Raw genomic sequence first — 72,089 nt, forward strand, 5'->3', positions numbered from 1 at the left:
TAATCATAGAAGTGATGGAGTCCAGGTGGGTCTCATGAGGCGCAGGTGCGCATAACGATGGTGGAAGGTGTGCGTAATAATAAGTAAACTGGTGACAATGAGCGCCAGAGAGGGGGAGCGGGAGTAGCCATGACACTAACCAAGAAACAAAACAATCTTAAACCAGAAAATCTACATTTTAAATCTCATGGTAAGGAATTTGGGACTAGATTAGAGTCAAATTCACAATGTGTAAATGTTAATGAGTCTTATCAGTCGATGTTCGCCCCTGACCTCCAGGTCTAACCTGAAGAGTTGTCCTCCCACTAGCTGTGTCAATATCAAGTCAGCTTATATCTGTAAACAGCAGACAAGTATGGCAGGAGACTAATGGTAGGCTACATTCAGTCCCTGTGGGTATCTGAGTTCATTAACATTTATCCTTCCTCTAAGGCCGGGATTCAATCTGATGGCTCTTTGTCAGCGATGCATATTTTAAATGCAATGTTTCTGCAGAGACCACATTCACAGTAAATGCTGCAAATTTTGGCCAAATTGAAAAGAACCTAAATGACAAGCATGCTATAATGCGGATCGAATGCTAATTGGATTGATTGCAGCCTAAATGTTTTACTAACAATTTGGAAAGTTAATGTAAAACTATGAAAACCATACTGCTTATACTTAATTCAGAAAGTATTCACACCCCTTGAATTCTTCCACATTTTGTTGTATTACAGCCTGAATTTAAAATGGATTAAATTGAGAATTTGTGTCACTGGCCTACACACAATAGCCCAGAATGTCAGTGGAATTATGTTTTAAGAAATGTTTACAAATGAAAAGCTGAAATGTATTGAGTCAATAAGTATTCAACCCCTTTATTATGGCAAGCCTAAATAAGTTCAGGAGTAAAAAAGTCACAATAATTTTAATGAACTCACTATGTGTGCAATGTTGTTTATCATGATTTTTGAATGACTACCTCATCTATGTATCCCAATTATCTCTAAGAAAAATGGCACCTATTGGTAGATTGGTTAAAAAAAAGCAGACATTGAATATCCCGTTGAATGGCGTATCAATATACCCAGTCACTACAAAGATACAGGGGTCTAACCTAAAACCGCATAGGGATTTCACCATGAGGCCAATGGTGACTTTTAAACAGTTGCAGAGTTTAATGGCTGTTGTAGTTACGCCACAATACTAATATAATTGACAGAGTGAAAAGATGGAAGGCTGTACAGAATAAAAATATTCCAAAACGTGTCCTGTTTGCAATAAGGCGGTAAAGTAAAACTGCAAAATGTGTGGTAAAGAAATGTAACTTTATATCCTGAATAGAAAGCATTATGTTTGGGGCAAAGCCAACACACATCACTGAGTACCACTCTTCATAGTTTCAAGCATAGTGGTGGCTGCCTCATGTAATGCTTGTCATTGGCAAGGACTAGGGTGTTTTTTAAAATTTTGTTTAATGAAACGGAATAGAACTAAGCACAAGTAAAATCCTAGAGGAAAACATGGTTCAGTCCGCTTTCCAACAGACACTGGGAGACAAATTCACCTTTCAGCAGAACAATAACCTAAAACACAAGGCCAAATATACAATGGAGTTGCTTACCAAGACCACATTGAATGTTCCTGAGCGGTCTAGTTACAGTTTTGACTTAAATCTGCTTGAAAATCTATGGCAAGTCTGGCAAATGGCTGTCTAGCAATGACCAATATGAGCTTGAATCATTTTAAAAATAAATGTGCAAACATTGTACAATCCAGCTGTGCATAGCTTTAGAGACTTACCCAGACTTACATTCATATTTTTTTTTTTTAAAGTCCACATTAGTATTCATAAAACATGCATGTGGTCCATATACTCAGGGGCTGTCACGGTCATCATATGGAGGAGACCAAGACGCAGCGTGGTAAGCGTACATACTTCTTTAATTAAAGAACACTGAACAAACTATCAAAACGAACCGTGACGCTAATATGCGCCGTGCAGACAGACAACTAAACATAGACCAAGAACCCACAAACTACCCAAGGAATATGGCTACCTAAGTATGGTCCCCAATCAGAGACAACGATAAACAGCTGCCACTGATTGCGAACCAATTCAGGCAACCATAGCCATATAAACACCTAGACTTACCAAAAACCCCTAGACATACAAAAACCCCGAGACAATACAAAAACTAACAAACCACCCTCGTCATACCCTGACCCAACCAAAATAATAAAGAAAACAAAGATAACTAAGGTCAGTGCGTGACACGGGCATCATGCATCCATTCTTTTAGAGGGGGCACAAAGTATGTGAGGATGTACACTACCGGTCAAAAGTTTTATAACACCTAGTCAGTCATTCAAGGGTTTTTCTTTATTTTGACTATTCCCTACATTGTAGAATAATAGTGAAGACATCAAAACTATGAAATAACACATATGGAATCATGTAGTAACTAAAAAATTGTTTAACAAATCAAAATATATTTTATAATGGAGATTCTTCAAACAGCCCCACCCTTTGCCTTGATGACAGCTTTGCACACTCTTGGTATTCTCTCAACCAGCATTAATGAGGTAGTCACCTGAAATGCATTTAAATGAACAGGTGTGCTTTCTTAAAAGCTAATTTGTGGAATTTCTTTCCTTCTTAATTAATGTGTTTTAGCCAATCAGTTGCGTTGTGACAAGGTAGGGGTGGTATACAGAAGATAGCCCTATTTGGTAAAAGACCAAGTCCATATTATGGCAAAAACATCTCAAATAAGCAAAGAGAAACGACAGTCCCTCATTACTTTAAATAAAGGTTAAATAAAAATAAAAATACAATTTAAAAATTCTAAAATTGATCAATTCATTCCCCCGCTCATCAATCTACACACACAATACCCCATAATGACAAAGCAAAACTTAAATGTTAAAAAATGTATACAAAACAAAAAACTGAAATATTTACATAAGTATTCAGACTCTTTACTCTGTATTTTGTTGAAGCACCTTTGCCAGCGATTACCACCTCGAGTCTTCTTGGGTACAGTGGCTTGTGAAAGTATTCAACCCCCTTGGCATTTTTCCTATTTTGTTGCCTTACAACCTGGAATTAAAATAGATTTTTGGGGGGTTTGTATCATTTGATTTATACAACATGCCTACCACTTTGAAGATGCAAAATATTTATATATTTTTAAAGCGTGCATAACTATTCAACCCCCAAAGTCAATACTTTGTAGAGCCACCTTTTGCAGCAATTACAGCTGCAAGTATCTTGGGGTATGTCTCTATAAGCTTGGCACATCTAGCCACTGAGATTTTTGCCCATTCTTCAAGGCTAAACTGCTCCAGCTCCTTCAAGCTAGATGGGGTCCTGCTGGTGTACAGCAATCTTTAAGTCATACCACAGATTCTCAATTGGACTGAGGTCTGAGCTTTGACTAGGCTATTCCAAGACATTTAAATGTTTCCCCTTAAACCACTCAAGTGTGGCTTAGCAGTATGCTTAGGATCATTGTCCTGCTGGAAGGTGAACCTCCGTCCCAGTCTCAAATCTCTGGAAGACTGAAACAGGTTTCCCTCAAGAATTTCCCTGTATTTAGCACCATCCATCATTCCTTCAATTCTGACCAGTTTCCCAGTCCCTGCCAATGGAAAACATCCCCATAGCAATGATGCTGACACCACCATGCTTCACTGTAGGGATGTGGTTCATGGGGTGATGAGATGTGTTGGGTTAGCGCCAGATATAGCATTTTCCATGATGGACAAAAAGCTACATTTTAGTCTCATCTGACCAGAGTACCTACTTCCATATGTTTGGGGAGTCTCCCACATGCCTTTTGGCGAACACCAAGCATGTTCGCTTATTCTTTTCTGGACACTCTTCCCTAAAGCCCTGCTCTGTAGAGTGTACGGCTTAAAGTGGTCCTATGGACAGATACTCCAATCTCCGCCGTGGAGCATTACAGCTCCTTCAGGGTTATCTTTGGTCTCTTTGATTAATGCCCTCCTTGCCTGGTCTGTGAGTTTTGGTGGGCGGCCCTATCTTGGCAGGTTTGTTGTGGTGCCATATTCTTTCAATTTTTTTATAATGGATTTAATGGTGCTCCGTGGGATGTTCAAAGTTTCAGATCTTTTTTATAACCCAACCCTGATCTGTACTTCTCCACAACTTTTTTCTTGACCTGTATGGAGAGCACCTTGGTCTTCATAGTGTCGCTTGCTTGGTGGTGCCCCTTGCTTAGTTGTGTTTCAGACTCTGGGACCTTTCAGAGCAGGTTTATATATACTGAGATCATGTGACAGATCATGTGACACTTAGATTGAACACAGGTGGACTTTATTTAACTAATTATGTTACTTCTGAAGGGAATTGGTTGCACCAGATCTTATTTAGGGGATTCATAGCAAAGGGGGTGAATACATATGCACGCACCACTTTTCCATTTTCTTTTTCAAATAATTTTTTTAAACAAGTCATTTTTTTCATTTCACTTCAACAATTGGACTATATTGGGAATATCCATTACATGAAATCCAAATAAAAATATATTTAAATTACAGGTTATAATGCAACAAAATAGGAAAAACACCAAGGGGGGTGAATACTTTTGCAAGGCACTGTCTGATGCTGCAAGCTTGGTTCAACTCTATTTGAGAGTTTCTCCCATTCTTCTCTGCAGATCCGCTCAAGCTGTTGTAAATGAGAACTTGTTCTCAACTGGCCTACCTGTTTAAATAAAGGTGAAATAACAAACATGAAAAAAAAGCTCTGTCAGGTTGGATGGGAAGTGTCGCTGCACAGCTATTTTCAGGTCTCTCCAGAGATGTTTGATAGGGTTCAAGTCCAGGCTCTGGCTGTGCCACTCAAGGACATGTGTTGTCTTGGCTGTGTGCTTAGGGTCGTTGTCCTGTTGGAAGGTGAACCTTTGCCCCAGTCTGAGGTCGTGCTCTGGAGCAGATTGTCATCAAGGATCTCTCTGTACTTTGCTCCATTCATCTCTTCTTCAATCCTGACTAGTCTCCCTGTCCCTGCCGCTGAAAAACATCCCCTCAGCATGATGCTGCCACCACCATGCTTCACAGTAGGGAAGGTAACAATTCCTCCAGACTTGATGCTTGGCATTCAGGCTAAAGAGTTCAATATTGGTTTCATCAGACCAGAGAATCTTGTTTCTCATGGTCTGAGAGTCCTTTAGGTGCCTTTTGGCAAAGTCCAAGAGGGCTATCATGTGCCTTTTACTGAGGAGTGGTTTCTGTCCTCCACTCTACCGTAAAGGCCTGATGGGTGGGTGCTGGAGTGCTGCAGAGATGGTTGTCCTTCTAGAAGGTTCTCCCATCTCCACAGAGGAACTCTGGAACTCTGGCAGAGTAACCATTGGGTTCCCGGTCACATACCTGACCCAGGTCCTTCTCCCCCGATTGCTCAGTAAGGCCGGGCGGCCAGCTTATGGAAGAGTCTTCGTGGTTGCAAACTTCTTCCATTTAAGAATGATGGAGGCCACTGTGTTCTTGGGGAACTTCAATGCTGCAATAATTTTTTGGTACCCTTCCCCAGATCTGTGCCTCGACACAATCCTATCTTGGAGCTTGTTTTTTTTCTCTTTCTTGCACTATCAACTGTGGGATCTTTTTTAAACAGGTGTGTGCCTTTCCATCTCATGTCCAATTAATTTAATTTACCACAGGTGGACTCCAATCAAGTTGTATAAACATCTCAAGGATGATCAATGGAAACAGGATGCACCTGAGCTCAATTTTGAGTCTCATAGCAAGGGTCTGAATACTTATGTAAATAAGGTATTTCTGTATATCATTTTTTTATAAATTTGCACAAAATAAACTGTTTTCGCTTTGCGATATGGGGGTAATGAGAATCCATTTTAGAATAAGGCTGTAACAAAATGTGGGAAAATGTGGAAAAATTAAAGGGGTCTGAATACTTTCCGAATGCACTGTATATGGAAAATACACATTTTAACATTTCAACCAGTCGATTGGTCGAAAGAACATAGAAGATGTTTTTTAATCGGGGACAGCCTTAATAAAATGTGCAGTTTTGTCACACAACAAAACAAACATTAGATTAGAAATAATGGGAATTAACGGTAAAGGTACTACTGGTACTACTATCTTACTTCTGGCGCCGACAGAGATGGCCGCCTCGCTTCGCGTTCCTAGGAAACTATGCAGTTTTTTGTTTTTTTTTACGTGTTATTTCTTACATTAGTACCCCAGGTCATCTTAGGTTTCATTACATACAGTCGAGAAGAACTACTGAATATAAAATCAGCGTCAACTCACCATCAGTACGACCAAGAATATGTTTTTCGCGACGCGGATCCTGTGTTCTGCCTTACAAACAGGACAACGGAGTGGATTCCATGCAGCGACCCAAAAAACGACTCCGAAAAAAGAGGGAAACGAGGCGGTCTTCTGGTCAGACTCCGGAGACGGGCACATCGTGCACCACTCCCTAGCATTCTTCTTGCCAATGTCCAGTCTCTTGACAACAAGGTTGATGAAATCCGAGCAAGGGTAGCATTCCAGAGGGACATCAGAGACTGTAACGTTCTTTGCTTCACGGAAACATGGCTCACTGGAGAGACGCTATCCGAGGCGGTGCAGCCAGCGGGTTTCTCCACGCATCGCGCTGACAGAAACAAACATCTTTCTGGTAAGAAGAGGGGCGGGGGCGTATGCCTTATGACTAACGTGACATGGTGTGATGAAAGAAACATACAGGAACTCAAATCCTTCTGTTCACCTGATTTAGAATTCCTCACAATCAAATGTAGACCGCATTATCTACCAAGAGAATTCTCTTCGATTATAATCACAGCCGTATATATCCCCCAAGCAGACACATCGATGGCTCTGAACAAACTTTATTTAACTCTCTGCAAACTGGAAACGATTTATCCAGAGGCTGCATTCATTGTAGCTGGGGATTTTAACAAGGCTAATCTGAAAACAAGACTCCCTAAATTTTATCAGCATATCGATTGCGCAACCAGGGGTGGAAAGACCTTGGATCAATGTTACTCTAACTTCCGCGACGCATATAAGGCCCTGCCCCGCCCCCCTTTCGGAAAAGCTGACCACGACTCCATTTTGTTGATCCCTGCCTACAGACAGAAACTAAAACAAGAAGCTCCCACGCTGAGGTGCGTCCAACACTGGTCTGACCAAGCTGACTCCACACTCCAAGACTGCTTCCATCACGTGGACTGGGAGATGTTTCGTATTGCGTCAGACAACAACATTGACGAATACGCTGATTCGGTGTGCGAGTTCATTAGAACGTGCGTTGAAGATGTCGTTCCCATAGCAACGATTAAAACATTCCCTAACCAGAAACCTTGGATTGATGGCAGCATTCGTGTGAAACTGAAAGCGCGAACCACTGCTTTTAATCAGGGCAAGGTGTCTGGTGACATGACTGAATACAAACAGTGCAGCTATTCCCTCCGCAAGGCTATTAAACAAGCTAAGCGTCAGTACAGAGACAAAGTAGAATCTCAATTCAACGGCTCAGACACAAGAGGCATGTGGCAGGGTCTACAGTCAATCAAGGACTACAGGAAGAAACCCAGCCCAGTCACGGACCAGGATGTCTTGCTCCCAGGCAGACTAAATAACTTTTTTGCCCGCTTTGAGGACAATACAGTGCCACTGACACGGCCTGCAACGGAAACATGCGGTCTCTCCTTCACTGCAGCCGAAGTGAGTAAGACATTTAAACGTGTTAACCCTCGCAAGGCTGCAGGCCCAGACGGCATCCCCAGCCGCGCCCTCAGAGCATGCGCAGACCAGCTGGCCGGTGTGTTTACGGACATATTCAATCAATCCCTATACCAGTCTGCTGTTCCCACATGCTTCAAGAGGGCCACCATTGTTCCTGTTCCCAAGAAAGCTAAGGTAACTGAGCTAAACGACTACCGCCCCGTAGCACTCACATCCGTCATCATGAAGTGCTTTGAGAGACTAGTCAAGGACCATATCACCTCCACCCTACCTGACACCCTAGACCCACTCCAATTTGCTTACCGCCCAAATAGGTCCACAGACGATGCAATCTCAACCACACTGCACACTGCCCTAACCCATCTGGACAAGAGGAATACCTATGTGAGAATGCTGTTCATCGACTACAGCTCGGCATTCAACACCATAGTACCCTCCAAGCTCGTCATCAAGCTCGAGACCCTGGGTCTCGACCCCGCCCTGTGCAACTGGGTACTGGACTTCCTGACGGGCCACCCCCAGGTGGCGAGGGTAGGCAACAACATCTCCTCCCCGCTGATCCTCAACACTGGGGCCCCACAAGGGTGCGTTCTGAGCCCTCTCCTGTACTCCCTGTTCACCCACGACTGCGTGGCCACGCACGCCTCCAACTCAATCATCAAGTCTGCGGACGACACAACAGTGGTAGGCTTGATTACCAACAACGACGAGACGGCCTACAGGGAGGAGGTGAGGGCCCTCGGAGTGTGGTGTCAGGAAAATAACCTCACACTCAACGTCAACAAAACTAAGGAGATGATTGTGGACTTCAGGAAACAGCAGAGGGAACACCCCCTATCACATCGATGGAACAGTAGTGGAGAGGGTAGCAAGTTTTAAGTTCCTCGGCATACACATCACAGACAAACTGAATTGGTCCACTCACACAGACAGCATCGTGAAGAAGGCGCAGCAGCGCCTCTTCAACCTCAGGAGGCTGAAGAAATTTGGCTTGTCACCAAAAGCACTCACAAACTTCTACAGATGCACAATCGAGAGCATCCTGGCGGGCTGTATCACCGCCTGGTACGGCAACTGCTCCGCCCTCAACCGTAAGGCTCTCCAGAGGGTAGTGAGGTCTGCACAACGCATCACCGGGGGCAAACTACCTGCCCTCCAGGACACCTACACCACCCAATGTTACAGGAAGGCCATAAAGATCATCAATGACATCAACCACCCGAGCCACTGCCTGTTCACCCCGCTATCATCCAGAAGGCGAGGTCAGTACAGGTGCATCAAAGCTGGGACCGAGAGACTGAAAAACAGCTTCTATCTCAAGGCTATCAGACTGTTAAACAGCCACCACTAACATTGAGTGGCTGCTGCCAACACACTGACACTGACACTGACTCAACTCCAGCCACTTTAATAATGGGAATTGATGGGAAAGGATGTAAATATATCACTAGCCACTTTAAACAATGCTACCTTATATAATGTTTACATACCCTACATTATTCATCTCATATGCATACGTATATACTGTACTCTATATCATCGTCTGCATCCTTATGTAATACATGTATCACTACCCACTTTAACTATGCCACTTTGTTTACATACTCATCTCATATGTATATACTGTACTCGATATCAGCTACTGTATCTTGCCTATGCTGCTCTGTACCATCACTCATTCATATATCCTTATGCACATATTCTTTATCCCCTTACACTGTGTATAAGACAGTAGTTTTGGAATTGTTAGTTAGATTACTTGTTGGTTATTACTGTGTGTCGGAACTAGAAGCACAAGCATTTCGCTACACTCGCATTAACATCTGCTAACCATGTGTATGTGACAAATAAATTTTAATTTGATTGATTTGATTTGGTGATACTGGTGTGCCATCCCTGGGGTTTCCGCAATGGATTAGTCCACTGAGACAGGCGTCAATCAAGATGTGCCATAAACATTTATTTTTTGTATCTCAGTCGACCAACAGCCTATTGACCAAACAATCAACCTGTCGACTAAATGGGGTCAACCCTACATTTTAGAGTGACATTTTATTGCCCCCAGCACAAGGTGCATCTGTGTAATGATGCTGTTTAATGCTGTTTAATCAGATTTTTGATATGCCACACCTGTCAGTTTGATGGATTATCTTGGAAAAGGAGAAATGCTCAATAACAGTGATGTAAACAAATTTGTGCACACGGAACATTTCTGGAATCTTTTATTTCAGCTCATGAAACATGAGACCAACACTTTACATGTTACGTTTAGATTTTAGTTCAGTATAGATGCAAAAGCCTTTTCAAATTTCTAACAGCAACCTCTTGTATCACTTCTTCCCTCATTTCATTGGTGTTGTTAAAAGGTAGGCAGGACATGAAAACTAAGACCATTGATTTCACATTGTTTGTATCATATACTGTTACAGATCTCCACTCCCTATCCATTTACACGTTATGGAGCTGTTCTTCCCCCACATGGCCACAGCCATGGTAACAAGTTTAGGCTATTGTCAATAATTCATAGGTACTCATTGAAAATGTGAGTCTGCAAAACCATTAAACCTCCACTGCTGTTTGAAAAGTCCTGTTGATTTATTTAAAAAAAACGTTGATCTAAGTTAGAGTGCTGAATCGTAGAGAAAAGGTTTGATCGGAGTCATGACGCTGGTGAAAGCGTTCTTCTTTTAGCTTTCAAGTTTTTTGTCTTCGTCAGAGTTTTTAATGTCACGGTGTTACCAGAGTGTCTCTTGCTGGAGGGAAGAGGACACAGAAAGCAAATACCCACTGGGCACAAACGTCAATTAAACGTCTATTCCATGTTGGTTCAATGTAATTTCATTGAAATTATGTGGAAACAATGTTGATTCAACCAGTGTGTGCCCAGTGGGCAGCTGTCTTGGTTCTGTTTAAAAGTTCAACACCTTGCTCCACACCACACTACACTATGTTGTTCCTGTCATTGTGATGGATGACAGGCAAACTGCTACACTGACTGTGCTACCACCATGACAGAGCAAGAAGAAACAGGGAAAGATGTTTATCTGCACGTCCGGCAGACGTGTGTGTGTGTTGTTGCTTTTACAACACAGCACTCATTTGATCACAGTCGGAGTTTTCAGATGTGAGCTTCCTGTCTGATGTGTGGATGCTGGAGGTTCTGTCTGCTTTGCCTCCTGCTGAGTCTCCATTCAAAGGCCTGTCTGACTGATATCATACCACACTACATGTTCACTCAACAACCATCTACTACTGTCAATGGACAGGTAGGCTCCTGTAGGAAATACACACAGACAGACAGACCCACGAACACACACCAGTGGTGGTCGGTGCCAGTTAAGGTGAGGGAGGACACTTTTTTTTACGAGCATGGCCTTATTTCTATTACAGCATACTGGATGACTGTCATTCATATTCCATTCACCCAGTTCAATGTAACATCGATATGTTTAGGCTACTGCATGATACCCAAATGTTCCCTATACTCATTATGAGGTTGATACAACCTAGCGTACAAATGAAAGTTTGCAACTTAATCAGACAGTGACACATTCAATACCGCCTTGCACACCATTGCCTACATCTAGCTGATCTAGGGTGTAATCAGTAGTCCAACAATTGCAAACAATAGTTTATTTTGGACAAAATCAGGTATGTTTCTCCCCGTTTCATTCCGTTTGCTTCCGTTTAAGAAACATTTTTCAACAGAATAGGCGTAATGAATACACCCCTGATCACCCACAAACACAGTTCACTTTCATAGCAGCAACATACAAACAGCATGATCACTTTGCCTATTATAGAATTCCTTCTCACATCTACTCATTCTCCTCCTCTCACCTTTTCCCTTCACTTGTGGACTTCACTGTGAAACACAACAGCTCTCTGTGACAAGGCAAAAAAAACTTTCCAAGCCAAACCTTCATACCATAAGCGCTAACCGCTACACACAGCCTACATCGTTGTCACCATATTAGCTAACGTCATAGTCAACATAGCTACTAGAACTAACGGGTTAGTAAACCCACTACAATCATGTAGTAGATTGTACAGCAAGCAGTTTAACAGATACACTCTCTCTCTCCCTCTCTCTTGTTCAAAACTGTTCAACTGTTGGCTTTCTCTCTCTTCGAGTCAACTACTTACCACCCACATTTTGTGCACTGCAGTGCTAGCTAGCTGTAGCGTATGCTGTCAGTACTAGATTCATTATCTGATTCTTTGTTTGGGTGGACAACATGTCAGTTCATGCTGCAAGAGCTCTGATAGGTTGGAGGACGTCCTCCGGAAGTTGTCATAACTACTGTGTAAGTCTATGGAAGTGGGTGAGAACCATGAGCCTCCTAGGTTTTGTATTGAAGTCATTGTACCCAGAGGAGGATGGAAGTTAGCTGTCCAGCTACACCATAGTGCTACCCCAGAGATTGTTGTTGAGGCTACTGTAGACCTTCATTGCAAAACAGTGTTTTTTAATTAATTATTTTGGTGACGTAAATATGTTTAGTATAGTTTTATCTAAAAAAGATAATTTTTAAAATGTTTAACTATTTTTATTTTCCTGAGATTCACTGAGGAGGATTTTCCTCCACTGACACACACACACACACACACACACACACACACACACACACACACACACACACACACACACACACACACACACACACACACACGCACACACAAAATGAACATGAAGAGTCACGATCTGTTAGGGGAAAAAAAAACTTTACATCAATTTTTAAAGCGCCACTTGGTAGCTGTGACCTGCTCAGACCTCGTCCAAAATCCTAAGTGAGTGCAGAGTGAATGAGAGGGTTGATCAGGAGATCCATCCCAATGAGATAATCATGAAGTAGTCAGCTAGTGTACCTGCTCCTGTATGTGTGTCTTCATCTGTCTGTACCTCAGATCTTGACCAAACTTGTCAACCTTTGTTTAACTAAGTATGTACTATAGGCTAAGCACTGTTTTTTGGACACACCCAGCATCATAACACGTTATGATACGGTCATAACCATGTCATAATGTGTCAGAACAGCTAGTATAACGTGTCTCAACCTGTTATAATATGGTCATAACACTATAATGACACATATACAGTACCAGTCAAAAATTTGGACACAGCTACTCATTCACAGCACAACTGATTGGCTCAAACGCATTAAGAAGGAAAGAAATTCAACAAATTAACAAGGCACACCTGTTAATTGAAATGCATTCCAGGTGACTACCTCATGAAGCTGGTTGAGAGAATGCCAAGAGTGTGCAAAGCTGTCATCAAGGCAAAGGGTGGCTGCTTTAAAGAATCTAAAACATAATTGTATTTGTTTAAAACACTTGATACTACATGATTACTACATGATTCCATATGTGTTATGTCATAGTTTTGATGTGTTCACAATTATTCTACAATGTAGAAAATTGTACAAATAAAGAAAAACCCTTGAATGAGTAGGTGTGTCCAAACTTTTGACTGGTACTGTATTTAGACCTGTTGTGACATAAAATGCGTTATTTTATGGCTGGTTATGAGTGCCAAAATCTGCAAAACCTACTACACAAGGCAAAAGATTTCATTACACCATAACCTACGAGTCAGCAGTATGTTTATGTTATATCATCTTTAAATTATCATTGTAATTGTGCACACATTGATGTCAGACGTGCACCTATCACAATGTTGCTGATGACTAGAATAAATGCAGGATCAGTGTCACGTCAGGTATGTAGGTGGCAGGGAAGTCAAGCGCAGGAGAATCAAACTTGGTATAAAAGGAGTATTTTAATAATTTAAAACACAAACTCCAAAACCAAAGTCCATAATAAAATAAATGTGGGTACAAGAACCCGTCACATACCAATCCATAAAACATGAACATAACAATAAACAAACTCTGACAAGGACATGAGGGGAAACAGAGGGTTAAATACACAACATATAATGAATGGGATTGGAACCATGTGTGTAAGAAGACCAGACAAAACCAATGGAAAATGAAACATAGATCAATGATGGCTAGAAGACCGGTGACGTTGATCGCCGAGCACCGCCAGAACAAGGAGAGGCATCGACTTCGGCAGAAGACGTGACAAGCAGATTTCAGAGGCAGGACAAGACAACCACTTTTTGACTGATGACTGATATACAGTTGAAGTCAGAAGTTTACATACACCTTAGCCAAATACATTTAAACTCAGTTTTTCACAATTCTTGACATTTAATCCTAGTAAAACTTCCCTGTCTTAGGTCAGTTAGGATCAGCACTTTATTTTAAGAATGTGAAATGTCAGAATAATAGTAGAGAGAATGATTTATTTCAGCTTTTATTTCTTTCATCACATTCCCAGTGGGTCAGAAGTTCACATACACTCAATTCGTATTTGGTAGCATTGCCTTTAAATTGTTTAACTTGGGTCAAACATTTCTGGTAGCCTTCGACAAGCTTCCCACAATAAGTTGGGTGCATTTTGGCCCTTTCCTCCTGACAGAGCTGGTGTAACTGAGTCAGGTTTGTAGGCCTCCTTGCTCACACATGCCTTTTCAGTTCTGCCCACAAATGTTCTATAGGACTGAAGTCAGGGCTTTGTGATGGCCACTCCAATACCTTGACTTTGTTGTCCTTAAGCCATTTTGCCACAACTTTGGAAGTATGCTTCGCGTCATTGTCCATTTGGAAGACCCATTTGTGACCAAGCTTTAACTTCCTGACTGATGTCTTGAGATGTTGCTTCAATATATCCCCATAATTTTCCCTTCTCATGATGCCGTATATTTTGTGAAGTGCCCCAGTCCCTCCTGCAGCAAAGCACCCCACAACATGATGCTGCCACCCCCGTACTTCACGGTTAGGATGGTGTTCTTCGGCTTGCAAGCCTCCCTCTTTCTCCTCCGAACATAACGATGGTGATTACGGCCAAACAGTTATATTTTTGTTTCATCAGACCAGAGGACATTTCTCCAAAAATTATGATCTTTGTCCCCATGTGCAGTTGCAAACCATATTCTGGCTTTTTTTATGGCAGTTTTGGAGCAGTGGCTTCTTCCTTGCTGAGCGGCCTTTCAGTTTATGTCAATATAGGACTCGTTTTACTGTGGATATGGATAATTTTGTACCTGCTTCCTCCAGCATCTTCACAAGGTCCTTTGCTGTTCCTCTGTGATTGATTTGCACTTTTCACACCAAAGTATGTTCATCTCTAGGAGACAGAACTCGTCTCCTTCATGAGCGGTATGACCGCTGCGTGGTCCCATGGTGTTTATACTTGCGTACTATTGGTTGTACATATGAACGTGGTACCTTCAGGCGTTTGGAAATTGCTCCCAAGGATGAACCAGACATATGGAGGTCTACAATTTTTTTCTGAGGTCTTGGTTGATTTCTTTTGATTTTCCCATGATGTCAAGCAAAGAGGCACTGAGTTTGAAGGTAGGCCTTGAAATACATCCACAAGTACACCTCCAATTGACTCGAAAGATGTCAATTAGCCCATCAGAAGCTTCTAAAGCCATGACATCATTTTATGTAATTTTCCTAGCTGTTTAAAGCACAGTCAACTTAGTGTATGTAAACTTCTGACCCACTGGAATTGTGATACAGTGAATTACAAGTGAAATAATCTATCTGTAAACAATTGTTGGAAGAATTACTTGTGTCATGCACAAAGTAGATGTCCTATAGTTTGTTAACAAGATATTTGTGGATTGGTGAGAAAACAAGTTTTAATTACTCCAATTACTGTGCATGTACGTGATAGGCATATCTGGCTAATATGATTATGATGGTCATAATTCTTCTTGACAGTCATAAAGTGTATTTTCTTAGTCTAAGTAAAGTGACACAGGATGGTCATGAAGCATCATGACAGTGCCATAAAGTGTATTTTATAAAAGTGATTTAAAATATAATGAAAAAAACATGACTGTAAATAATTAATTACAAAGAAACTGAAGGAGTTAAGAGACAAACTTTCAGATGAAAAGGAAACTTGGCAGAGAAAAAATAAATTTTAATAAATGTGGGTTTTGACTCTGTAACGGATATTGTCCTCTTCGTCTGAAGAGGAGTAGCAAGGATCAGACCAATACGCAGCGTGGTAAGTGTCCATGTTTTAATAGCACAAAACTGAACACGACAGAAATACAAAATAACAAAGTGAATGGAAACTAAACAGTCCCGTGTGGCATAAACACTGACACAGGAAACAATCACCCACAAAATACTCAAAGCATATGGCTGCCCAAATATGGTTCCCAATCAGAGACAACGATAAACAGCTGCCTCTAATTGAGAACCAATCTAGGCAACCATAGATATACAAAAACCCCTAGACTGGTACCAACCCCATAAACATACAAAACCCCTAGACAGGATAAAACATATAATCACCCATGTCACACCCTGACCTAACCAAAAATATAAAGAAAACATAGAATTCTCAGGTCAGGGCGTGACAGACACTCTTATGTAGGTGTCATAACCAGCCATAAAATAACGCAATACTGTATGTAAAAACAGGTGTAAATATATGACAGTGTTATGAAAATATTATGACATGTTATGACAAGTTGTGTCGGCTGTTATGACATATTATGACATGGTTATGACCGTTCTTTTTAATTACAATCTCAAATAGCTTTTTAATGGTTGACTTTGATGCATATGATGCATTTACCCAAGAAGATCAGATAAACCTTTTAACTTACTTACCTTGTAAGTAGATATCAGCAGTCTATTGTCAACTTCTCCTCATAATAACAACCCAAGCTGGTCTAAATGTGATATGGCATGTGGACAAGTTACTTGGCTTTTATATAGCTTTTATATAGCACTCAGTCTAGCCTTCTCTACAGCAACATTATTTCTGTTCGGTATAAAACATACACATTGATTTGTCAGTTAACCATGCACACAAGGCTTTTTGGTCAGATGATGCAGATTCTACGCTACAGACTGTTTTACTAGCACAGACTGAAATATTTTCCTGGGATTCATCCAATGTAGCGTAGCATCTGCGTCATCTGAACAAAAAGCTGAGGAGTATACCACCTCAGTCATTGGCTTCATCAATAAGTACATGGACGACGTCATTCCTTCAATGACCGTACGTACATATCCGAACCAGAAGCCATGGATTACATGGAACATCCGCATCAAGCTAAAGGCTAGAGCTGCCGCTTTCAAGGAGCGGGACACTAATCAGGATGCTTATAAGATATCCTTCTACACCCTCAGATGAACCATCGAATAGACAATATTGGATTTAGATTGAATCTTTCTACACCGGCTCTGGCGCTCGTCGGATGTGTAAGGGCGTTAAAACCTTTACAGACTACAAAGGGAAACCCAGCCGTGAGCTGCCGAGTGACGAGAGCCTACAAGACAAGCTAATTGCTTTTTATGATTGCTAACAAGGCAAGCAACACTGAAGCATGCATGAGAGCCCCAGCTGTTCCAGACCACTGTGTGATAACGCTCTCGGTAATTGATGTGAGCAAGACCTAATAAACAGGTCAACATTCACAAAGCAACTGGGCCAGACAGATTACCAGGACGTGTACTCAAAGCATGATCTTACCAACTGGCAAGTGTCCTCATTAACATTTTCAACCTCTCCTTGACCGAGTCTGTAATACCTACATGTTTCAATTAGAGCACCATAGTCCCTGTGCCCAAGGAAAAGAAGGTAACCTGCCTAAGTTATTAACTCACGTTAGTAGCCATGAAGTGCTTTGAAAGCCTGATAACGGCTCACATCAACAGCATCATCCCAGATACACTAGACTCACTCCAATTCACATACCGCCCCAACAGATCCACAGATGACGCAATCTCAATCTCACTCCACACTGCCATTTCCCACCTGGACAAAAGGAACACCTATATGAGAATGCTGTTCATTGACTACAGCTCAGTGTTCAACACGATAGTGCCCACAAAGCTCATCACCAAGCGAAGGACCCTGGGACTAAACACTTCCCTCTGCAACTGGATCCTGACTTCCTGACAGGCTGCCCCCAGGTGGTAAGGGTAGGCAACAACACGTCTACCACGCTGTTCCTCAACACTGGGGCCTCTCATGGGTGCATGCTTAGTCCCCCCCTGTACTCTCTGTTCACCCACAACTCCATGGCCAAACACGACTCCAACACCATCATTAAGTTTGTTGATGACACAACCGTGGTAGGCCTGATCACCAACATTTATGAAACAGCATATAAGGGAATAGGTCAGAGACTTGGCAGTGTGGTGCCAGGACAATAACCTCTCCCTCAACGTGAGCAAGACAAAGGAGCTGATTGTAGACTACAGGAAAAGGAGGGCCAAACAAGCCCCCATTAACATTGACGGGGCTGTAGTGGAGCGGGTTGAGAGTTCCAATGTCCTTGGTGTCCACATCACCAACGAACTGTCGAGGGCATGACAATACCTTTCCCCCCTCAAAAGATTTGGCATGGGTCCCCAGATCCTCAAAAAGTTCTACAGCTGCACCATCGAGAGCATCCTGACCAGTTGCATCACCGCCTGGTGCGGCAACTGCTCGGCACTACGGAGGGTATTGTGTATGGCCCAGTACATCACTGGGGCCAAGCTTCCTGCCATCCAGGACCTATATACTAGGTGGTGTCAGAGGAAAGCCCCAAAAAACGTCAAAGACTCTAGTCACCCAAGTCATAGACTGTTCTTTCAGCTACTGCACGGCAAGCAGTACCGGAGGGCCAAGTCTAGAATCAAAAGACTCCTTAACAGATTCTACCCCAAGCCATGCGACTGCTGAACAATTCATCAAATGGCCACCAGCACTATTTACATTTACACTGCTGCTACTCACTGTTTATTATCTATTCATAGTCACTTTACCCCTACCTTCATGTACAATTGACCTCGAATAACCTGTACCCCCTGCACATTGACCTGGTACCGGTACGCCTTGTATATAGCCTCGTTATTGTGTTACTTTCGATTATTTTTTACTTCAGTTTATTTGGTAAATATTTTATTAATTTTCTTGAACTACATTGTTGGTTAAGGGCTCGTAAGTAAGCATTTCATGGTAAGGTTGTACCTGTTGTATTCGGCTCATGTGGCAACAAAGTTTGATTTGATTCGATCCTATTGCGTCGTCAGACTGTAGAGTGCCTTCAGAAAGTATTCACACTCCTTGACCTTTTCCACATTTTTTAGCATTACTGCCTGAATTTAAAATTTGTTAAATTTAGATTTTGTCTCACTGGCTTACATACAATACCCCATTATGTCAAAGTGGAATAATGTTTTTAGAATTTTGTACAAATTAATAAAAAATGAAAAGCTGAAATGCCTTGAGTCAAGGCAAGCCTAAATAAGTTCAGGAAGAAAAATGTGCTTATCAAGTCACAAAATAAGTTGTGTGGACTCAATTTGAGTGCAATAATAGTGTTTCTCATGGTTTTTCAATGACTACCTCATCTCTGTACCCCACACATACAAATGTCTGTAAGATCCCTCAGTCGAGCAGTGAATTTCAAAGACAGATATAACCAATGCCTCGCAACGAAGGGTGCTAGTATATTGGTATTGGTAGATGGGTAAAAAAAAGTAGACATTGAATTTTCCTTTGAGCATGCTGAAGTTATTAATTACAGTTTGGATGGTTAATCAAAACACCCAGGCACTGCAAAGATACAGATCTGCAAAGATCCTTCCTAACTCATTTGCCGGAGAGGAAGGAAACCATTCAGGGATTTCACCATGAGGCCAATGGTGACTTTAAAACAATTAGAGTTTAATGGCTGTGATTAGAGAAAACTGAAGATGGATCAACAATATTGTAGTTATTTCACAATACTAACCTAAATGACAGAGTGGAAAGAAGGACACCTGTACATAATACAAATATTCCAAGACATGCATCCTGTTTTCAAAAAGGCATTAAAGTAAAACAGCAAAATAATGTGGCAAATACATTTATTTTATGTCCTGAATACAAAGCCTTATGTTTTCGTCAAATCCAGCACAACACATCACTGAGTACCACTCTCCATATTTTGAAGCATGGTGGTGGCTGCATCATGTTATGGGTATGCTTTTCATCGGCAAGGAGGACTAGGGAGTTTTTGGGATAAAAATAAATGGAATACAGCTAAACACAGGCAAAATCCTAGAAGAAAACCTGGGTCAATCGTCTTCCCAATTCACCCTTCAGCATTACAATAACCTGTAACACAATGCCAAATATATGCTGGAATTGCTTACCAAGACAACATTAAATGTTTCTGAGTGGCCTAGTTACAGTTTTGACTTAAATCGGCTTGAAAAGCTATGGCAGGACTTGAAAATGGCTGTCTAGCAATGATGAATAACCAACTCGACAGAGCTTGAAGAATTTTTTAAAGAATAGTTAGCAAATATTGTACAATCCCTGTGTGCAAAGCTGTTAGAGACTTACCCAGAAAGACTCACAGCTGTAATTGCTGCAAAAAGGTGATTTTAACATGTATTAACTCAGGGGTGTGAATACTTACGTAGATTCGATATTTCTGTATTTCATTTTAAATAAATGTGCAAAAATGCTTCAAAACATGTTTTCACTTTGTCATTATGGGGTATTGTGTGCACATGGGTGAGACAATTCCTATGATTTTTTCATATACATCTGGTGTTATATACTTTATGGTTTGGATCAATGCCAGCCACCAAATGAGACGGCACAATGGACAGTTAATGCAGTCATTAAAAGAAGCAGAACTCCCATCGATTAATACCCAAGTAGCTTGACTTTTCACTTAACATTTACACAGACAGGTCGCTGAAGATCCACGTTGAAATTGGACGTCTGTCCAGGTACCCAGGACGTCGGTAGATGATTTCCAAACCAGCCACTAGGGACAACAGTGAGCGCTATTACCATTAAGTAGGCTTGGGTTTTGCTAGGGCATTGTGGACAGGGATCGCGATGGCTGTAAGCCGCGAACTCCGAACTCCGAACTCTTGGTCGTGTGATAGGCACTCATTAAATGTTTTACCATATCGCAAACCTTAACCCTTAACTTGGACAAACATCAGAATCTGAAGTCAAATTGGTCAAATCATGAGATTGTGTTGCATTTTACAATCCAACATCATATTTCCTTTAGTGGGTTCTCCCACCACAAAACTTTAAGTTGCTATAGAAGTACTTTCCAACTTTTCAATCGGTCTCTATACATCGAGTCCAATTAAAGATTGTTCACTGACATGCACCAACCTGACTACCCGCTACATGATCCTACCACAGAGAAGGGGATACAGCACTGGCAGAGTCCTCCGCAACCAGAGTCAACTGTCCAGCATCAATGCAAGAACTTAATAGACTGAAAAATTTGACCATAGCCACTGCCGTCAGACTTTTTAATAACCAAATAGACTTTTAAACTGTAATTGGTTAAGACCTTTTTAATTGAACGTAGTATCCTGTGTTTTTTTAAGCATTTATCTAAATGTAACTGCATTCTGCATAATTAAGTTTCGTCGACTGCAAGCATGATTGAAATAAATCAAAATAAAATGGTTAGAAGTGATAAATTAAAATAACCTACCAAGAGATCTGGTTGAGTGGCTGCTGACATACCCAAATTGTTCCAAGAGTCCAGAGAGAGAGGAACAATAGTATCAATGACTGTGGCTTTAGACATGAATGATGACTTTTGATAGACCAATTGATCTGAAGAAGTGATATGTCAATAGCCTTATAGAGCAATAATTAATGAGCTGTATTGCTAAAAGCATCTTTATAGCTAGGTTTTGTGCATGCGAAGAGGCATCCATCCACCAGTGCAGTTAAAAGACACAGCTAGTGCCTCCTGAGTGGCACAGCGTTCTAAGGCACTGCATTGCAGTGTTGGGGTGTCACTACAGCCTGGGATTGAACCCATGCTGTGTCACAACCTGCCGTGACCGGGAGTCCCATAGGGTGCAATTGGCCCAGCGTCATCTGGGTTAGGGGAGGGTTTGGCCGGGGGGGCTTTACTTGGCTCATCGCACTCTAGCGACTCCTTGTGGCGGGCCGGGCGCCTGCAGGCTAACCTCGCTTGTCAGTTTCCTCTGACACATTGGTTCAGCTGACTTCCGGGTTAAGCGGGCGGGTGATAAGAAGCGTGGCATGGCAGGTCATGTTTCGGAGGACGCATGACTCGACCTTCACCTCTCCCGAGCCCATTGAGGAGTTGCAACGATGAGACAAGATTGTAATCAAGAAAATGGAGAGAAAAAGGGGGTAAAACATTTTTTTTTACACAGCTAATATGTCCAAATTAACCATTATGATTACAATGACTCACTACTCAAATTACAATCTCAATGCCCAGCTATACAGATGGATTTACAGTGCAAGGGTTATATGCCAACTGTTCAAGTATGTTACATTCTATAACGTCTTACATCATTCAGATAATTATAAGTTTACAAGAGTCTCGTGTGATTGGAGAGGATTGGATCATAAAGCAAATTCAAAGCAATATTAGAGGGGTTTCAACCTTCTGATTCTGGCAGGTCACATTGAGATTGACTTTAATTTAAAGGTAGACTCAGAGAGATGACGTTGCCATGAGAAACACAACAGATATTGGTCGTGTTCCACTTCTTAGACGTTGACAGATCTTACAATGCCTGGATAGGTATTTTACCTATCAGCTAACCACATCATATGTTGTAGCAATCTGTCAGTTGATGACACAATCGATGACGTGGCACACAACCATTGGTTAATGCATGCAACTTCTAAGCAGTGGAACGCGACCACGTTCCCTGCTCAGACGCTGCATGCTTCAACAAATAGATGTATAATTTAACAATGTGTTTATTTTTGCCTTGGATTTAATTAGAACATATGGATTTAATTAGAACGTATGTTTGGATACTTAATTATTATGTTTTATAGTTTTTTTGGGGGTGGAACTGCAATTTGTACCACTTCTGTAGAATCACCCATATATCTTCCCAGAAAGACAAAAAAACAACGACAACTGCGTAGTTGAGATCACTTGTGTTTTTATTTAGAGCCTTACAAAGTTAATTCTACACACATGGCTCTCTTTCTCAAGCAGATTATAAAAGCTCTATGATCACTGCTTGTCGAAGCGTGCGGTGGCAAATAACTCCATCTCCGTGACTCCAAACACTCAAGCAGCCAAATCCAGGGTAGTCTGTGTGTATCTTTGCATTTGTTGCAGCTAAAGAGAGAGGACTTATCCAGCACGGGAGAGTCAGAACCATCCAGTATGATATCTGAGGTCTTTTAAGTACAGCTTTTAAAGCCTCTCAAAAATAAAATCACTTGAGCTCAGTACAGATGTCTAGGGTAGACAGGTGGCTACGGCTTCCATTTGTCCTTCTGGACCTTCTGATCTCAGACAGAGATTGAAACTAAAATGAAAACAAGTATGTGGTGAGTGAACTACGCAATATTTTCGAAGAGAGAAGAAAGCAATGGAGAAAAAAAAAAGACTTTGGATTGGATATTTTACTGCATCATCTATTAAGTCTATGATGAGTGAGCCTGCTGAGTTCTCCCTGTCCCCAGTATGTGGGCCGGGACAGGTGGGGTCTGTTTGACTGTCTAAAAGGCTCCTGCTGGCAGCCTGGGGCTGTGGCTACGCTGGTTAGCCTCAACACCATTCTCCAGCAAGGACAGGGACTCCAGAGAGCGAGTGCTCTCCGTGTCTGGACAAATGTGGCGCAGCCCTGGGGGCGGGAAGTCCTCGCTCCCCTCCTGGCCCTCCCCGCTGGCTGCCGCTAAGGCCGCTGCCGCCGCACACTCCTCCTTAAACAGGCGGTCATGCTCCCGCTTGAGATCCTGGTAGCTCTTAGAGAACATGTGGAAGATGGAGGTGGCAGGGAAGGCCATGATGAGGATTCCACTCAGAATGCTGCTCAGCGCCACCACCTGGCCCGGGATGCTACGTGGCACCATGTCTCCGTAGCCCACCGTCGTCATGGAGATGATGGCCCACCAATAGGAGGCAGGGATACTGCTGAAGTCCTCGACTCCGGTCAGCTCACTCTCAGCCAGGTGGACCAGCGGGGAGAAGAGGGTGACGGCCACACACAGGAAGAGCAGCAGCAGGCCAAACTCTCTGGTGCTCCTCCTCACCGTTAGGCCCAGGGTCTGCAGGCCCAGAGAGTGACGGGCCAGCCTCATCACATACAGGATCCTTAGGGCCCTCAGGATCCTCAGCACCAGGCCTAGCTTGTCCAGGTAGCTGGTCCCTCCGGCCTTCTCATGGTCCATGGCCGGGTCATCTTCATCCACCACCAGGGACACGTAGTATGGCAAGATGGCCATGGCGTCAATGACGTTGAGGGGCCCACGGATGAATTCCAGCTTGCTGCGAGCCTGGATGAAGCGCAGGATCCACTCCAGGGAGAACCAGGCCACACACACTGTCTCCACAATGAACATATTGCGACACTTCTGAGAACACTCACCCTGTGTGTGAGAGAGAGAGAGAGAGAGAGAGAGAGAGAGAGAGAGAGAGAGAGAGAATCGGAAAAACAGAGAGAGGAGTAGGTAGACAGTGGTCAAGTGGAAGAAAGAGAGAAGGACACACAAGGGGAGGGACAGATATCAGTGGGTTAGATAACCATCTAGTAATTAATATATCAGCTTACACCTACTCTACATGCTACACTGATAGATAAGTGGGAAGCAATCAATTCATTAGGCAGGATCAAAGATTAATTCGACACACTCTGAACACGAACACAAAAGACAAACAGGCCAGAATTCCCTTTAACTGCTTTGAGAGGGGCATGTAATTAAACACTCATAGGCCAGTAAAAATACTATTCCCAGCCAGCTACGCAAATCACAGACACAGGCGCACGCACGCACACACACACACTTTCCCTGTCTCATCCCTCACACAAACAATTTCAATTTAAGTTGGCTTTATTAGAGTGGGAAACATATGTTTACATTGCCAAAGCAAGTTTAATAGATAATAAATGAAAGTGAAATAAACCCCAAAAATTACAGTAAACATTACACTCACAAAAGTTCCAAAAGACATTTCAAATGCCATATTATGTGCAAATATTTAAAGTACATTAGGGAAAACAAATAAACATAAATATGGGTTGTATTTACAATGGTGTTTGTTCTTCACTGGTTGCGATTTTCTTGTGGCAACAGGTTACAAATCTTGATGCTGTGATGGCACACTGTGGTATTTCACCAAATAGATATTGGATTTAATCAAAATTGGGTTTGTTTTCGAATTCTTTGTGGGTCTGTGTAATCTTGAGGGAAATATGTGTATCAAATTAAGTATTCTGCCTATGTATACTCTCTGTTTAGGGCCAAATAGTATTCTAGTTTGCTCTGTTTTTTTTGTAAATTGTTTACAATGTGTCAAGTAATTATTATTTTGATTTCTCATGATTTGGTTGGGTCTAATTGTGTTGCTGTCCTTTTTCATGTCACCTTTATTTTACTAGGCAAGTCAGATAAGAACAAATTCTTATTTACAATGACGGCCTAGGAACAGTGGGTTAACTGCCTTGTTCAGGGGCAGAATGACAGATTTTTACCTTGTCAGCTCGGGGATTCAATCTAGCAACCTTTCGTTTACTGGCCCAACTCTCAAACCACTAAGCTACCTGCCGCCCATGCTGAAGCGTTACAGATTGTGCAATATAAATTTAAAGGTAATTTCCGATTGAGCTGACATATGCAGCGTTTGCAGTAATTGCAGCCTCCGCTAACACGGGAACATTGCCTTTAAATTTCAATCACGTTGTGATACGGAGCTAAATAGGTCATATTGTATATTTGCATGTTTCCAATTCATGATGCGTTTCTGTTGTATGTGTGTTTGCCATTAATCCCCTGTCAAGTGTGTGTACCCCTTCTACGGGCCAATGGAGAATACAATTAAAAGGCATGCATGCTCCAAAGCCTACTAGGAGGGACTGGAATGGTGTAAAGTCAAGTGTAAAGTCAGTGTTATCTTCCTGTGTGTGTCTCCTGCCTTCCTTTTCAGGGCAGTGGTGGTAGAGTCAGGGCTGCTCTAACCTATGGCCTGCTGTAGGGTTATTGGCCTCTGTGTTGAGAGGTTAGTCACTGTCCCTCCAGCTCTCACAGGCTATCATGCATCTGGCCACTGGAGGGGAGATTTGTCCTTCTCTCTGTAGGACTTTACCTTTCCTCCACTACAGAGATCTGGCAAATATTTCATACACTACAGGGATCTGGGAATCTTTCCTCCACTATAGAGATCTGGGAATCTTTCCTCCACTACAGGCATCTTGGAATCTTTCCTCCACTACAGGGATCTGGGAATCTTTCCTCCACTACAGAGATCTGGGAATCTTTCCTCCACTACAGGCATCTGGGAATCTTTCCTTCACTACAGGCATCTTGGAATCTTTCCTCCACTACAGGGATCTGGGAATCATTCCTCCACTACAGGGATCTGGGAATCTTTCCTCCACTACAGGGATCTGGGAATCTTTCCTCCACTACAGGGATCTGGGAATATTTCCCCCACTACAGGGATTTGGGAATATTTCCTCCACTACAGGGATCTGGGAATATTTCCTACACTACAGGGATCTGGGAATATTTTCTGCACTACAGGGATCTGGGAATATTTCCTACACTACAGGGATCTGGGAATATTTTCTACACTACAGGGATCTGGGAATATTTCCTACACTACAGGGATCTGGGAATATTTCCTCCACTACAGCGATCTGGGAATATTTCCTCTAGTACAGCGATCTGGGAATATTTTCTACACTACAGGGATCTGGGAATATTTCCTACACTACAGGGATCTGGGAATATTTTCTACACTACAGGGATCTGGGAATATTTCCTACACCACAGGGATCTGGGAATATGTTCTACACTACAGGGATCTGGGAATATTTCCCACACTACAGCGATCTGGGAATATTTCCTCTAGTACAGCGATCTGGGAATATTTCCTACACTACAGGGATCTGGGAATATTTCCTACACCACAGGGATCTGGGAATATGTTCTACACTACAGCGATCTGGGAATATTTCCTCTAGTACAGCGATCTGGGAATATTTTCTACACTACAGGGATCTGGGAATATTTCCTACACTACAGGGATCTGGGAATATTTTCTACACTACAGGGATCTGGGAATATTTCCTACACTACAGGGATCTGGGAATCTTTCCTTCAGTACAGCGATCTGGGAATATTTCCTCTAGTACGGGGATCTGGGAATATTTCCTTCAGTACAGGGATCTGGGAATATTTCCTCTAGTACAGGGATCTGGGAATATTTCCTCACTAATGGAACTTTAACCTTTACTCTTCCTTTCCATTATTCAGTCCATCTATTGCTCATTTCTTAACCTTCTGGGACTTGTCTACCTTATAATGTCAAATCAAATCAAATTTGATTTGTCACGTTTAGCTAACAACAGGTGAAGACTAACAGTGAAATGCTTACTTATGGTCTCTTCCATAAGTAAGCATAAGTAAGAATAAATACACAATGAGTAATGATAACTTGGCTATATACAGTACACAGGGTACCAGTAGCAAGGCAATTTGCAGGGGTATGAGGTAATTAAGGTAGATAGGTACGTATAGGTAGGGGTAAAATGATAAGGTATAGGTAGGGGTAATGTGAGGCAACAGCGTTTGTGATGAGTCAATAGTTAGTGCAAAGGGGGGGTCAATGCAGATAGTCTCTGTAGCTATTTGATAAACTATTTAGCAGTCTTATGGCTTGGGCGGTACTTTTTGTACCAGACATGGTGCATCGGTACCACTTGCCATGCGGTAGAAAAGAGAACAGTCCATGATCTGGGTGGCTGGAGTCTTTGACAATTTCTAGGGCCTTCCTCTGACCCACTGGTATAGAAGTCCTGGGTGGCAGGTACAGTAGCTCGGCCCCAGTGATGTACCGGGCCGTATACATTACCCTCTGTAGCACCTTGCGGTTGGATGCCAAGCAGTTGCCATACCAAACAGTGATGCAGCCAGTCAAGATGCTCTCAATGGTGCAGCTGTATAACTTTTTGAGGATCTGATGACCTCTACCTCTATCCATTTAGAGAGCTGACCTGAGCTGAGAGGTAAATCTGCCTTACACTCTGGGACATTGAGCACATTAAGGGAGAGTGCCACTCTCCCACTCATCTGCATAATGGTTCATTTCTCACAGCTAATGCACTCCCTCTGACCTTATCTTACTGACTTGCTCTGTACCAAATGTCAATGACGTTTCATTTCAACAGCAGCAGTCAATTCAACCCGGCTGCTGCCAAAGTGCCTCTGACTGGAAAACACATCATCATGGTCAGTATTGAAAAATTCCAAAGTCGGAATGTGACAGGTATAGTGACGGAATAGAATAATTGAAAATAGTAAATGAGAGTAACATACTTTACAACCAACAGCTGCAACTGAATAATATGCCTGCCATGTACAACAGCTACCTACCCTCAGAAAGGGTTAGCAACATTCTCAGAGATGCTTCTAACAGAATAGCAGTGGAGTTATCACTCAATGGCACCCCAATTACTAGAGTGAAATTTGTCTACTCATTTGCAAGGCTTTGGTTCAAAACCTAAACAATTATTAAGCTGAATAATTCAAATCAGCTGCCATTCAGGAAAAGCACTTTTGAAACATCTGACGGCAAGAGAGAGGGAGAGAATTCTGACCATGTACAATGCATGTTTTTAAGGCATTAATGAAGGGATACTTTGGGATATTGGTCATGAAGCCCTTTATCTACTTCCCCAAAGTCAGATGAACTCATGGATACAATTTGTATGTCTCTGCATCAAGTATGAAGGAAGTTAGAGGTCATTTTGAGTGCCAATGATAAATTGCGTTAGCGCAATGACTAGAAGTCTATGGAATCAACTAGCATGCTAGCAGTTACCATAGACATCCAGTCATTGCGGTAAAGCTAGCTAGCAACTGCATTAAAACCAGTTAGCTTCAAACTGCACGCAGAGACATTAAAATGATATCCACGAGTTAACTCTGAGGAAGTGGATACAGGTCTTCATTGCCAAATCCTGAGGTATCCCGTTAAGCAAACGAAAGATGAATTAAATCCTTTGTTTACATGGCTATAGAGTCTACGGCTTGACCTTTTCCAAAATGTTGTTGTATTACAGAATTTATTTTAAATGGATTAAATTGAGATTGTATCACTGATTTTTACACACAATACCCAATAATGTAAAAGTGGAATTATATTTTTAGAAATGTTTACAAACTAATAAATAATTACAAGATGAAATGTCTTGGGTCAATAAGTATTCAACCCATTTGTTATGGTAAGCCTAAATGAGTTCAGGAGTAAACATATGCTTAACCAGTCAGAAAATAAGTTACATGGACTGTGTGGTTTGCAAAGAATGGTTTACAAAGTAGGCAAGTGGTTCGCAAAAGCAGACATTGAATATCCCTTTGAGCATGTCGCAGTTATTAGTGTTATTAATTACACTTTGGATCATGTAGGCTGTCATTGTAAATAATTATGTTTTCAACTGACCTAAATAAAAGTTAAATATATATATATATTTTTATCAATACACCTAGCACTACAAAGATACAGGCACCCTTTCTAACTCAGTTGCTGGAGAGAAAGGAAACCCCTCAGGGATTTCACCATGAACACAATGGTGATTTTAAAACAGTTACAGAGTTTCATGTCTGTGATAGGAGATAACTGATGATGGATCAACAATATTGTAGTTACTCCACAATACTAACAAAATATTTCAAAATATGCATACTGCGTGCAAAAAGGCACTAAAGTAATACTGCAAAAAAAAACTTTTTGTTCTGAATACAAAGCGTTATGTTTGGGGAATCACTGAGTACACATCACTGAGTACCACACATTTTCAAGCATGGTCCTTGCCCTAGTCAGGATTAAAAAGAAACAGAATAGCTAAGCATAGGCAAAATCCTAGAGGAAGACTTCCAGACACTGTCACGGTTTTCCTCCTCTTCGTCTGAAGAAGAGAGGCGAGAAGGATCGGAGGACCAATATGCGGCGTGGTAAGTGTCCATGGTTTTAATAGGAAAACTCAAACATGAACACAACTACAAAACAAGAAAACCGAAACAGCCCTATCTGGTGCAGTAAACACAAAGACAGGAAACAATCACCCACAAAATACCCAAAGAATATGGCTGCCTAAATATGGTTCCCAATCAGAGACAACAATAAACACCTGCCTCTGATTGAGAACCAATCCAGGCAACTATAGACTTACCTAGACAACTAAACTGAACACAACCCCATAAATCTTCAAAAACCCCTAGACAAGACAAACACATAAATCACCCATGTCACACCCTGGCCTAACCAAAATAATAAACAAAACAAAGATAGGTGTGACACACTGGAAGACAAATTCACCTTTCAGCAGGATAATAACCTAAAACACAAGGACAAATATACACTGGAGTTGCTTACTAAGATGGCATTGATTGTTCCTGGGTGGCCTAGTTACAGCTTGAACATCTATGGCAAGACTTGGAAATGGCTGTCTAGCAATGATCAATCAACTAACTTGACAGAGATGGAATAATGTTTTAAAGAATAATGTGCAAATATCGTACAATCCAGGTGTGCACAGCTTTTAGAGACTTACTCAGAAAGACTCACAGCTGTAATCACTGCCAAAGGTGATTCTAAAATGTTGTAGTGATTCTAAACAGTATTGACTCAGGGGGTTCAATACTTATCTTATTAAGATATATTAGTGTTTTACTTTCCATTAGTTTTTCATTTAATTGTAGAATTGATCTTCCACTTTGACATTTTGTGTAGATCGTAGACAATTTTTAAAAATCAAATACATTTTAATTGACTTTGTAACACAACAATGTTGAAAAAGTCAAGGGGTGAGAATACTTTCTGAAGGCACTGCTTTAGGGCTCTATTCAATCTGTATCGCTGAAGGTCAGATTGAATAAAACCCCTAGTGTTTATAGTCTCTTGTACATGCCTTAGCTGATTCAGTTCTAGGTGCTGAGATTAGTGTGTATAGCAGTATGCACATTTCTCTGTGAAGGACCAACTCTTCACATAAGAGGCAATAACAATAGAGCTCTAAAAAGAGTCAAGTGTTCTTTTCACAGTCAAGACTCCCACAGACTCATTACCCTGGAAAAGAGAAGCTTAAGTACGACTGTAAGAGTGAAAACTCCTTTTGTGGTATTGATCTTGTGATTGCCCATGTAGCAGATTTACTGTGTGATTTTGTCCCTTTTCGCACTGTCACTTGTCTTCAGGTACTTCAGACGTGCTGCAGCTCTAACAAGGATATGGATCCGGATGAACTCCCTTACCATCAAATCAAATGAAATTGAATTGGTCAAACACATATTTAGCAGATGTTATTCCGGGTGTAGCAAAATGCTTGTGTTCCTAGCTCAAATAGTGCAGTAGTATCTAGCAGTTCACAACAATACACACTAATCTAAAAGTAAAATAATGGAACTAAGAAATATATAAATATTAGATTGAGTAATGTCGGAGTGGTATTGACTAAAATACAGTAGAATAGAATACAGTATATACATATTAGATGAGTAAACCAGTTGGTACACATTATATAAACATTATTCAAGTGGCTATTGTTCCATTATTAAAGTGACCAGTGATTCCAAGTTTATGTACAGTATATAGGGCAGGAGCAAAATGTTGTTTAGTTTGCTGTTATAACTGTATGTGTCTATGGCTGCGTACAAATGTAACCGATGTAAAAGGGCTAGCTAGTTAACGGGGTGCGCGCTAATAGCGTTTCAATCGGTGACATCACACGCTCTGAGACCTTGAAGTAGTTGTTCCCCTTGCTCTGCAAGGGCCGTGGCTTTTGTGGCGCGATGGGTAACGATGCTTCGTGGGTATCAGTTGTTGATGTGTGCAGAGGGTCCCTGGTTTGAGCCCAGGTAGGGGCGAGAAGAGGGACAGAAGCAATACTGTTACACCTACAGTATGTGAATGTGAGTTCATTATGTGGATAGATTGTCAAAGAGCTGTGTGTGTTTGGGCGAGTGTGCGGGTGCGTTCGTGCATTTATTTCTGTGTGCATTTCTATGCAGAGAGACACTGAGGAACAAGAGGAAGCTCCTCTTATTGAAGTTAGACTGCAATATCAATAAGTGAAGCCAGTAAAAAGGGCAGGCAGCACAGAGGATAGATCACAAACCAGGGGCTGCTGCTCTGTCATAGAAGGTCTATAAACTTGGCTTTTGCCTCTACTGTCTTTCACTAGCCTCCATCTTCCTGCCTCTGCAACTTTACCTCTTCCTTTCCCGCCTAACTATATCTCTCTTATTCTTTCTCCCTGTCTCTCTTTACATTCCTTCTCATATCAGCAGTGAGCTACCAGGCTGCCAGGCTCATCATCATGCTGGATCATCTCTATAACTACCCCACTCTTCAGCTGCCTCTGGGCCTCCGGCACAGCAAAGGACACATTTTTGAGAGGAGAGGGAGAAAACCAGAAAGATTCAGCTCAAAACTATATTCAGTTCATCTATCATGTTTACCTTCAACAGGACCTTCATCATACTGTGCACCAATGGACACATATTTCACTGTGACCTTGTGCTCACTTTTCAAGCTCTGAAGCACAAAGGGGAGCGGGGGTTTGGATGCCCAAATGTCTCATCATGTCCCCACTCGTCTGTTCACTTCCTGGGGTAGCATAACACCCAGGGAAAACTACAGCCAGACGCCAAACTGTTACATGACCACTAACTCACTTGTGCTTAGACTCAGATTCAAACATAACTCACACACTGAGAGATACACACACACACACACACACACACACACACACACACACACACACACACACACACACACACACACACACACACACACACACACACACACACACACACACACACACACACACACACACACACACAAACACAAACACACACACAAACACAAACAGTCCCAAATCTTTAATCTTTATAATCCAGTCTTGACGCAGGGTACACTAGATGAGGCAGACAAACACACTAATGCGTCTACTTTCCTGACACTGTAGTGTAGACTTTGAGGTGCCAGCTACATATGGGTGGTGTTAACCTGGAGCGGAGCTTATAGTAACCCAGCCTAACAGGCATTTATCTCAATATCTCTGGTTGGGCAGGCTGGATCCCACAGGAGAGAACAGCTTTCCCACTAACAGCCCTTTGTGTCTTAATGGAGGAGAAAAATGGTGCGCTCAGGGTGAGAAGTGGGATGAGTGGATGGATAAAGATGAGGTGACATGGAAAGCATGTGGTCCCGTCACACATCATAACTCTCTATTAATGCCATGGCATGCAGCAGTAGCAACAGCAGTAGCAACAGCAGTAGCAGCAGCAGTAGCAGGCGCCTTATCTGACTGAACCATCTGTTCTCTTTTTTTATGTACCTTAAATAGAAACACATTTCTAGAAGGGAGTTATGTCTTTTAACACAATAAACAAACACTCATAGGTTCAACAGGCACATAGATTTTTTTCTTCAACACACGCACACAGACACACACTTACACATACTCGTGCATACTCTCTGTCCCCACTGGGGCATTGGGGCGCCCTGCTCGCAGAGAGATGAAGCACTTGGTTGCGGTCTAGCTCCTGGCAGAATGGGATTCTGATGTGCTGCTCTGGTTAGCTGGGGACAGCAGCATTGTAGGGAGCTTCCTGAGTGCTGTTGACTATGGTCTGGGGGAGAGATGGAGACACATGGGGAACAACTCTCTCACAGTCTCCCCTACAGGTCTCACTGAACACAGAGGAACAACACCTGACTGGGCCGGGCTTTCGCGTCCACATGACCAGGGAAGCCTTCAAACCACAGTACATCCACTATTAATTCTACTGTAGTGTCCATCTGTGTATGACAGCTTGTCTGCAGAAATATGTGATGTCCTGTATATTAACAGATTAAAGTAAACTCATACTGCTTTTATGCGTTATCTAAACGCAACTTGACAACCATACAGCACATTAACACACTGAGTGTATAACCAGATAGGCAGTAATATCCATTATAGTCCTTCCTTATAGAAATAAGTCATCCCACAACTTCAGCTCTGTCTCTCTCCACAGTACCTCATTCCTCCACGCCTCTATGACATGTCACAGCTCTATAGAGAGCTAAATCCCCTGTTCCATCTCCATCTCAGCTCTTAAGCCAGACATGCAGACACTGAGCAGGCCTGAGTGCCTCGGTGTGTATGTATGTGTGGTGTGGTGTGTGTGTGTGTGTGGTGTGTGTGTGGTGTGTGTGTGTGTGTGTGTGTGTGTGTGTGTGTGTGTGTGTGTGTGTGTGTGTGTGTGTGTGTGTGTGTGTGTGTGTGTGTGTGTGTGTGTGTGTGTGTGTGTGTGTGTGTGTGTGTGTGTGCGTGCGTGCGTGTGACTCATAAGAGAGACTCATAAACACCTCTGTAGAAGCGAGGTATATTGGGTCAGCCACAGATATGTTTACTTTATCCTGTCTCAGCAGCCCCATCCACCAGTCTAGTCTGCTTGACTTCCACATCCCAGCCCGGCACAGAAAGTTAAGATGGAGACTTGTTTATACCACATTTGATATAGAGGAAAGCACAAAGAGTGATACAAATTTAGAAAACATAAAAAATCTGTAATTCACTGATGTTGTTACATGTGAAATGAGGCTGTTGATTAATGATACTGTTTGTTTCAGTGAGTATGTCTACGTTCGGAGAATGACAAATGAGAGAATGGGATGTGGACAAAGAAACGAGCATAAACGCTTCAAAAGCACAGGTCGAAACCGGACACAAATAATGCATAGGGACTGCCGTTCAAAGTTTGCTGACTGTCCTGAAAAACCACAGCACACTCAAGTAAATATATAGGACACACACATGCGCACACACACACACTCACAAAAGTAATATATGGGCTTGTTATCACCTGTCCATCACCCGCCATGTGTATGGGATCCCTACGTTTAGATGAATCACCAGAAAGGCATGGGGCTGAAGAGTTTTATATGTAGAAATCAAATGACTGAAGCAAAACAGAAACATAGCTCAGTTTAGGAAAGTTAAGATAAGGGCTACAACATGTAGTCCTAAACCAAAGTCCTACGGTCTCCAACTCTATAAATAACCTGACCCTTCTGGTTTCTCTCAATGAGTCTTCTTCACTGGTCAAGTGTGAGTGGCTGCCAGCCAACTGGTATTGGCTAGCTCCATCACTGGGACAGAGCAAAGATGGTGTGGAGGTGGATGGAAAAAACATTTCTATCATTTTCTTCAGGAAGTGTGAATATCCACCATGAACAGTGGTAACACTGGAGGAATGAGAGAGTAGGAGAGAACAGGAAAGAGTAGATGAGAGCAGGCGAACACACTCTCATGTCTCTTCCTAGATTACTAACCACATCTACTATACGTATCACTCTTCTATGTTTCTATATAACCAGTCTCTGCTGGGCTAGTACCCTAACACCACCCTGTCTGAGCGTGTAAAAAGCTCCTAACACTTAATAAATGGGTTATAACCCCACCCTGTCTGAGCGTGTAAAAAGCTCCAAACACTTAATAAATGGGTTATAACACCACCCTGTCTGATCATGAAAATAGCTTCAAACACTTAATAAATGGGTTATAACACCACCCTGTCTGATCATGAAAATAGCTCCAAACACTTAATAAATGGGTTATAACCCCACCCTGTCTGAGCGTGTAAAAAGCTCCTAACGTTTAATAAATGGGTTATAACCCCACCCTGTCTGATCATGAAAATAGCTTCAAACACTTAATAAATGGGTTATAACACCACCCTGTCTGATCATGAAAATAGCTCCAAACACTTAATAAACGGGTTATAACCCCACCCTGTCTGATCATGAAAATAGCTCCAAACACTTAATAAATGGGTTATAACACCACCCTGTCTGATCATGAAAATAGCTCCAAACACTTAATAAATGGGTTATAACACCACCCTGTCTGATCATGAAAATAGCTCCAAACACTTAATAAATGGGTTATAACACCACCCTGTCTGATCATGAAAATAGCTCCAAACACTTAATAAATGGGTTATAACCCCACCCTGTCTGATCATGAAAATAGCTCCAAACACTTAATAAATGGGTTATAACCCCACCCTGTCTGATCATGAAAATAGCTCCAAACACTTAATAAATGGGTTATAACACCACCCTGTCTGATCATGAAAATAGCTCCAAACACTTAATAAATGGGTTATAACACCACCCTGTCTGATCATGAAAATAGCTCCAAACACTTAATAAATGGGTTATAACACCACCCTGTCTGATCATGAAAATAGCTCCAAACACTTAATGGGTTATAACACCACCCTGTCTGATCATGAAAATAGCGCCAAACACTTAATAAATGGGTTATAACCCCACCCTGTCTGATCATGAAAATAGCTCCTAACGCTTAATAAATGGGTTATAACCCCACCCTGTCTGATCATGAAAATAGCTTCAAACACTTAATAAATGGGTTATAACACCACCCTGTCTGATCATGAAAATAGCTCCAAACACTTAATAAATGGGTTATAACCCCACCCTGTCTGATCATGAAAATAGCTTCTAACGCTTAATAAATGGGTTATAACCCCACCCTGTCTGATCATGAAAATAGCTCCAAACACTTAATAAATAGGTTATAACACCACCCTGTCTGATCATGAAAATAGCTCCAAACACTTAATAAATGGGTTATAACCCCACCCTGTCTGATCATGAAAATAGCTCCAAACACTTAATAAATGGGTTATAACACCACCCTGTCTGATCATGAAAATAGCTCCAAACACTTAATAAATGGGTTATAACACCACCCTGTCTGATCATGAAAATAGCTCCAAACACTTAATAAATGGGTTATAACCCCACCCTGTCTGAGCGTGTAAAAAGCTCCTAACGCTTAATAAATGGGTTATAACCCCACCCTGTCTGATCATGAAAATAGCTTCAAACACTTAATAAATGGGTTATAACACCACCCTGTCTGATCATGAAAATAGCTCCAAACACTTAATAAATGGGTTATAACCCCACCCTGTCTGATCATGAAAATAGCTCCAAACACTTAATAAATGGGTTATAACACCACCCTGTCTGATCATGAAAATAGCTCCTAACACTTAATACATTGGTTATAACACCATCCCTGTCTCTCACACTCAAGTCTATAACTTAATCATATGGTGACTGTGAGAGTGCTGTAATGCAGGTGATAGTAGGCTGTTTCTGAGTAGAGACAGTCTTTAACATCAGCTCTGCAGGAAGGGAGAGATGCAGGGCTGGTTTACACTGGCCTCCTGATTAATGCTCTGGGAGCAATGCTGCCCTGAGAGGGAGGCTATTAAACAGCACATAGAATCCACTCAAATATACGGCAAAAAAATCTAACAAGAACATAAATCCACCATTCAATTACTCCCCCAGTCTGAGTCTGAATTTAACGAGGAGCATATTTGAAAAACTTTTCTTGGCGCCGCAGGGCAGCACAGTTAGAAGACATGAATCAGAGAGAAATAGTGTACTGTACACACGCTGTGTTGCAAAAATGAATGTTTTCCTTCTGCAATGTCTGAAAACACCATCTTCTGACAGAATAAACAATGTGTTTGAGAAAAGGCCAATAGCTGTCTGACACAGGAAAGAAGATGTAAATAGCTTGTTATGATAATTCAAAAAAATTCCAACATAATCTGACAGTGTGGGAGTGAATCAACATTTTTCTTGTGGAGGTCAGAGTATGGTAAAGAACTCTTGCCCTGTGGGTGTTGTTAGGGTTGAGCTTTTTTATTTATCTGCTGTGGCCTAGCTCAGGGTTTACACAGCCACACTCTTACTCTCTTTACTCTCGCTAAGTTTATACACTACGCATTTGTATTTCATAACTACATCAGGGATTGCTCGCCTTTTCCTTAGTCTTACTATATTGCCTGAGGTGCCAACAGAGCTAAATGAAATGATATGTTGGAACATAGTCTCTAAGAGAAACTGTAGTGATTTACTAACAGCAAAAAGCTATTCTGAATTGTATGCCTCCAAACCATTTACTGTACATATAGTTAATGTACATATAGCTACTGTACATATAGTTCCTGTACATATGTAACAGCATAGCTTCCGTCCCTCTCCTCGCCCCGAACCAGGGACCCTCTGCACACAGACAACAGCCACCCTCGAAGCATCGTTACCCATCGCTCCACAAAAGCCACTGCCCTTGCAGAGCAAGGGGAACAACTACTTCTAGGTCTCATAGCGAGCGAGTCACCGACTGAAACACTATTAGCGCGCACCACCGCTAACTAGCTAGCCATTTCACATCGGCCACACATATACAGTGCCTTCAGAAAGTATTCACACCCCTTTACTTTTTTCACATTTTGTTGTGTTACAGCCTGAATTAAACATTTATTAAATTGAGATTGTGTGTCACTGATCTACACACAATACCCCATAATGTCAAAGTGGAATTTTGTTTTTAGAATTGTAAAAGCTGAAATGTCTTGAGTCAATATGTATTCAACCCCTCTGACATGGCAAGCCTAAACAAGTTCAGGAGTAAAAATGTGCAGTTAGAGGTCGTTTTGAGCGGCAATGATAAATTGCGATAGCGCAATGACTGGAAGTCATTAGCTAACACAACGTGCCATTGGAACACAGGAGTGATGGTTGCTGATATTGGGCCTCTACGCCTATGTAGATATTCCATAAAAAAATCTTCCATTTACAGCTACAATAGTATTTTGCAACATTAACAATGTCTACACAGTATTCCTGATCAATTTGATGTTATTTTAACGAACAAAAAAACATTTCTAAGTGACCCCAAACTTTTGACGGTGGTGTATATAAACTGACTGTGGTTTTTGATTCATCCTGAAAGTTGTCATCAAGTTCGATTAATTCAATATTGGAAGGTGGAAAAAAAGTGTTCAATATTCCTGTAAATCTACCCTAATTCTCACTAACCCTTGAACTGTATGACAACAACAGTCCAGTTGTCATGAACCACACGCCAATAGCTAAGGTGTCCAAATTTCATCCACGCAAATGATGAGGGCACACATTTAAAATCCGGAATAATGGCACAGCTATATGTATCGTATTTCCCTATGGAAAAGGGCAGCAATACATGTCATGTTGATATGATATTTTCAGTTTGGCTCATTTCACATTCTTCTCCAGGGATCATAAGGAAAAGAAAATCTAAAACAATTGCTATGTGTATTTACAATCCCAATCTCCAAAAGGATTACTCATTTACCTAGCTCTTATAAATAGCTCTCATCCATTTATTAATGGATGGAGAATGCTGTTATTTCTATCGGGAAAAAGAAAAATGCTTTTTCCACTTGGAACCGGCAGACTTGCTTAACCTTATTCATGGTTTCCTTGCACGTAAAGGTGGGGAAATTATTAAGGAATTAACTAGTTAAAACTTCACTAGGGTAGGGGGCACTATTTTAACTTCCGGATGAAAAGCGTGCCCAAAGTAAACTGCCTGTTACTCAGGCCCAGATCTAGGATATGCATTTAATTGGTAGATTTGGACAGAAAACACTCTAAAGTTTCCAAAACTCTGTGAGTATAACAGAACTGATTTGGCAGGCGAAAACCTGAGAAAAATCCATCCAGGATGTAGGATTTTTTCATGTTTGTAGTTTTCTATTGAATGCCATTACAGTATTCATTGACTTAGGACTCAAATTGCACTTCCTATGGCTTCCACTAGATGTCAACAGTCTATAGAAATGGTTTCAGGCTTGTATTCTGAAAAATGAGGGAGTAAGACCTCTCTGAATGAGTGGACACTACAGTGTCCCAGAGCTTTTTCATGCGTGAGACCGAAGGCGCGCCTTTCTTGTTTACCTTTTATATTGACAACGTTATTGTCCGGTTGAAATATTATTCATTATTATGACTAAAAACAACCTGAGGATTGATTTTCAACATCGTTGACATGTTTCCATGAACTTTACGGATACTATTTAGATTTTTCGTCTGCCTGTTGTAACTGCGTTTGAGCCTGTGGATTACTGAACAAAACGCGCTAACAAAACTGAGGTTTTTGGATATAAACATTGACTTTATCGAACAAAATTAACATTTATTGAGTAAATGGGAGTCTTGTGAGTGCAACCATATGAAGATCATCAAAGGTAAGTGATTCATTTTATCACTATTTCTGACTTGTGTAACTCCTCTACTTGGCTGGTTACTGTTTGTAATGATTTGTCTGCTGGGCGCTGTTCTCAGATAATCACATGGTATGCTTTCGCCGTAAAGACTTTTTGAAATCTGACATAGCTGTTGGATTAACAAGAAGTTCATCTTTAAACCGATTAATAAAACTTGTATTTTTTCTGAATTTTTATAATGAGTATTTCTGTTTTTTAATTTGGCGCTCTGCAATTTCACTGGATGTTGGCCAGGTGGGACGCTAGGTCAGAATAGAGCTTATCTGTTGACACAGCTCTGCCACACCTTCAACTCTTAGATCTCCACCTCGAACGAATAGCGGGTGAATAGCATGCTATTCTCAAGCTTAAGTTCAAGGTCAGAATACGCATAGAGAGAAAAGAGAAAGGTGTATAAAAATGTAATCAGGGCCTTAAGCAATACTGCAAATGGTGACTTTAAAACAGTTACAGAGAATAATGGCTGTGATAAGAGAAAACTGAGGATGGATCAACAACATTGTTGTTACTCCACAATATTAACCTAAATGACAGAGTGAAAATAAGGAAGCTTGTACAAAATAAAAATGTTTATTTACACATATCCTGTCTTCAGTAAGTCAGTAAAGTAAAACAAAAAATGTGGCAAAGAAATTAACTTTGTCCTTTTTATTTTTTTATTTCACCCTTATTTAACCAGGTAGGCTAGTTGAGAACAAGTTCTCATTTACAACTGAATAGAAAGCTTTATGTTTGGGGCAAACACAACACATCACTTAGTACCAGTCTTCATATTTTCAAGCATGGTGGTGGCTGCATCATGTTATGGGTATGCTTGCCATCGGCAGACACTGGGAGTGTTTTAGGATAAACATAAATTAAATACAGCTATAAGCACAGGAAAAAACCTAGAGGAAAACCTGGTTCAGCCTGCTTTCCAACAGACAATAACCTAAAACACAAGGCCAAATATACACTGGAGTTGCTTACCAAGGTGACATTGAATGCTCTTGAGTGGCTTAGTTACAGTTTTGACTTAAATCTGCTTGAAAATCTATGGCGAGTCTTGAAAATAGCTGTTTAGCAATGATCGAAAATCAACTTGACAGAGCTTAAAGGATTTTTTAAAAGAATAAGGGGCAACTACTATACTGAAAAAAATCTAAGACGGCGTAGCAGTGGGATGTCTGTTTTGATTGTCTTGTCCCGTCCCGTGTATATATCGCCTTTTCTTTGTATATATTTCGTATATTTTTTTATATTTTTAATCTCAATTTCCATCTACGGATTGAACATACTCTTCTGCAACCTGCATCACCCATTGTGGTACGGATCTGCTATTTTTTATACGTTAGAACTGGAACCCCCTTCAGAAGCTAGCCAGCTAACTAGCTACTAGCTAGTAGTCAGATATCCACTGCTACCGATCATCATCGTTAACTCAGACATCTGACAGGCTCAGCCCGGTCAATTCCTACCAGTCTGCACAGCACGATATCAACTCAGAGCATATCGGACTGCTTTTCTCTATCACATCTCAGGATTCCTACCGCAAGCTCTGAACATTTACTCCGGATCATCGCAGCTAGCTAGCTGCTATCCAAGTGGCTACTACTGGCTAACGTCTCTGTCCCAAAGCAAGAACCAGTTAGCCTGGAGCTAGCCTCAAGCTAGGCCCATCAGACAATTCCTGGGCTTCAATTACCTCTTTTGCCAATTGGCCTGGACCCTTTGCTGCCAACACGGAGCCCCGCCGATCCAGTCCGACTGGTCTGCCGACATAACCGTCCGAGGTGGTTTTTCTCCCGAATCTAGATCCAGTTAGCCATGAGCTAGCCTTGAGCTAGGCCCATCTGCCGGCTAGCCGAAGAGATCCATCAGACAATTCCTGGGCTTCAAAACCTCTTTTGCCAATTGGCCTGGACCCTTTGCTGCCGACACGGATCCCCGCTGATCCATCACGACGGGTCTGCCGACGTAACCGTCTGAGGGGGTTTCAACAGGCTCTCACGTTGCGACATCCCTCTGAGACCCATCTGCTAGCCTGCTATCCCTGGCCTGCTAACAGTCTGAATCGGCATGCCTCCAGCTCACCTAGCTATGCACTGGACCATATGATCACATGGTTACACATGCCTCTCCAAAATGTAAATTTGCCTTGTCTATTGTTGTTTTGGTTAGTGATTATTGTCTTAAGAACAGATATAGCCCGTGGTTCCTCCCCAGACTTGACTGCCCTTGACCAGCACAAAAACATAATGTGGCGTTCTGCATTAGCATCGAATAGCCCCCTGCAATATGCAACTTTTCAGAGAAGTCAGGAACTATTATACTCCGTCAGTTAAGAAAGCTAAGGCTAGCTTTCCAAACAGAAATATGTTTCCTATAGCACTAATTCTAAACACTTTGGGACACTGTAAAGTCCATGGAGAATAAGAGCACCTCCTCCCAGCTGCCCACTGCAATGAGGATAGTACTGATAAATCTACGATAATCGATAATTTCAATAAGCATATTGGCCATGCTTACCTCCTGGCTACCCCTACCCCGGCCAACATCTTTCCACCCAACATCTTTCCACCCTGCAGCAAGTTGCTTCTTCTTCACCCACATCCAGACAGCTAATGTTTTGAAAGAGCTGCAAAATCTGGATCCCTACAAATCACCTCGGCTAGAGAATCTGGACCTTCTCTCTTTCTAAAATTATCTGCCAAAATTGTTGTGACCCTTATTACTAGCCTATTCAACCTCTCTTTCGTATCGTCTGAGATCCCCAAAGATTGGAAAGCGGCTGTGGTCATCCCCCTCTTCAAAGGGGGAGACATTCTAGACCCAAACGGTTATAGACCTATATTCATCCTGCCCTGTCTTTCTAAAATCTTTGAAAGCCAAGTTAATAAACAGATCACCGACCATTTCGAATCCCACCGTACCTTCTCCACTATGCAATCTGGTTTCCGACCGAGCTGGTCATGGGTGCACCTAAGCGACGCTCAAGGTCCTAAACGATGTCATAACTGGCATTGATAAAAGACAGTACTGTGCAGCTGTCTTCATCGACCTTGCCAAGGCTTTCGACTCTGTCAATCACCGGATTCTTATCGGCAGACTCAATAGCACTGGCTTCGTAAATTACTGCCTCACCTGGTTCACCAACTACTTCTCTGATAGAGTTCAGTGTGTCAAATCGGAGGGCCTGTTGCCCGGACCTCTGGCAGTCTCTATGGGGGTGCTACAGTGTTAAATTCTCGGGCCGACTCTTTTCTCTGTATCAGTGATGTCGCTTTTGCTGCTAGTGATTCTATGATCCACCTCTACGCAGATGACACCATTCTGTATACATCTGGCCCTTCTTTGGACACTGTGCTAACAAACCTCCAAATGAGCTTCAACGCCATACAACACTCCTTCCGTGGCCAACTGCTTTTAAATGCTAGTAAAACTAAGTGCATGCCCTTCAACCGATTGCTGTCCGCACCCTCCTGCCAGACTAGCATCACTACTCTAGACGGCTCTTACCTAGAATATGTGGACAACTACAAATACCTAGGTGTCTGGTTAGGCTGTAAACTCTCCTTCCAGACTCACATTAAGCATCTCCAATTCAAAATTAAATCTAGAATAGGATTCCTATTTCGCAACAAAGCCTATTTCACTCATGCTGCTAAACATAACCTTGTAAAACTGACTATCCTACCGATCCTTGACTTCGGCGATGTCATTTACAAAATAGCCTCCAACACTCTACTCAGCAAACTGGATGCAGTCCATCACAGTGCCATCCGTTTTGTCACCAAAGCTCCATATACTACCCACCACTGCGACCTGTATGCTCTTGGAACCAGACATTGGAAAGGTCTGGTTGGGCCCTGTTCATTATCCCCTAGTGTTTACTGACATTGGAAAGGTCTGGTTGGGCCCTGTTCATTATCCCCTAGTGTTTACTGACATTGGAAAGGTCTGGTTATATATATTCCCTGCTGCTATGAGCAGACACAGATGGGAGAGCAAACACACGCACACAAACACACACAAAGTTGGCACACTCTCCCTCTCTCCCCTAGTGTTTACTGACATCGGGGAGGTCTGGCTGGGCTGCCTTCAATATTTCCTGCTGCTATGAGCAGACACAGATGGGAGAGCACACTAAGTTAGGGAACACCTCCACAGGCACAGACAATGTACCTGAGGCAACAGAGCGTATGTTAATGTGTGTGTGTGAAAGAGAGCATGTCATGCATTCAACTTTTGGTGGTCAGTGTCTGAAAGACCAATTTAGCTGTATTATACTGTATGCACCCAACTGAGAAGTGCAGAAAGTTAATCAGTTACAACACACACGAACACAACAACAAGTATACAAATACTGCACACACGCATGCACACAAGTACAACTACATATACACACACACACACACACGTGCATGCACGCTGACATTGGGTGCAGGATAATAAAGTGAGAAGTAATTTCTGAGCTTGTTTATGCCGTTTGTGCTGTGGCCAGCATATTGATCATCGTGGTTCATGATCACTCACTCAGTCGCTAAGAATATATCTGCTGTGAGGATAAATCACTGTAGCTTTAAGCTTCCTTAATCACCAAACATTAGGAAAATGACACGCACACACAGACACACATATAGACACACACACACACACACACACACACACACACACACACACACACACACACACACACACACACACACACACACACACACACACACACACACACATACACACACTCTCTCTCTCTCCAGGAAGGGTGACAAATGTGAGTTATCTTGGTGGATATTTATAAAGCTACAGCCCGATGGCACTGCAGTGGTCATTGTTTATGTGTTGGTGGAAGTTATATACAGTATATAAACCCTGATGCTATGTACCCATTGCTGATGCTATGTATTGGCCAATGAGAGGCTTTGAATTCTACAGTATTTCAATTAAATGTTTCAAGGCCAAAATTAAATGTATATAAGTATTTTTGTTGTTGTAGTGGGGACCGTAACATTTACATTTTTTCATAATATGATTTAAAAGTATGCATTTTTTACAATGGTGGGGGACTGCCAAGATGCAGGTGCGGTGGCTTCAAATCAGTGCTTCCTGTCAGAAATCTAGTCTATATATATATATATATATCATTGGCTGGGGGTAGCAGGGGTTGGCCTCACTCACTCTGTCTTCCTCCTCCCTGAGGTCCGGCATGGTGCTGATGCACAGGCTTATTACGGTCACAGCCACCATCACCACCGACAGGCAGGCAAAGATCTTCCCTGGCAATCCAGACTGGGGGTTCTCCACCATATCCCTCAGCTGGTTCATGAACTTGCGATAGCGAGTCTCCTCAACTGGGGGGCGCAGCAGGGCGTGCCTCTGCCTCTGCTCCTCCTCCTGCCTCTCGTGCTCATTCATTTCCTCGATGCGCGTGTACATCTTCCTCTTACAGCAGCGCTCCATGTAGGTCATCTCCACGCCCCAGTAGAGCAGCTCGTCGTGGAGCGACAGCACGCACATCTCCCTCAGCATACGCAGCTTCCCTGCCGCCAGGAAGTTGAGGATGACGCGGAAGGCCGAGGGGCTGCGGTCAAAGAAGAACTCCCGCCGCGTCTCATCATAGTCGTCACACACGCCGGCAATCTCCTCTGGGCTGCTGAGACCACAGAGCCGTCCCAGCCGGGTAAGGGGGAACTGCTCCAGTGTGCTCCAGGGGAAGGTGTATTGGTTGCCCCCCACGTTGATGACCGCTAGCAGGCCATGGTCAACTGACAGCAGGTCCTCTGGTCGTCTAATGAACTGGGCCCTCTGATAGTAGACCCCCTTGACCGACTCCGTCTCTGGGATTTGGGTGAAGATTGCGTCGAGGCTGCTGTCATCGCTGGCCGAGAGGTTGCTGAAGTCGTGGTTTGCGTTGCTGATGATGGGCATGGCGGCATCCGGGTGGGTGGCCGGCTGGGCTGGTCACATTGGTAGCTCAGTGGCTGTTCTGGGAGTTGGGCATCGGGGGGCTGGGGGACAGGTGTGTCCCTTCAGGTTCTGCAGCAGGATCAAGGGGGTCCCAGGCAGGTGGCGTCATGCAGACACTGATAGGAGAGGGGAAGAAGAACATCAAACCTCATTTAGACTGCAGTGGTATAGGCTTCTCCTTCTCTGCCGTACATTTCTAGTCCAGAGACTGACAGACACATCAGACAACAGACTCTGCAAGGCAGATGTGAGGATCAGTGAAGCTGAGGATTAAGCTTGAGGTATTTGTGGCGCTCTCTGGTCATGTCTGTTTCAAAGAGTTAATTTTGCACGCCCAATTTTTCAGTTTTTGATTTGTTAAAAAAGTTTGAAATATCCAATAAATGTCGTTCCACTACATGATTGTGTCCCACTTGTTGTGGATTCTTCACAAAAAAATACAGTTTTATATCTTTATGTTTGAAGCCTGAAATGTGGCAAAAGGTCGCAAAGTTCAAGGGGGCCGAATACTTTCGCAAGGCACTGTATTTATGACACTGATCTGACTACTTTTTATATTTTCTGCACAGTGGTGTGCTTTTCACGCCGCAACCACTGCAAATATTAATTGGGGTATAAAATTACACAATGAATTTAAAACAGGATCAGTGGGTCCCCCATGGGACAGTTTAGCTTAAGTGGGCTAATGTGATTAGCATGAAGTTGTAATTAACAAGAACATTTCCCAGGACATAGACATATCTGATATTGGCAGAACGCTTAAATTCTTGTTACTCTAACTGTACTGTCCAATTTACAGTAGCTATTACAGTGAAAGAATATCATGCTATTGCTTGAGGAGAGTGCATAGTTATGAACTTGAAAATGTATTAATAAACCAAGTAGGCACATTTGGGCAGTCCTAATACAACATTTTGAACAGAAACGTGATGGTTCATTGGATCAGTCTAAAACTTTGCACATACACTGCTGCCATCTCGTGGCCAAAATATAAAATGTGGCTGTGCTGGAATAATACATTATGGCCTTTCTCTTGCATTTCAAAGATGATTTTTTTTCCTTTGTATTTTCTTTCACAAGATCTAATGTGTTATATTCTCCTACATTCATTTCTACATTTCACAACTTCAAAGTGTTTCCTTTCAAATGGTATCAATAATCTGAATTTCCTTGCTTCAGGTCCTGAGCTACAGGCAATTAGATTTGGGTATGTCATTTTAGGCAAAAATTGAAAAAAAGGGTCCGATCCTTACCATGTGGGTTAAGGCTATTAGCCAATTCCTTAGAGAACATTAGGGATGTGAATAATAGTCTGTGGATAATAGTCCAAATCAGGGGTGCGCTACTTAATGTACATCCTCTAGTTTTACATAGGGGATTCAGTGCTCGATTCATCCACATCGCAAAAAGGTAAGTTCTGTTTGAGCTGATATATGCAGAGTTTATCATGAATGGAGTCTCCACTAACGCTAGAACAAATATGAATTGTGCTATAACGCTGAACTTCTGCGTTACGGATTGAATCGAGCCCTTAATAAATCACTGCTGTCAATGTGTTTCATTTAGATCGTGGTGGGGGAAGAAAGAATTATAAACCATTTATTAATAGAATCACTGGTAATACAGTATCCCTGTCAGAGTGTTGGTTGCTTTGCCTAGTGGAAAGTTAATTGAAGGAAGTGTTTTAGCGGCGCAGTGACATCAGCAGGAACATTCCCTCCACTGCTCTCACTAGTGACAGACAGGAGATACAGATGTAGGATCTTAATTTGAGCTTGTTTGCTACAGCAGGAAAATAATCCTGCAGCAGGGTGACCAGATTAGGATCCTACATCTGTAAACGCAATGAAGTTGCCATCCGCTGTTGGTCCACTACAAACCCTTTGCCTGGCATTTAATGAAACAGCTTCATGTAGAAGAATCATGTTGTCTTCGTGACACTCATTCACTCTCTCTCTCTCACACACACACACACACACACACACACACACACACACACACACACACACACACACACACACACACACACAAGAACACACACACACACACGAACACACACACACACACACGAACACACACACACGGACACACACGAACACACACATACACTATGGGTCATTTTGTATAAAAGTCTTCTTTAAAAAGGAAAGGAGTTTATGTCAAAACTAATCACAGGAAGGCAATACTAGGCTATTATAGACTACCTTTATGAGTATTTTATGGAACACATAATAACCTTTAATGTTTTGTTATAAAGCATACCGGTAGGCTATGTGCTTAATCATTCCTTGTCATGTTGTCTTCAACGTCCCACTAAAGCATTGACCATCACTGTACAATATGGTACTCAATTCTAAACAGTGTAGACTGCTTTAACTATTCATTCAGATATATAGTTGCTGCTAGGAACAGCTCTAATAGCTGTTTTGGTTATTCCAATTGATCGAATCTAGGCTTTATATCGAATCTAGGCTACTTGCTATTCTATCACAATAATATCAATATTTGCTAAATATTATGATCAGATTGGTAGTTGACATTAAACTTCAATATAAGCGCAATGATCATGACGAATACATTATTCGATAGTGAACGTTGAATAATAAGAATGAAGACTACAGAAACTTGTCACGTACCATATTAGTGAAGAGAGCAGCTGATCACCTCTCAAGTTGTCAGTCCGTCTGATCATTCAATATCAGTCACACAAGTCTCACCGAAATATATCAGCTGCCACATGTTGTACAGTGTCACAACCTATAAACTCGATTAAAAACTCTTCAAAATACGAAGAGAGAAAATTATTCGAGCTGAGTGTCCCGTTACAGATCAGTACTGCAGAGGCTGTGGAGTGCGCGCGCAATGCACAGCTGTGTTACGGGTAGGGTAGGGTACCTCAAGTTTGCGAAGAGTAGGCTAGGTGAGCATCGTGAGTAACGTAAGTGACTTTCCCTTACCAAGTCACCTAACAAAGCCTAACTTTGACTAACAAATATTGCCTTTCCCTTTTCGGCGAATTGCTACGGTAATACCACGGGAAATATTCGATGCCCTCTTGTGCCACACAGCCCCAGCAAAAAAAAAAGTATGTAAGCTATCCCAACGTATTGTTGCGTTATCAGATACGGTAGGTTTGTTCGACTGACAAACTATGGAGTCGAGTTAACCTTTAACATCCCGTAACCAGCAATCTGCTCTGCTTTTATGCTTTTCAAACCTCCCAGCGGCGAGCGCGGATCATTTCGATCCCAATTATGTTTTTATGCAGCGGTGGATTACGCAGTGGGGAATCAACTACACAGTCTGATACTACTAGGCATGATTCTAATATACACCTATAGGTATGCTCTTGTAAAATATAAGAGAAGTGTTATTATGATATTTGTAAACCATTCTAAAGGCTAAGGTCAATGTGATGAATTCTGCTAAAGGGTTTCATCATGTCTTATCGCCAATGTTTTATTAAGGCTTCCTGAAACATTGGTGGTACTGAACATGGTCAATGTTGTGAATTTGGTAAAGGATTTGATCATGTCTGACCACTGATGTTTTAAGACATGTCTTTATTACAAACATCATGACTAGTACAGTTGATGTAGTCACTAGTCAGTGTATCAGCACTGCTCCCTTACAGAGCCAACCTGAAAACTATTACCTATTGTACAGGAAAAACTGCATGATCATCACCAAATAACAAGAAGTCAATAGTCTACCAAAGATTTATTCACAGAAACATACACTGAGTGTACAAAACATTAGGAACACCTGCTCTTTCATGATGTAGACTGACCAGATGAATCCAGGTGAAAGCGAAATCCCTTATTAATGTTAAATCCACTTCAATCAGTGTAGATGAAGGGTAGGTATTTGTATTGTTGTATTTGTATTTATTATGGATCCCCATTAGGTGCTGCAATGGCAGCTGTTGCCTGTGTAGCGTGGTTCATTCTGCGTTGTGTACTTTTAATTAGGACACTGCCACAACTGGAGGTCTGCTGGTTGAATTATTTTTATTTGTCCTGCACACGAAGAGACAACACACAGTATTTAAGCCCTTGGCGCAGTCATAGCTCTCAGGCCTCTGCGCAAGCACATGGACACTCACTCAAACACTGTCCCAAGTACTCACAAGTTACAATAGATACCCAAGTTAGCAAGCTCAGTGAAACTTGTTAACATACATCTTTATATTGTCCACATTGTAACAAACTTATGGTTGCATAACAGCAAAAAGTGTAACATTACCACGGTTTTATATTGAACAATTTCGGAGCCAAGGACAACATACCTTGCTATGCCGAAGGTCAGGCAAAAGGGGAAGGTCACCCGGGGAAGGTTGGTTAACTGCCTTGCTCAGGGGCAGAGCGACAGATTTTTACCTTGTCAGCTCTGGGATTCGTTCCAGCAACCTTTCGGTTACTGGCCCAGTGCTCTAACCACTAGGCTACCTAGTGATGAAGTCAATCTATCCTCTACTTTGAGCCAGGAGAGTTTGACATGCATACAGTATTATTAATGTTTGCTCTTTGTGTACATCCAAGGGCCAGCCATGCTGTCCTGTTTTGAGAAAATTGGAATTTTCCTCTTTGTGGCACCTGACCACACGACTAAACAGTAGTCCAGGTGCGACAAAACTAGAGCCTGTTGGACCTGCTTTGTTGATAGTGTTGCTAAGAAGGTAGAGCAAAGCTTTAATATGCACAGACTTCTCCCCATCTTAGTGTTACTTACTGTTGTATCAATATGTTTGACCATGACAGGTTACAATCCAGGGTTACTCCAAGCTGGTCTGACCAATTGGAATCTGCCCTAAAAGATTGTATTGATCACGCGGACTGGGACATATTCCGGGTAGCCTCAGAGAATAGTTTTGATTCATACGCTTATTCGGTGAGTGAGTTTATAAGGAAGTGCATAGGAGATGTTGTACCCACTGTGACTGTTAAAACCTACCCGAATGAGAAACCGTCGATAGATGGCGGCATTCGCTCAAAACTGAAAGCGCGAACCACCGCATTTGACTGGTAATATGGCCAAATACAAACAGTGTAGTTTTTCCCTCTGCAAGGCAATCAAACAAGCAAAATGTCAGTATAAAGACAAAGTAGAGTCGTAATTCAGCGGCTCAGACACGAGACGTATGTGGCAGGGTCTACAGACAATCACAGACTACAAAAAGAAAACCAGCCACGTCACGGACACCGACGTCTTGCTTCCAGACAAACTAAACACCTTCTTTGCCAGCTTTGAGAATAATGCAGTGCCACCAACACGGCCCACTAGCAAGGATGGTGGGCTCTCCTTCTCCGTGGCCGACGTGAGTAAGACAATTAAATGTGTTAACCCAGCAAGGCTGCCGGCCCAGACGGCATCCCTAGCCTCGTCCTCAGAGCATGCGCAGACCAGCTGGATGGTGTGTTTACAGACATATTCAATCTCTCCCTATCCCAGTCTGCTGTCCCCACATGCTTCAAGATGGCCACCATTATACCTGTTTCCAAGTAGGCAAAGGTAATTGAACTAATGACTATACACTTCTGTCATCATGAAGTGCTTTGAGAGACTAGTCAAGGATCATATCACTTCCACTCTAGACCCACTTCAATTTGCGTTCAAATAGGTCCACAGACGACGCAATCGCCATCACACTGCACACTGCCCTATCCCACCTGGACAAGAGGAATACCTATGTAAGAATGTTGTTCATTGACTACAGCTCAGCATTTTCCACCATAGTACATTCCAAGTTCCTCATTAAGCTTGAGGCCCTGGGTCTCAACCCCGCCCTGTGCAATTGGGTCCTGGACTTCCTGATGGGCTGCCCCCAGGTAGCTATTTAAAAATCATACAATGTGATTTTCTATGATTTTTGTTGCAGACTCCGTCTCTCACAGTTGAAGTGTACCTATGATAAAAATTCCAGACCTCTACATGATTTGTAAGTAGGAAAACCTGCAAAATCGGCAGTGTATTAAATACTTGTTCTCCCCACTGTATATACTGTATATACCATCTATTGAAACTTGCCTATGCCGCTCGGTCATTGCTCATCTATATATTTATGTATATATATTCTTATTCCATTCCTTTACTTAGATTTGATTGTATTTGGTAGTTGTTGTGGATTTGCTAGATTTCTTGTTAGATATTGCGGCACTCACAATAATATCTGCTAACCATGTGTATGTGACTAATAAAATTTGATTCGATTTGAAAGTCTGTTGTCAATTTGTTTACAGGAAAATAGCATTGTATCTGGTCAAACACATTATTTTCCAAAACTTTACTAAGGGTTGATTACAGGCCGCTTTGTCGGCTATTTGAGCCAGTAAAGGGGGCTTTACTATTTTTAGGTACCGTAATATCTTTTGCTTCCCTCCAGGCCTGAGGGCACACACTTTCTAGTAGGCTTAAATTGAAGATATGGCAAATAGGAGTAGCAATATCGCCAGCTATTATTCTCAGTAATTTTCCAACCAAGTTTTCAGACCCAGGTGGCTTGTCATTGTTGATTTATGGAATTCAAAATTACAATTCTTGTCTTTCGAAATTTGGTTAGATGTACTTGGATGTGTAATGTCATCATTTGTTTTCATTGCTTTACTGGGAAGGTTAGCAGAAGTAGATATTCTCATGTTATTTATGTTAGTGCAGAGTGAGCTGCACACAGTGGACTTCCTACTAGGGCACACCGCCTCAGTGCTAACAGCATACATTTGGTTCATAGACACATGATTGCTGCATACAATAGCTGTAGGATCAGCAGAGGTATTCAGGGAAGTTTGAGAGACATACATTAGGTTACATACATTGTGTCTACCAATGCCCCTGGTACAATGTACATTTGCTAAAGCATTATGATGACTCAGCAACACAATGGTAGGGATTAACTGAGCTGGGCTTGGGTCATTGATAAGTAATTGTCGCAACAGAGCTTTATAATGCAAAAATTATTTGGTTGGACCCCATCCTCCTTGTGAAAAGTGTTTTGTTTCCAAAAGGTATGGAAATTGTCAACAGAAGTTACACCCATTGAGCTGCAATAATCACATAGCCAGTTGTGAAGAGAAAGAATCCTGCTAAAGAGTTCAATGCCATGATTCAGAGAGGACACAATGCCAGATATGATGGGTCTTTTATTAGTGTCTAGCAGAGAGTCAATCAGCTCTTTGAAATCCAGTTTCAACTGATTAGAGCTGCCCTTCATAATGTCATTAAAACCCACCTGGACTATGATAGAATCGATGTCCATGTCCTGGCGTAGTACATTCGGGAGCAGCTTAGTAATGTAATTTACTCAAGCTCTGGGATAGGACACTGTTTTTGCACCAGGAACAGTCACATTTCTTACCATGGAGTCACATCCCCCCCCCCCAAAAAAAAGGACGAGGAAATCGGCCCACTCCCACGCTTCCCAGGATGTTGCAGGCCTCCGACTGATGAAGAAGCCCCGCTCGATCCAGAGCAGGGACGGATGGTTGACGATTTCGACTTTGAAATCGTAGGGGAAGGAGTAGGAGTAGGCACAGCGACCGCAGACAAAGGTACCCCCAGCGACGAAGTTCAGGCTCCAGGGCGGCAAAACGATTAATTGTTTGTATCTGCTCCATGCCTCTCGTTTGGGGGGTAGGCTGCTTTGCTGCAGGCCGCTGTCTTTCGGCTTCCCAGGCTCGTGACATGCAACCATCGTTGATTGCTTATGACCCTCTTGCTGTGCTCCTTTGACTCCGCTATCAGATGGGGGAGGAGAGGCAAGAGATAGCTCCCCTGGCGAATGAACTTGGCCAGTCGACCAGTCGAATAACGCAACAACGGCCAGTCGTATAACGACAAACGACAAGACAGAGAAGCATCATACATGTGCGAACGCCGTCCAGCCACTGGTGTAGAAAAGGTAAACATTCCACTTCCGCTTTTTACACTGCTGGAACCGTTCATTTACCTCTACAGACAAAGAGGGCTCCATTGGAAATCTCATCTGGGACTAACTCCGTTAGCTTGATGGCTAACGTTAGCAGCTTAGCTAAATAATTATATTTAAGCCTTGAAACATTTAAGACATTGATTGTGTATGTGTGGCATTCAGAGAGTGAATGGTGAAGACTAAATATTTAAGGGACTTTGAAAGCGGTATGGTAGTAGGTGCCAGCCACACTGGTTTGAGTGTTTCAAGAACTGCAACGCTGCTGGGTTTCCTGAATGGTCCACCAACCAAAGGACATCCAGCCAACTTGACATAGTGAGAAGCATTGGAGTCAACATGGGCCAGCATCCTTGTGGAACACCTTCAACACCTTGTAGTCCATACCCCAACTGAGGCTGTTCTGAGGGGGGGAAAGGGTGAAACTCAATATTAGGAAGGTCTTGTAAACTCAGTGTATATTATGGATTGCTTAGCCTACTTACATCTAATACAGTGATCTCGCCAACCAAACACACCTCATCATGTTGCTATCATACACCTCAGAGTAATAACATCCAGACATTCATTGTGATGTACAGTACACATCTTCAGATCAGATCACCTAATCAACAGTACATCGGCATCATGCAAACACTCACATTATCCTCAATCACCAGACTCATGTAATATTCTATGCATGCACTAAGTGCATATACCCACACCCACTTTTTCCTTGAGAAAGTTCATTATCATCATTCTAAAACAACAAAGCACTTATGTATCAATCCTTATGGTTGACAGGCTGAGTTGAGGAGGGAATATATTAGTGGGAGAGATGAGAAGTAAGAGTGGGCAAGACAGACAGTGACCCAGGCACAGCTTATTGTCACTGTTTACCTAGGATTGTTCGTATAGGAAACATGATATTAATCATGCATACACTGTACATTTCATGTCAGCATTTTGTGACAAAGGGAAAGAGCGACGCAAACAACACAATTGAATAGATTATATGCATCACAATACCTCTCATTTTCATTCTGTCTGACCATTATGCAATCTCCACCACTCTGCCCATCCACCAAACACAAACAAACAGACTCATACGTGCTCAGCCACTCCTCTGGGTATGGCTTATAGAACTGGATGGTAGCTCCATACACCTGCAGAGAAAGAGATATGGGCAAACACACACACACATTGATTCCCATTCAAAATCCTATTTTCCATAACCCCCTAAACCTAACCTTAACTCTAACCTAAACCCCTAATCCTAAACATAACCTTATCTTTAACCTAAACCCCTAAACCTAACCCCAAACCTAATTCTAACCCTAACCCTAATTGTAACCCTTACCATAAACCTAACCCCTAAGCCTTAAAAATTCCTTTTTCCTTGTGAGGACTAGAGAAATGTCCCTACTTGCCCGAATTTTCCTTGATTTACTATCCTAATGAGGACTTCTGGTCCCAACAAGGATAGTAAAACCAAACACACACACACACACCTAAATGATTATGTTCCACTGTGGCCCCCTGCTCTCTCAGCCATGCACTGTGGGTGTCCTCATTAGAGGGACTGTAGCCGGTGACGTCGGCAGAACAGCGATCCTAGTTTTGATATAAAAAAATCAGCCCAGGGATTAGGCCCTAATCCCCAGCATCGGGGAGATGAGATCGGAACAGCGAGCATGCTGGGACAGCAGGGGTCTGATGAGCCATGAGGTGCGGTGTACGAGTGCAGTCATCTCTGAAAAGCCCTTGGCAGCCCAAAGACCCACACTCTGACTGACATACGTTTGATCCATCTCCAGGTTATATCAGGCTAATTGCCCTCAAAGCAGATGTGTGAATAGACAGATTAAGAGGATGGAGTCAGGCGGGCTACTGCAGGAGCCCCGCTAGCTGGAGGCCCTGTAATTGCCTTCTTCTATTAGCTCAGCCTGACTCAGATAACAGATGACACAGTTCAAAGGGTCTCAGACAAATGTTACACAACATTGCGTGATAATCTGACAAATGGGACATGGCACTTGATCTAACTAATGCTATAGAAACAATGCTACTTAAGAAAGGGTAATTATGAGTTAACTACAGTATTATGTTATTACCATCCGGACATTTAATTAGCCCCCAGGTTAATAGCAGACCACGCCACCCATTATTTGATAATCACGTATATTATTCCTAAAGACTCAGTGCTCCCAGGGACATACAGTTGAAGTCGGAAGTTTACATACACCTTAGCCAAGTACATTTAAACTCAGTTTTCTCAATTCCTGACATTTAATGCTAGTAAAAAATACCATGTTTTAGGTCAGTTAGGATCACCACTTTATTTTAAGAATGTGAAGTGTCAGAATAATAATAGAGAGAATGATATATTTCAGCTTTCATTTCTTTCATCACATTCCCAGTGGGTCAGAAGTTTACATACACTCAATTCGTATTTGGTAGCATTGCGTTTAAATGGTTTAACTTGGGTCAAACGTTTCAGGTAGCCTTCCACAAGCTTCCCACAATAAGTTGGGTGAATTTTGGCCCATTCCTCCTGACAGAGCTGGTGTAACTGAGTCAGGTTTGTAGGCCTCCTTGCGTGCACACGCTTTTTCAGTTCTGCCCTCAAATTTTCTATAGGATTGAGGTCAGGGCTTTGTGATGGCCACTCCAATACCGTGACTTTGTTGTCCTTAAGCCATTTTGCCACATCTTCGGAAGTATTCTTGGGGTCATTGTCCATTTGGAAGACCCATTTGCGACCAAGCTTTTCCATCCATCTATTTTGTGAAGTGCACCAGTCCCTCCTGTAACAAAGCACCCCCACAACATGATGCTGCCACCGCCGTGATTCACGGTTGGGATGGTGTTCTTCGGCTTGCAAGCCTCCCCCTTTTCCCTCCAAACATACTGATTGTCATTATGGCCAAACAGTTCTATTTTTCTTTCATCAGACCAGAGGACATTTCTCCAAAAAGTACAATCTTTGTCCCCATGTGCAGTTGCAAACCGTAGTCTGGTTTTCTATGCTGGTTTTGGAGCAGTGGCTTCTTCTTTGCTGAGCAGCCTTTCAGGTTATGTTGATATAGGACTCGTTTTACTGTGGATATAGATACTTTTGTACCTGTTTCCTCCAGCATATTCACAAGGTCCTTTGCTGTTGTTCTGGGATTGATTTTCACTTATCGCACAAAAGTATGTTCATCTCTAGGAGACAGAACGCGTCTCCTTCCTGAGCGGTATGACGGCAGCGTGGTCCCATGGTGTTTAAACTTGTGTACTATTGTTTGTACAGATGAACGTGGTACCTTCAGTCATTTGGAAATTTCTCCCAAGGATGAAACAGACTTGTGGAGGTCTACAATTTTTTTTCTGAGGTCTTCGCTTATTTCTTTTGATTTTCCCATGATGTCAATGTTACGGCTCTCATCGGACGGCTTGGACCAAAACGCAGCATGTTAAGTGTTCATGATTCTTTATTACTCAAAAACACTCAAACAAGACTACAAAGTGAAAAATTAACAGTTCTGTAATGCAAATAAACTATACAGAAAATAACTACCCACAAAACACAGGTGGGAAAAAGGCTGCCTAAGTATGATTCCCAATCAGAGACAACGATAGACAGCTCCCTTTGATTGGGAACCACACTTGGCCAAAAACAAAAAAATAGGAAACATAGAAATAAAGAAACTAGAATGCCCACCCTAGTCACACTCTGGCCTAACCAAAATAGAGAATAAAAGCCTCTCTATGGCCAGGGCTTGACAGTCAAGCTAAGTGGCACTGAGTTTGAAGGTAGGCCTTGAAATACATCCACAGATACACCTCCAATTGAGTCAAATGATGTCAATCAGATGCTTCTAAAGCCATGACATCATTTTCTGGAATTTTCCAAGCTGTTTAAAGGCACAGTCAACTTAGTGTATGTAAACTTCTGACCCACTGGAATTGTGATACAGTGAATTATAATCTGTCTGTAAACAATTGTTGGAAAAATGACTTGTGTCATGCACAAAGTAGATGTCCTAACCGACTTGCAAAAACAATAGTTTGTTAACAAGAAATTTGTGGAGTGGTTGAAAACAAGTTTTAATGACTCCAACCTAAGTGTATGTAAACTTCTGACTTCAACTGTAGTTGCCAGTCACCTGAGACCTGAACCTGTAGGCAAAACCTGTCATCAAAACGTAAATCAGAAAAGCTTTTTGTTGGGGTGAAACATGCGAATAGAAAAAGTCTGACACTGCTCAGTGTGAAATATTGATATTGGAGGCTAAAGAGGCGCTATCAACAAGGTTCCCTGCCGACATCAAAATCTCTTTGAGCGTAAAAGGGAATACAATACAGGCCATGGCCTCACTGGCTACGCTGCAGCCTTAGCCTCAGACCAGACCAGTCCTTCCTGTCTCCCCACTTTCCTCTACCTGTGTGCCTCTCAATTTTTTAATTTAACCAGGCAAGTCAATTAAGAACAAATTCTTATTTTCAATGATGGCCTAGGAACAGTGGGTTAACTGCTTGTTCAGGGGCAGAATGACAGATTTGTACCTTTTCAGCACGGGGGTTTGAACTTGCAACCTTCCAGTTACTAGTCAAACGCTCTAACCACTAGGCTACCCTGCTGCCGCTGGACTGGAAAGCCCTCCAACAGGATTGCTACAAATACCACCTGTTTCTGATGCTAAATATACAGTCAGGCATCCGAGTCAGCTCCTCACAAATAGACTATCTTACACTCATCACAATATTCAAGGAGCACATCCTCATCATACTCACTAATCCTTCAATTACAGTGCCTACAGAAATTATTCATACACCTTGACTTTTTCCACCTGATGTTATAGCCTGAATTCAAAATGGATGAAATATTTTTTTCTCACCATCTACAGACACTACACAATAATAACAAAGTGAAAACATGTTTTCAGAAAATTTGCAAATGTATTGAAAATGGAATACAGAAATATCTAATTTACAGAACTTTTCACAGCCCTGAGTTTGAATCAACTTCGGCAGTGATTACAGCTGTGAGTCTTTATGGGTAAGTCTCTAAGAGCTTTGCTCACTTGGATTGTACAATATTTGCACGTTATCATGTTTTAAGTGGCTCAGCTGTCTAAGGCACTGCATCTCAGCGCTTGAGGCATCACTACAGACACCCTGGTTCGAATCCAGGCTGTATCACAACTGGCTGTAATTGGGAGTCCCATAGGGTGATGCACAATTGGCCCAGTGTTGTCAGGGTTTGGCCTGTGCAGGCTGTCATTGTAAATAAGCATTTGTTTGTAAACCTCTACATGATCTATGTCCCGCCCTAGTGATGGTTGAGCTAATGTAGGCTAATGCAATTAGCATGAGTTTGTAAGAAACAAAAAAGATTCCCAGGGCATAGACATATCTGATATGGGCAGAAAGCTTAAATTCCTGTTAATCTAACTGTACTGTCCAATTTACAGTAGCTATTACAGTGAAAGAGTACCATGCTATTGTTTGAGGAGAGTGCACAATTATGAACTTGAAAATGTATGAATAAACAAATTAGGCACATTTGGGCAGTCTTGATACAACATTTTGAATAGATATGCAATAGTTCATTGGATCAGTCTAACACTTTGCATATACACTGCTGACATCTAGTGGACAAAATATAAATTGTGCCTGGGCTAGAATAATTCATTATAGCCTTTCTCTTGCATTTATAAAATGATGGTACAAAAAAAACCCATGTTTTTTTCTTTGTATTATCTTTTACCAGATCTAATGTGTTATATTCTCCGACATTAATTTCACATTTCCACAAACTTCAAAGTGTTTCCTTTGAAATGGTATCAAGAATATGTATATCATTGCTTCAGGTCCTGAGCTACAGGCAGTCAGATTTGGGTATGTCATTTTAGGCAAAAATTGAAAAAAGTTGCGGATCCTTAACTGACGTGCCGAGATAATGAAAGGTTAAATAAAATATAATTTAATTTTTTTTTATTCTTCTAGCTCTGTCAACTTGTTTGTTGATCATTGCTAGATAGCCATTTTCAAGTCTTGCCTTAGATTTTCAAGCCGACTTAAGTCAATACTGTAAGGTTATTGTAATGCTGAAAGGTGAATTTATCTCCCAGTGTCTGTTGGAAAGCAGACTGAAATAAGTTTTCTTCAAGGATTTAGCCTGTGCTTAACTCTATTCCTTTTCTTTTTATCCTAAAAAACTCCCTCGTCCTTGTCGATGACAAGCATACACATAACATTATGCAGCCACAACCATGCTTGGAAATATGGAGAGTGGCACTCAGTGATGTGTTGTGTTGGATTTGCCCCAAACATAACGCTTTGTAATCAAAACATAAAGACAATTTCTTTCCCACATTTTTCACAGTTTTACTTTAGTTCCATATTGCAAACAGGATGCATATTTTGGAATATTTGTATTCTGTACATGCTTCATTCTTTTCACTCTGCCATTTAGGTTTGTATTGTGGAGTAACTACAATTTTGTTGATCCATCCTCGGTTTTCTCCTATCATGGCCATTAAACTCTAACTGCTTTAAAATCCCCATTGGCATCATGGTTAAATCAAAGAGCCATTTCCTTCCTTTCTGGCAACTGAGTTAGGAAGGACGCCTGTATCTTGTAGTGACTGGGTGTTTTGATAGATCATCAAATTGTAATTCATAACTTCCCCATGCTCAAATCAATATTCAAGGTCTGATTTTTTTTGTTTTGTTATGGCAGGCCTCCCTGGCTTGCCATAACAAAGGCGTTGAATACTTACAGACTCAAATGTATTAATTTGTGAACATTTCTAAAAACATAACTCCACTTTGGCATTATGGGGTATTGTGTGTAGGCCAGTGACACATAATGTCAATTTTATAAATTTTAAATTCAGGCTGTAACACAACACAATTTGAAAAAAAAGTTGAGGTGTGTGAATACTTTCTGAAGGCACTGTATATATATAGGATTTATACTAATCATTATAATGATCAAATGCTTGAATCAGAAGGCAATAAAGGATCCTCTCCACAGGTTTAGATCTACAAGTCAATTAACTTAAATTAATGAGGAACATACTCATGTGCTCGCTGTATAAGGTTAATGTACTCAGTGCTTTGTCTGTATCAAGACGCTCTATTTTGATCCCCTAGCCTACCCCTGTGTCTAATGTTGCCTGAAATGAGATAGACACGCCTGAGTGAGAACCTGAGAGCGAAACATGAACTCTGTGGCTGATGGCTCATCTTCCAGTCGGCCAGCTAGTGTTTCCTGTCTCTCGTCTCCTCAGGATCAAATCAGGGCATTATATAAACAGTCCTAGAAATGATGCTGTAATCAACCTAAAGGGGTTACTGAGTTTGATTCCACCACCCCACAATCTGCTTGCAGAAACTCATAACACGTATTAAAAAAATATACAGTAGGGCAAAAAAGTATTTAGTCAGCCACCAATTGTGCAAGTTCTCCCACTTAAAAAGATGAGAGAGGCCTGTATGACAGACAAAATGAGGGGAAAAAAAGCCAGAAAATCACATTGTAGGATTTTTAATGAATTTATTTGCAAATTATGTTGGAAAATAAGTATTTGGTCACCTACAAACAAGCAAGATTTCTGGCTCTCACAGACCTGTAACTTCTTCTTTAAGAGGCTCCTCTGTCCTCCACTCGTAAACTGTATACATTTTTTTTAACCTTTATTTTACTAGGCAAGTCAATTAAGAACAAATTCTTATTTTCAATGACGGCCTAGGAACAGTGGGTTAACTGCCTGTTCAAGGGCAGAACAACAGATTTTGTACCTTGTCAGCTTGGGGATTTGAACTTGCAACCTTTCGGTTACTAGTCCAATGCTCTAACCACAGAACCACACTGGGGGACCTAGTGAATGACCTGCTGAGAGCTGGGACCAAAGTAACAAAGCCTACTATCAGTAACACACTACGCCGCCAGGGACTCAAATCCTGTAGTGCCAGACGTGTCCCCCTGCTTAAGCCAGTACATGTCCAGGCCCGTCTGAAGTTTGCTAGAGAGCATTTGGATGATCCAGAAGAAGATTGGGAGAATGTCATATGGTCAGATGAAACCAAAATATAACTTTTTGGTAAAAACTCAACTCGTCGTGTTTGGAGGACAAAGAATGCTGAGTTGCATCCAAAGAACACCATGCCTACTGTGAAGCATGGGGGTGGAAACATCATGCTTTGGGGCTGTTTTTCTGCAAAGGGACCAGGACGACTGATCCGTGTAAAGGAATGAATGAATGGGGCCATGTATCGTGAGATTTTGAGTGAAAACCTCCTTCGATCAGCAAGGGCATTGAAGATGAAAGGTGGCTGGGTCTTTCGGCATGACAATGATCCCAAACACACCGCCGAAGTAGTGGCTTCGTAAGAAGCATTTCAAGGTCCTGGAGTGGCCTAGCCAGTCTCCAGATCTCAACCCCATAGAAAATCTTTGGAGGGAGTTGAAAGTCCGTGTTGTCCAGCAACAGCCCCAAAACATCACTGCTCTAGAGGAGATCTGCATGGAGGAATGGGCCAAAATACCAGCAACAGTGTGTGAAAACCTTGTGAAGACTTACAGAAAACGTTTGACCTCTGTCATTGCCAACAAAGGCTATATAACAAAGTATTGAGATAAACTTTTGTTATTGACAAAATACTTATTTTCCACCATAATTTGCAAATAAATTCATTAAAAATCCTACAATGTGATTTTCTGGATTTTTTAAAATCTCATTTTGTATGTCATAGTTGAAGTGTACCTATGATGAACATTGCAGGCCTCTCTCATCTTTTTAAGTGGGAGAACGTGGAAAATTGGTGGCTGACTAAATACTTTTTTGCCCCACTGTATCCTACCTCATCCCCATACTGGTATTTATTTATTTAGCTCCTTTGCACCCCAATATCTATACCTGCTCATTCAGCTTCTGCCAATCTACCATTCCAGTGTTTAATTGCTATATTGTAATTACTTTCGACACCATGGCCTATTTATTTCCTTAACTTACCTCATTTGCACTCATTGTATATAGACTTTTAGTTTTATTTTGTTCTACTGTGTTATTGACTGTATGTTTTGTTTATTCCATGTGTAACTCTGTGTTGTTGTGTGTGTCGAATTGGTATGCTTTATCTTGGCCAGGTCGCAGTTGCAAATGAGAACTTGTCCTCAACTAGCCTACCTGGTTAAATAAAGGTGAAATAACTAAATAAATAAAAACTCTTAAGGATCCGCCCCTTTTTTCAATTTTCGCCTAAAATGACATGCCCAAATCTAACTCAGCTCAGGCCCTGAAGCAAGGATATGCATATTCTTGGTACCATTTCAAAGGAAACACTTTGAAGTTTGTGGAAATGTGAAAGGAATGTAGGAGAATATAACACAGTAGATATGGTAGAAGATAGTACTAGAAAAAAAGAAACGTTATTTTGTATTTTTTTTTGTACCATCATCTTTGTCATTTAAGAGAAAGGCCATAATGTGTTATTCCAGACAATGTGTAATTTAGATTTTGGCCACTAGATGGCAGCAGTGTATGTGCAAAGGTTTGGACTGATCCAATTAATTTGTTTATTAATAGCTTTTCATGTTCAAAATTGTGCACTCTCTTCAAACAATAGCATGGTATTATTTCACTCTAATAGCTACTGTAAATTGGACAGTGCAGTTAGATTAACAAGAATGTAAGCTTTCTGCCAATATCAAATATGTCTATGTCCTGGGAAATGTTGTTGTTACTTACAACCTCATGCTAATCGCATTAGCCTACGGTAGCTCAACTGTCCTGGGGATGGGACACCGATCCCAAAGATGATTTACTAAGAGGTTAACGGAATATCTACATAGGTGTACAGAGGCCTATTATCAGCAACCATCACTCCTGTCTTCCAATGGCACATTGTGTTAGCTAATCCAAGTTTATCATTTTAATAGGCTAATCGATCATTAGAAAGAGGAGTGGGAGGCCCCGGTGCACAACTGAGCAAGAGGTTAGTACATTGAAGAGCCGACTCCGAGATGCTGGATTTCTAGGCAGAGTTCCTCTGTCCAGTGTCTGTGTTCTTCTGCCAATCATAATCTTTTATTTTTATTGGCCAGTCTGAGATATGGCCTTTCTTTGCAACTCTGCTTAGAAGGCCAGCAAGGCCCGGATTCGTCTATTCACTGTTGATGTTGAGACTGGTGTTTTGTATTGACTATTTAATGAAGCTGCCAGTTGAGGACTTGTGAGGCGTCTGTTTCTCAAACTAGACACTCTAATGTACTTGTCCTTTTGCTCAGTTTTGTTCCGGGGCCTCCCACTCCTCTTTCTATTCTGTGAAGGGAGTAGTACACAGCGTTGTACGAGATCTTCAGTTTCTTGGCAATGTCTCATATGGAAGAGCCTTCATTTCTCAGAACAATAACAGACTTACGACTTTCAGAAGAAAGTTCTTTGTTTCTGGCCATTTTGAGCCTGTAATCGAACCCACAAATGATAATGCTCCAGATACTCAACTCGTCTAAAGAAGGACAGTTTTATTACTTCTTTAATCTGAACAACAGTTTTCAGCTGTGCTAACATAATTGCAAAAGGGTTTTCTAATGATCAATTAGCCTTTTAAAATGATAAACTTGGATTAGCATACAAAACGTGCCATTGGAACACTAATGGACCTCTGTACGCCTACAGTATGTAGATATTCCATAAGAAAATGGCCGTGTCCAGCAAAATAAGTCATTTACAACATTAACAATGTCTACAATGTATTTCTGATCAATTTTCTGTTGTTTTAATGGACAAAAAAAATGTGCTTTTATTTTGAAAACTTTTGAACAGTAGTGTATACAGTGCATTCGGAAAGTATTCAGACCCCTCACTTTTTCTATATGTTATTAAATTGCAGCCTGATTCTAAAATGGATTTGGACATTTTTTTCAAATGTTTTAACCCTCCTTTTGTGTTTGTTTCATGTTAATGAATTCAGTGTTCCCGGTCCAAAATGACCACCCCATTATAGCCGATTATAAATCCTTAATAATACATATATTACCACCTAATGTTGTGTTAGATCTTTTTATCAACTTAAGCTCTTGTGAACATTACAAGATTTGAATGTTTATTTGCTATTTATGGCCTGTAGGCCTCATTGACATGAGCTCATACAATTCATTTTTGAGTAAAAAAAGAATAATGTATGGATTATTTTGACTATAACAAATACTCAGATGAAACATATTGTGCTATTTATCACAGACTACTTTGTGTCAAAGTTTAACAAGGACTCCTCCGCACCAGTGTCATGATCAAAGATATGATCAAGAGCCTCACATACAGTATATCGTTTGGTCATTGTGCTGCCATAAAATGAATTGTGAGCAAGGCCTCAAAAAAGCTTAATATACCAGAGCTGCGAGAAAAGTTCTATATATTATTGAAACGATGTTGCGATTGTTTGTGAGAATGCCAACAGGTGTGGTTCCCGAACAAGGAGAGGAGCCGACTTCGGCGGAAGTCGTGACACTGACATACACTGTCAATTTTATAACCTTATATAGACAGGTGTGTGCCATCCCCAATCATGTCCAAACAATTGAATTTACCACAAGTGGACTCCAATCAAGTTGTAGAAACATCTCAAGGATGATCAATGGAACCAGGATGCACCTGGGCTCAATTTCGAGTCTGAATAGTTACGTAAATAAGGTATTTCTGTTTTTATTTTTTTTACACATTTGCTAACATTTCTAAAAACCTGTTTTTGCTTTGTCATTATGGGGTATTGTGTGTATTGTGTGTGTTTATTAAGTCCATCTTAGAACAAGGCTGTAACGTAACAAAATGGGGGAAAAGGGAAGGGGTCTGAGTACTTTCAGAATGCACTGGATGTAACTGTTTCCTCCGCATGAGTAAGTGTAACAGTATTGCTTCAGTCCCTCTCCTTGCCCTGACCTGGGCTCGAACCAGGGTCCCTCTGAACACATCGACGTTGCTTGTGAGTTAGTGGCTTTGTTCCAGGGCATCAGTGGGCTACGCACATACCAGTTGGTGCACTAGTTCTGGTCCAGTGCATTATGTTTACTTGTACAGCTACCAAGTACACACTAGCTAGCTAGCACACACTTGCTAGCTAACTTGTACACACTAGCTCCTACACACTAGATAGCTAGTATACACTTGCTACTGAGCTAGTACACACTAGCTACTAGTACCTAGCATCTAATTCTAAATGTAATTTCACCACCCATGCGGTTGGTGGCGGTACTGCATCATCTTCTCTGGCACCATTAAACCAGTCTGAGCTCATATCTCTCACGGCATCTGTGTTCTGAAAAGGTATCTGCTTGAGCCAGACCCTACAGAGTACCACAGTATGAGTCATAATTACCATAAACCCCTAGCGGTCATACAGGGAAATGGTTCCAATGGTTTTTCCACCATTAATTTTTCCCTTAGGGCATGGGTGTCAAACTCTGGCCCGTGGGCCAAATTTGGCCCGCGGGGTAATTATATTTGGCCCGCGAGACAATACCAAATTACTACTAGAGCTGGCCCGCCGGTATTATACAGCGCATTCACCACTAATACTACGAATCCCATAATGCTCTGCTGTTTTCGCGCGCCAATCAGGACAGGACCCAGAAACGCTCTCTCCTCTGTGACAGTAGTCATAGCAACATAGACGCTACAACTGTCAGCGAGCTAACCCTTCCCAAAAATGGCGAAAAGAAAGGCAGAAAACAGGAGCTTTCTGGACAAGTGGGAGGCAGAATATCTGTTTACATATGTAAAAGACAAACCTGTTTGTCTTGTTTGTGGAGTCAACGTGGCTGTAAGTAAGGAGTACAACATTAGACGACACTATGAAACGAAACACCATGACAAATACAAGGACCTGGACATGACTCAAAGGAGCCAGAAAGTAGAGGAGATGAAAAGAAGTTTGGTTTCACAACAGAATATGTTTAAAAAAGCCACATCACAAAGCGAGGCTGCTGTAAAGGCTAGTTATATAGTGGCAGCAGAGATCGCAAAATCAGCCCGGCCCTTTAATGAGGGAGAGTTCATGAAAAAGTGCATGATGAACGTTTGTGACCTCGTATGCCCAGAGAAAAAACAAGCATTTTCAAACGTGAGCCTGAGCAGGAACACAGTAGCTGATCGCACATGTGATCTTGCCACCAATCTGTATGACCAGCAGATGGAAAAGGGAAAAGATTTTGTTGCGTTCTCCCTCGCTGTGGATGAGAGCTGCGACGCATCTGATACTGCTCAGCTGTCAGTCTTCATCCGTGGAGTGGACTCAAATCTGTGTGTTACGGAGGAGCTATTAGGATTCAAATCAATGCATGGCACAACCACAGGAAAGGAAATCTTTGAGGAGGTTTCCAAATGTGTAACTGAAATAAAGCTGCCGTGGGATAAACTCGTTGGATTAACGACAGATGGTGCGCCAGCGATGTGCGGTAAAAAGAGTGGACTGGTGGGCATGGTTCGGGAGAAGATGCGGGAAGAGAACTGTGCAGGTGAGCTAACTGTTTACCACTGCATCATACATCAGGAAGCACTGTGTGCCAAAGCCCTAAAGATGGAACATGTTATGACCACAGTAACACAGGTAGTTAACTTTATAAGAGCCAAAGGTCTAAATCACCGCCAGTTTAAATCTTTTCTGGAGGAGTGTGGTTCGGAATACGCAGACGTGCCGTATCACAGAGAGGTGAGATGGCTAAGCAGAGGGAAAGTACTGAACAGATGTTTCGAGCTGCGTGAGGAAATATGTCAATTCCTGGAAACCAAAGGGAAGGATACAGCAGAGCTCCGGGAGCAAAAGTTCCTGTGTGAGCTGGCCTTTCTCTGTGACATCTCGAGCCATCTCGATGCACTGAACCTCAAATCAAATCAAATCAAATTTTATTTGTCACATACACATGGTTAGCAGATGTTAATGCGAGTGTAGCGAAATGCTTGTGCTTCTAGTTCCGACAATGCAGTAATAACGAGCAAGTATCTAACTAACAATTCCAAAAAAAACTACTGTCATACACAGTGTAAGGGGATAAAGAATATGTACATAAGGATATATGAATGAGTGATGGTACAGAGCAGCATAGGCAAGATACAGTAGATGATATCGAGTACAGTATATACATATGAGATAAGTATGTAAACCAAGTGGCATAGTTAAAGTGGCTAGTGATACATGTATTACATAAGGATGCAGTCGATGATATAGAGTACAGTATCAACGTATGCATATGAGATGAACAATGTAGGGTAAGTAACATTATATAAGGTAGCATTGTTTAAAGTGGCTAGTGATATATTTACATCATTTCCCATCAATTCCCATGATTAAAGTGGCTGGAGTAGAGTCAGTGTCATTGACAGTGTGTTGGCAGTAGCCACTCAATGTTAGTGGTGGCTGTTTAACAGTCTGATGGCCTTGAGATAGAAGCTGTTTTTCAGTCTCTCGGTCCCAGCTTTGATGCACCTGTACTGACCTCGCCTTCTGGATGGCAGCGGGGTGAACAGGCAGTGGCTCGGGTGGTTGATGTCCTTGATGATCTTTATGGCCTTCCTGTAGCATCGGGTGGTGTAGGTGTCCTGGAGGGCAGGTAGTTTGCCCCCGGTGATGCGTTGTGCAGACCTCACTACCCTCTGGAGAGCCTTACGGTTGAGGGCGGTGCAGTTGCCATACCAGGCGGTGATACAGCCCGCCAGGATGCTCTCGATTGTGCATCTGTAGAAGTTTGTGAGTGCTTTTGGTGACAAGCCGAATTTCTTCAGCCTCCTGAGGTTGAAGAGGCGCTGCTGCGCCTTCCTCACGATGCTGTCTGTGTGAGTGGACCAATTCAGTTTGTCTGTGATGTGTATGCCGAGGAACTTAAAACTTGCTACCCTCTCCACTACTGTTCCATCGATGTGGATGGGGGTGTTCCCTCTGCTGTTTCCTGAAGTCCACAATCATCTCCTTAGTTTTGTTGACGTTGAGTGTGAGGTTATTTTCCTGACACCACACTCCGAGGGCCCTCACCTCCTCCCTGTAGGCCGTCTCGTCGTTGTTGGTAATCAAGCCTACCACTGTTGTGTCGTCCGCAAACTTGATGATTGAGTTGGAGGCGTGCATGGCCACGCAGTCGTGGGTGAACAGGGAGTACAGGAGAGGGCTCAGAACGCACCCTTGTGGGGCCCCAGTGTTGAGGATCAGCGGGGAGGAGATGTTGTTGCCTACCCTCACCACCTGGGGGCGGCCCGTCAGGAAGTCCAGTACCCAGTTGCACAGGGCGGGGTCGAGACCCAGGGTCTCGAGCTTGATGACGAGCTTGGAGGGTACTATGGTGTTGAATGCCGAGCTGTAGTCGATGAACAGCATTCTCACATAGGTATTCCTCTTGTCCAGATGGGTTAGGGCAGTGTGCAGTGTGGTTGAGATTGCATCGTCTGTGGACCTATTTGGGCGGTAAGCAAATTGGAGTGGGTCAAGGGTGTCAGGTAGGGTGGAGGTGATATGGTCCTTGACTAGTCTCTCAAAGCACTTCATGATGACGGATGTGAGTGCTACGGGGCGGTAGTCGTTTAGCTCAGTTACCTTAGCTTTCTTGGGAACAGGAACAATGGTGGCCCTCTTGAAGCATGTGGGAACAGCAGACTGGTATAGGGATTGATTGAATATGTCCGTAAACACACCGGCCAGCTGGTCTGCGCATGCTCTGAGGGCGCGGCTGGGGATGCCGTCTGGGCCTGCAGCCTTGCGAGGGTTAACACGTTTAAATGTCTTACTCACTTCGGCTGCAGTGAAGAACCTGCAGCTTCAGGGGCGGGGGCGCATCATCACAGACATGTACGATGCAGTGAGGGCCTTCAAAACTAAACTGTGCCTGTGGGAGAATCAGATGCTGCAAGGAAACCCTTGCCATTTTCCCTGCTGCCAATCCATAAAAGCGCAGATCTCTACCGCCGTGTTCCCATGCGCACAGTTTGCTGAAAAACTCAGTGTTCTCGCCGCTGAGTTTAGCCAGCGATTTGCCGACTTCGATGCCCAGAAATGCAAGTTTGAACTGCTTAGTAATCCCTTCGCAGTTGATGTGGAAAATGCACCAACCAACTTCCAAATGGAGCTGATTGAACTCCAGTGCAACGACACGCTGAAGTCAAAGTATGATGCTGTGGGCGCCGCACAGTTTCCACGGTTCATCCCTGGCACAATGCCTCAGCTCCGCACCCAAGCTGCTCAGATGCTCTCCATGTTCGGCAGCACTTATCTATGCGAGCAACTTTTCTCCTCGATGAAGATGACCAAAACAACTCACAGGAGACGTCTGACTGATGAACATCTTCGCTCGATACTGAGGATTTCTTCAGCTCAGAGCTTGAGCCCAGACATTGATGAACTAGCATCCAAGAAGAGATGCCAGGTATCTGGCTTGGGCACATCAGATTAGACCAGTGTGCAATAATTAACGTTTTCTTTATGCACTTTTTCTTGCTACAAGGCATGGGCTTGAATGGTTGATTGATTTATTATCATTTTATTTGTAAAATTATTAGCCAGTGGAAAAAGTTTATTTTGGTATTTAAATCAGAAGGCTGCAAATAGAAAAGAGGCATACAATTTTTATTTAAATTTTATTTATTTAATAAATGAATGCCATTGATGTGTTTTTTCATTTGAAATTCGATTTTGCATGTCTCCACTATTAAATTATATATTGTATGGTAATAAGCGATGCTTGTTCCATATTCAATGTTAAAGCAAAACTTGTTTGGGTCCATATTAAAAGGTTAATTTGTTCAATGTTGGCCCGTGACTTTGTTCAGGTTTTACATTTTGGCCCACTGGGTATTTGAGTTTGACACCCCTGCCTTAGGGGATTTTCGAAACACTTAAAATAAGGGCTGTGTTTCGTGAAGGCTTACCCTGTAGTGAATTTCTGATAACTGTGTATCTCTCTAGGACATGGTGACTTATCAATATTTTGCCTGTATTTACCCCCTTAAATAAAATGCTAATTAGCTGCTAATGTCGTTGTCATAAAGAACTACAAATGTCATGATGATCTGGACGAGACTTCTGAATCCAGGCAAAGGTAAGGATTTCTGGTTGAAGCATCTAATGTTAGCTAAATGTAGTAATGAGAAAATTGGCAAAAGTGTATTTAAATTGACGATTCTGGGAACTGTCTTGTGCAAGTTTTAAATTGACACAATACCTGTTAGCAAAAGTGTCTGCTAGAGGTGATGTGCAGAAGCTTGCAGGGATTTGTAGTTTTGCATGATATCTACAATGATGCTAATTAGCATTTTTGAATTCAAAAGGAAATAAAATCGAATATATTGATAAGTCACCTTGTCCGAAAGATTTACATTGTTATCAAAACGTCACACCAGGGTAAGTCTACACGAAACACAGCCCTTATTTGAAGTGTTTCTAAAATCCCCTTATGGAAAAATGAATGGTGGAAAAATGATTGAAACCATTACCTTGTTTGACCGCTAGGTTTTATGGGTATTATGACACCTCCACTGTGAGGCTCTATAGAAACAACTACTTCAAGGTCTCAGAGCAAGTGACATCACCGATTAAAGAGTTACTAGCATGCACCAACAAGCTAGCCATTTCACACTGGTTACATAAGCAGGCATCGCCGATGTAAAGACTTTCTTATACAGTACTGTACAGGCACTTACATAATAGAACAACAAGTCAGTGGTGATTTTTGTGTTATTCAGACAATGATTGGATCCAGTTTAATATTTCCAAGGACCTGTTTCACATTGGTTACTGTATAAATGCCCTTTTGTTATATACATTATATTATGATTGTGTCTTTTCTTTTTTAAGTGTATTCTTTTGACCCCAGGCATTTATAGCCAGAGAGGAAATTATTTTCAAAGCGGAGCCCAGGCCAATTTGAATAGATGAGGCATGACTGAAATTCAGTGCACAGGGACTCAGAGGGGAGGCTTGGAAGCCAGCCACACGTACCGCCATCTCTCTCTCTCTCTCTCTCTCTCTCTCTCTCTCAGTGTCTCTCTGTCTGTCTGTCTCTCTCTCTGTCTCTCTCTCTGTCTGTCTCTCTCTCTGTCTCTCACACTCACTTTATGCACATTCTATACACTCACTCACTCTCTTTTTTTATTTTTTATTATTTTACCCCCTTTTTCTCCACAATTTCATGGTAAACAATTGTTGTTAGTAATTACTATCTTGTCTCATCACTACAACTCCCTTCGTCTCGGGAGAGACCAAGGTCGAAAGCCATGCTTCCTCCGAAACACAACCCAACCAAGCAGCACTGCTTCTTAAC

At 42.0% G+C, this 72,089-nt stretch overlaps 1 protein-coding gene across 1 annotated transcript; it reads right to left on the minus strand.

The window, feature by feature from the left end:
• Positions 1–22,719: 22,719 nt before the first annotated feature.
• On the minus strand, positions 22,720–49,046 carry LOC112252317 (potassium voltage-gated channel subfamily G member 4). The gene is made up of 3 exons (XM_024423436.2): positions 48,534–49,046; positions 45,109–46,013; positions 22,720–24,174 (listed from the first exon to the last, which is right to left on the minus strand). Exons 2-3 carry the CDS (start codon positions 45,856–45,858, stop codon positions 23,305–23,307), a joined length of 1,620 nt encoding a protein of 539 aa, XP_024279204.1. The 5' UTR covers positions 45,859–46,013; positions 48,534–49,046; the 3' UTR covers positions 22,720–23,304.
• Between the last annotated feature and the right edge of the window lie 23,043 nt (positions 49,047–72,089).

Source organism: Oncorhynchus tshawytscha, linkage group LG06, assembly GCF_018296145.1.
Source record: "Oncorhynchus tshawytscha isolate Ot180627B linkage group LG06, Otsh_v2.0, whole genome shotgun sequence".
NCBI classification, from domain to species: Eukaryota; Metazoa; Chordata; class Actinopteri; order Salmoniformes; family Salmonidae; genus Oncorhynchus; species Oncorhynchus tshawytscha.

Excerpts from the sequence above, each read along its gene's own strand:
- LOC112252317 (XM_024423436.2), bottom strand. The coding sequence starts at position 45,858 with ATGCCCATCATCAGCAACGCAAACCACGACTTCAGCAACCTCTCGGCC. Across the intron at positions 24,175-45,108 it reads TCAGGGAGGAGGAAGACAGA|GGTGAGTGTTCTCAGAAGTG; the intron begins GTGAGTGAGGCC and ends TCTCACACACAG.